Below are 72,089 nucleotides of genomic sequence, written 5' to 3'. Positions count from 1 at the left end.
ACACAGACTGCAGCGCTCTGGGAACGACTGCTTGTTCATCTTCTTCTTAATGTGGCCAATCAGCACCTGAAACACACAACATGCAGGTTAGAGGGAAACAGAAAGACAAATTATACTGTAAATGACTGATTTTTAAAATAAATGAAAGGGAAAAAAACAAAGCAGATAAATACTTTTTTATAGGCACTGCATCTGGAACCTACTACAAAAATGAAGACTGAATCATTCAACAAACAAAACAGTTCTGGTAGGATAATGAAAAGTCATGGGTTTTACCTCTGAATCTCTGTCATTGGCATCCTTTGAGAGATACTCCATCAGACCACAGGTGGGTATGCTGGTGTTCTGAGTGATTAAAGTGTTAAGGTACACCACCCCCAGCACCTTCTTTATGTTTTCTCTCATCAAGTGTGTCTCCACAGCGCTGATCCATGCCTGAACCTCCACCATCTGCTGTTCCAGATTGACCTCCTTCTCTTGTTTCACCTCCCCTGGCTCGCTTTCCTCTCGTGTAGCATCTTCTCCATCCTCTTCCCCCGACTCCTCTTCCTCCGCCTCGTCCCTCAGAAGCACTTTACTCTGGTCATATGAGGGTTTCCAGCGGTGATCTGTTTGAGGCTTCTGCAGTGACTGGTAAAGTACCCGCACCAAAAAGAGCTTCAATCGCCAAAAGTAAAGAGAGTCTTGTTCCTGAATCCTCTGATCGATTTCCTCCTGCAATGACTCGGGGATGCATTTGTTTTTAAGAATTTGCCACCTCACTAGATCAAGCAAGTCAGCCATTTTGTACAAGCTCTGTGTGGGAGATTTAAGCAGCAGTGCTCCTGCCTTTTCTGGTGTTTTCAGGGCCACAAAGTGAACCTGGTATGTCCTGTTTATTGGATGAAAACTGCCAACCATTCCTTGTGTAGTGATGACTGCAATGTACGCTCCGTTAAGGCTTACTGTTATCCCATGTATTCTCCTCCCTGCTAGGTTCTCAGGCTGCAGCATGTCTTCCTGTCTGAAAATTAAAGTGTTCTCTGTAAATGTTGGCGTCAGCTTTTTTATCTGTCCGTCCATGGAACACGTGTAAACAGCGACGCCATGTTGACTCACCGCTAGTGAGATCACAGGGAGTGAGTGTAGCCCTGCAACATGAGAGTTGTGCACATTTAGTCCAGCTGGTGAAATCATGAGCAAACACCAAAAGACGTAGCAGCCGCGTGAGGCCACGATGAGGCTACAGCTTGACTTTTGGATGGGGTGGATCATCGGGACACATTTGATGTTTTCAACGGCGATCTCGTCGCACTCCTTCCACAGAATGACCGGGTGGCGGAGGGTGAAGTAGCCCTTCACTCCTGTAAGGCTGACCGGCATGATCTTTACTGGTCCCACCTCGCTGCCGATGATCAGGCCGCTCATTCGACGACCTGCACTCTCATACTCCCACCACGCCAAGTCACTGGGTCTCGCCACTCCTGACTCGATAATGTCATAAAACATGACATCTGCTCCATTTAAAAACGGCAACACAAACTTCCACAAAACAAGGTCGCCATTTTCCATTAAGACAGCCAGAAGAACCATCTCAACGTCTAAGCATGTGTTGTTCGGCTGAACCTGTTTCATTGTGTAAACACTCGACCACTCCATCCTCAGAGGAGTCTGCATACTGAAGCGCCGCCGCAGCTCGTCTAAATCCAGCAGGTTCGCCTCTGGAGGCTTGTTGTCTTTTTTGGCATAGCCTCGCTCCTTTAGTCTCTCACTGTACTTTTTGGAGAGATCGACTAGCATGTTCCACTCCAGACGTTTGTGGCTGTTGTGAATGGTAAGTCTGTTTTCAAGAGAAAGGCAGGCGAGGAGGCAGCGCCCACTGGAGTCACATCCTAATGGGGACCAACTGGCATATTTTATTCCTTTGTGAACTCCTACTGACGGGTTTATCACTCTGTCAGCCACAAATTCTTGCCTTACTGCCGGGTCCGGATGATCAGAGAACTTCTCTATTGCTTCGGCTAGCTCTGCTGCTGGTCCAACCTTGTTATTAAAAACATAAGACAAAAGTCCAGAGTCAGAAACAGTTAGCAAGTCATTTCAGAAAAAAATGATGCTACACATGGGGAAAATATAAGCATCACAGTCACTGATGACAAATCTTGGAATCATTTTATACTTGAAAACTTAAAACACTTTGCAATACTCTAAATAGGTCTGATGCAAACATAGCTACTTAGATAATGTACCTACCATGCTTACACAGCTGCTTTGTGAGTTTAGCTTTAGCTATGCCAGCTACATTAGTTACTTAGCTATGTTATCTATGGCTAAGTTAGTTTTAGCAAATGTAGCTAAAGCTAACTTAGTTGGGTGATAACGTAGATGTGTAGCTTAAGTTGCTGCTTTATGAGTTTAGCTTTAGCTTTGTTACTTAAGTAGCTTTACACAGTTAATGGAGCTATGTGAGCTACACTGGCTGCATTGGAATGTTTTCATAGGGGACAAGCTTTTTTTTGCTTAAGCAGACTGTTAGCTTGGCTTAATTAAACATTTTGTAATCAGGTTTTGCAGGTCGGGTTTTTACCTTTTGGTATCCCAACCCTTCCCCTAAACCTAAATGGAAGTTAATCTGAGTTGATCTGGAAAGTTCAGTTTTGACATATATGGTGTCTCAGATGAATGGCCATGATATTTGCTGTCAGAAATAAACAGGCTGCAGCCAGACTGTCTTGGGACAGTCTTTAATGCATCAGAGTTTTGTGGGGTGTGTTGACAATGTCGTTCATCCCTGTGTTGTAAACATTTCCTCTTTGCGGTCAAGGCTACAGCAGGCCAATGTGGTATTATATGCAAATTCTACAACTGACCCTTGTGACGGAAAGATTATCATGAACAGTTAACGGTCATGACAGTTGATTTTGTGCAACAGTATCATCAGACAGACTGCATGTGGCCTCCAAAATAACACTATGCCTAATGCTAACATCCTCCTGCATGGCTCTCCTTTTTACAAGCAGTTAATCATATCTACCAATAACAGCAGGAAACCATCTTTGCCTGTCTGCCTCTGTGCTTAGTGGATTATAAAATTCAGCTTCAGCCAGTCTTTCACTGCCAAGTGGATTTTTGTAGAAAAGACGAACCTTTAAAAAAATCATGTTTACACGTTAGACCAGCTGCTCAGAGACAGATCTAGCAGACAAATTGTTCTTCAGTTTCCTTTTTATCAACATTTGTTGTGCCAAACTAATAGCACACAAGTGGATAGCAACATTTCTACAGCACAAGGAGCATAAAACTTAGCAACACATTGGTCCACTAAGATAGCAGATGTCATTTTATAATCACCTACATATTTGTGTTACTTTTTAATGGTGGTAACAGATTCAAATGTACAGGGAGCCTGGTTCTAAATGGTCATAAAGCTGCTGAACTTATTGTTTTTCCCTCCTGTATATTTCCCAGTGCAGATTTAATGTATTTGCATAGATTTATATTATCTAAAGGCTGATTTTTTACATTAATCAGCTGAAGGCAGTAAGTTTCAGAGTACAACACATGTAGAATTTATGCCAACTGCAGTAAAATGTCCCCTGTGGTCTTAATAAAACCCCCTATTGCTATTTTGCCAAAATATAATACCAGCGTTCTTGACCCTGTATAAACCAGCTCCACACAGCCTTTCTCAGAATGGTCAGTTTTCAGCTGCCATGGCTGTGGTTGGACATGTCAACTGAGAAACAGGTGATATTGAAAGTCAAAATGAGTGCAGATGCTTTTTCCAAAGATTAATTTTTTCCTTTATTTAATAAGACATCGGAAAAGAGACAAGAAATTTTGGGAGAGAGAACGGAGGAAGGCATGCACCAAGCATGCACTGAGACCAGGAACTGATCCCACAACCAGCGGGTTGAGGACTAAAGCTTCACCAAACAGGTGCCTCTCCCAACTGAGCTACATTGGCACCAGATCAGTAGCTGTGGGTAGTATACCGGTATTATGCTACTAAGCTAAATCAATGATAAACAGGCTACTTCAGTTGTTTCTTCATAATAAAAGGCTATGTTATTATTTTTCTGAAATGCTTTTATTGTGAAGGCTCTCATCAGGAAATGTGCTCAAGTCATTACCAGCTTCACACACCTCAGCAGGATAGAGATGAAACGTAAAACTTGGAGTGCTGTAGGAAAAAGTAAACAAAGAGAGACTAAAAAAAAAGAAAAACCATGCTCTTATGCTTAGACATAAGCTGAGTATGCCATCAAAGTTTTGTTTTAAGGGGAGAAGGGAGTTTGTAACACCTCTTTTTAGTTTGGTAATACCGTGATATAATACCCTTACTGTCAAACAGGGCTGGACTGGCAATGTCCAGGCAAAAAACGTAAGCGCCAAAACAATCAAGTGGATATGAAAATAAACGTCAAATTAGAACAAAAAAATGGCGGTCAAGATGCGCAGAAATTGTAAAGACTCTGCAGTCTGTGCAACAGACAGTCTGATGCTGCATGCAGCTAAATGAGGAGGAGGAGGAAAGGAAGAGGCTAGAGGACAGGCAGGTGTGTGACAGGTACATCATGAGCATGAGGAGAGTGAAGCAGTGGCTGAGTGAGCTCTGTAGAGTATCAGAATAAAGGCTTATAAAGATAATTAGACTCTGGGTCCACTTTATAAGGAAAACTAAAACAGTTTGAGATTAAGTCTGGAGCTCTTCTGTGATCTGAAGATTGAAGAGACGGTTTAATCCTCTCACCATACCATGAATTTACTCCATTATTAATAAAAGTCCTGAATTCAGACTTCATCCTGGTTACATACAAGCAGACCTGTCCGTAGTTTCATTAATGTTGGGCACTCGTATTTTAGATTGTAGAATAAAATATTACATGTGATTGATTTGCTATTATCCTGATATCAGAGTTACATTAATATGTTAGTCTTTTTAGCACATTTTCATTTCTGATTTCTTATATTTTCTATGTTTTCATGGGTTTAGAATAATGGCTGATAGAATAGCTGGACAGTACAGCACTGACTAAGGAGATGTTTTGGAGTAGAAATATACAAACCTATCAAATGTTCATTAAAGCAGAGGAGCTTTTCATGAAGTATTCAAAATCAGATTTATTTTTGTCAGCATTATTACAGTAAATTTACTTATTTAATAGGCAGTTTTATCTCTGTAAGCATTTCTATTAAATTAATGCCTTTTGATTTAAAAATATAATGAATTCTGGCAGAGATAATATCAAAATAATTTGAGATTTTTTCTACACTTCTACTTGATACGGCCAATGATCACATATTGATTTGGTGTTGACTACCCTCGGACTAGTAGTAAGTCAAAACAGAGTGAAAACACACCATTACATGTGTCTATGATGCCAACTTCTAAACCATGTCATAGTTGGACAATTCTTTTTAGTAGCTCTATGTAATAAGGGGGGCAATGTAACATGTGTAACATTCTGTTATATTTTGGCCCGCTATGAGGGGCTGGTCCAAGCAAAAATGCCAGGGCCAAATTTCCTCCCCAGTCCAGCCCTGCCGTCAAAGGTAAGAAAAATACCATGATATGATATTTAGGCCATATGGCCCAACCCTACTGATGAGTGCAGATTTGGATTAGACTGTCAGAATTTTGTATTATCTGACATAGCAAAAACTTTGATAGTTTATTTTAAATAGCTTCAAGAGGGCATCTGACACTGCATGTAGCCTGCTAACAAGAAGTTAAGATGGAGTACTGTTGAAACATTAGACCAAACGTTTCACTGAATGCAGAATAGCACTATTGTCCTGAAAATTTGACAATGTAAAACAAAAAATGCATGTGAACCACAGCCAGTCATTGTCTATCATCATCTGATATATGAAATATGCCTCTGAGAATGGATGTGAATTTCTCTATAATCCCAATAAAGCCAGAGGATGGCTAAGTGTTTGGGAAAATGGCAGAGGCTTTGAAAAAAACTTGGAGTGTGACTGGATGAACGTTCTGTCTGTCACATCTTTACAGGCCAATCAGAGCAAGAAAACACGTGACGTAGCCAACCAAGATGCGTTTGCGCAGCTACTGAGGAATAACGCGAACCATGGCAACTATGGGCATGTCAGTACACGACTTTTGTTGTTTTTGAAAAGAAAACAACCCACTGCTGTTCTTTGTTCCTCTTTTAATGAAGAAATGTCGTCAAGTTCTGATAAAACTGGTGATTAAGCAGCATCCACACTAATCTCTTCTGCCATAATTGCACCGGCCTCTTGTTGCTGCTTGCGTACATCACGACTCCGCCGCGCCTGAAAGTACTGCCCCTCGTCACTGATTGGTCCTGTCACTTTCTAACCGGGCCCAGGTTAACACCCTCCCAATATTATGATTGCAATTTAATATGAAATTATTTTTAGGTTCCTCATCTCATGTGTCGTTGTTCAACAAATATCAACAGGAAATCTTTCTTTATTATAACAATTACAATATTAGATAATTTACACTTGGGATATGATTTAGAAAAAAACACATAATTGTGATTTTGGCTCACTGATATCAATTGCTATATTAAAGGAGATTATCATTTTTTATTTCCAGCCCTAATTGCTAGTATACAGCGAATGGCTACACTTACATGTGATTGGTCAATGCAGTTTGGATTACAGACTGGCTGTATCACAAATGGAGACAAGAACACGTCACATGCTGAAAATCTAGAGCCATGTGAATAGACTTTACATTTTTGTGTACAATCTGTAAATAGATCTTACCTCATACATAACTTTTTGTCACTATTTTGCCACACACTGGAATGAATGTGATAATCTTTGCAGGAAACTTAATGAAACAAACTTAACTACTCAATATAATTGAACTATGAAATTAAAATGCATATCTTTAGATTCTGCATACGCCAATGAGACCAGGAGTAATCGTTATAATTTAATGATTTATAAATGGAGACTTCCTGTCAGCCACAAATTATTATTCAAAGCAGAGGATGGATTACTATTCATGTCTGGAGGGGATCTTAAAGGTTTTCTTTCATCTTCAGACTTACTTCACTGATAGATTCTGTCTGGTGCCTGTTTAATATGCTTCAGCAATTAGTTTATAGTTTTTTCTGGTGAAGACTTGACATTTTAAATTCAACAAAGCAGCTGTAAACATATATTTCACAACACAGCAACATCATCCTTTCAACATCACAGGTGGATTTGAGAAAATTAGAAATGAAATGGGTCGAGCAATTTACCTAGAAATAAGTTATTCAGCGGAGTTTCCTTCAACGTTTGATATTATTTTAATGTAAAAAGCTATGAGTCTGTAAAGAACTGAAATCAGACTGAGGCTTATTCCTGAGCACTGCAGTGACACGCCCCTTCAATTTGCTCTGCAGTGGTCAATGTATGCCTAATAAGAGGACATGTCTTTATTATGATATAAGGGCATAACCAGTAGGTTCAGCTATCACTGGGGCATGCTAACGTTTCAGAGATCCTTTAGATGTTTTTTCTCTATAGTGAAGTGTTACCATGTGGTGTTAGCAGCTGATTATGTGAGGATATTTACCCGAAGTTTGTACACATCGGTGGGGACTGGGATTGAGGTCCTGTGCAGCACGAGGTCTTGTTTGTTGCTGTGAACATCACACACCAGCTCCATAACAGACAGAGAGCTGGTGGTACAAACAGCCAGGCGGTGATCCTGCGACCAGGAGAGAGGCTGCTGCCCGCTGACCGGAGACGATAGCGGGACGACGGGGTCCCGTTTGAGCGGGACTTCCTCCACGGGAGTCGGTAGATCATCCTCGGTTTCTGGCTCGGTCTTGATAACAACGTTTCTCGGTAGTGAATTCACTGAATCAGACGGACTGGCAGCCGCCATGTTTTCCGCTGGAAGTGACGTCAGCGAGCGCGCAGCGCGGGACGAAGGGAAGGAGGGACTTCCTGAATGGTGAAAATTTTCTTATGAATTTATGGCGATTTATGGCTTGATAAACGACAGTACCACCAACGAAGTTACGTTTTATGCTGAAAACTGTCTTTCATGACATTAGCCTTTAAGGATATGTTTTTTTCCAGCCTTCTGTCTTACTTTTTTACACTATTTTGATCTTGTCTCATAGCAGATTGTGCTGGCAATTGAAAATTTGGGTCAATTTTGGCTTCTTAGAAAGGCAACAAATAAAAGTCTAAAGTCAGAGGATGCAATAATTGAGCCAGTGACATTTATTTTGTTTTAATCAGGCATCTGCAGAATGTATTTTCTGGTATTTATTTCTGTAAATGGGCCATGTGGGCTTGCAAACTTTCCTAAGTAGCATTAATGTCTCTGAAGATACTGATAAATTCTTGAAATTGTGAAGTAAGCGGCACAGTAGACTATTTAACAAAGTGTCACCAGTTAATCCAACACCAGTTAACTCATGACATCAGCTGGTCAGGTCAGGTCAGGTTTGGGAGCATGTGCCAGTCTGACACTTCCCCGCTTCAAGCTTGGTCCTGTTGTTCTGGCCTCCTGTTGGCCATCGTCCAGGCCCCCATCCCTCCAAGTATTCTCCCAGCTGCCCCCAACATCTGGACCAGCCCACCGGGTCCTTGGCACCCAGTATGCAGTGAGCTGGGTTGGGCCTGGGAAAGCTCACCAGGTACCCATAAAAGCAGCTGACCCTTCTCATCCCTGTTCTCTTGAGCATGTCAGCACAAAGTGCATGGTATTGCCAACGACACCCAAAAATTCACCAAAGAGAAGTTGTCACATAAGAGTCCATTTTGTGTTAAACAGAATGCTCACAATATGTTCTTGACTGATTTGATCATTTTAACGCACAGAAAGGTAGAGTAATATTAATATTTTCCTACAGCTCAACCCATTCCCATTATTGGGCCGATATTTGAGGCCAAAATGTTGAAAGGGAAATTTATGAGCAAAACACCAACAGCTTTACACATTGCACTAGTGTTTCCTTCAGTTTCCCCCATCATGAAAAGGTTTCATGTCTTCCTGTCTTTAAGTACAGCTAGATCTGTATCACCACTACAAACAGGCTCAGGGCTAAGATTCGACAACAATCATAACACATGCTCATGTCAGAGCAGCAGATAAATGCATGTTGGTTGACTGCTTCATAAGTTTAAGCAGGTGCTCTTTTCATGATAATATAAATATATTAGAGGCATGTCATTTATATTTACATGCTGTTTGTTGCAGTTTCAAAAATCATTGGATGAAATGTGAAACATCCCATCTCTGATCATTCAAATGCTGTCCTTTGAACTCCACTTCCCTTGAGTGCCAATCAATCATCAACAGCTCTTCCTCTTCCTCCTAGTGAAAGCTGTCAGCATGCATGTAAAGTGATAACAGTCAATGTTAAGATACATTAATGAGAGCTGTAATTAACCTGTGGCTGTAAGCATGTGTTTCTTAGCGTACTGTTTTCAGTAAGGTTCTGCATTTATGCATGATTTGAAAACTTCTGATAAAAAATAGTTGAGAAAAGATTTTGTATCTTGTTCTATGACATTTCATTGAAAAGATTTGTATGGATCTATTTTGCAGGCATAAGCATTAGTGCATGACATGAGTACATATCATACTTTTATTATAACTGGCCCGCAGGTATAAGGTCTGCAGATTTCCTCCAATATGAAAATGTAAACTTAACCTAATGATTCAAAATGTCCTTGATAATCTTGTAAAATTATTGTTTTATTTCATTGATTGATTGATTGTTTTATCCTTTTGTTTATTTATTTGTTTATTCATTTATTCTTGTCCTGTAACTTTGTGTTGAGTATGTGTGTCATCCACTAGTCCCTGAGTTGTTCAGGCCTGAACTTGGTGGGTCAGGGGGAGGGTGGGGTACGTGCTTTAAGACATTGATGTAAACATGTGCCTTACTATCCCATGCAGCTGGATGATGTCTGTTATAAATTTAAAAAATGTATAAAAAGAGTTGGGAAAAAGTCCTTGTTAAGTCATACAATTCAGAGAAGTAAAGAGTAGAAATAATTAGATTGAAGGTCAAAAATGTGGGAAAAGAAATCTGTGTTTTCATTTCATATTTTAGACTTTGCATCTCACAGTTATGACTTAAACTTATGGTTTTGAATTTTTATTTCATATTTTGACCTTTTCAACTCATACTGTTGACTTTTAATCCCATATTTGGACCTTTTGGAGTCAAAACTTTAAAAATGTTTTCTCATATTTTGAGAGTTTTTCGGAGTTTGCTTGTTCTCTTATTTGATATTTTTAGTCCTTAGAATAATCATTTTGACTTTTTAAGTCTCAAAATCTCTTTTTTTTAATCAGTGCTAATCTTTTTTCCCCATAATTAATTTCTGGTGAAAGTGAGTTTGATAGTTTATAGTTAAATGTTGACCCTTTCAGGCCCAGGTTAGACCCAAATTCAGAATCCAGCCCCTGCTGTGACTCAGTTTGACACCCCTAGTCTAAATTATATGTTTTTACATTTTTGGACTGTACTCAAAAGTTGATGTATATACTTCTGATATACTCCTTATGTTTCAGTGTAAATGGTGTATTGGTGCCAAAAGTGACAAGAGACAAGACAAGAGAGGGAACACATCTGCAGTACAATCAAACCTCAATATATTATAATTTTATTGCAATATCAGTCTATATTCATTTCATTAAAAAAAAGACAACTCCCTTTAAAAATATTTATATATTGTTAAACATTAATAACTAATTCCTTCAGTAGGTAGAATTAAATGTGAATATCTTATAGGCATAGTAATGTTTTCAAAATCAGGTTAGTTCAATCTCAAACGAACTGAAGTGTTCCCATTTTGGATTTTGCAGAGCCCAAATGTCTCTGAACAAAACAGCTCACGCAGCCTTGGACAGTGTGTCAGGACTTGCACATCCTTGTTTTAATTAGATTAGATTAGATGAAAATTTAATGATCTCCATGGGGAAATTCTGTACTCATGTGACACATCCACTCAGAGACGGCCGGTCTGTGTTTAAACGGCACTGACACTCAACAGTGACACACTCAGAGAAGAAAAGAGTGAACCCGGTGCTTGACAGGGACCACATCAGTCATTTCATTGTCTCCAAGACAGATCATTCATTGTAATATTTCATTGCTAATTAATTAAAGTATGAAAAGTGTCCTGCCTGCAGCTGATGGCTCACATATTTATCAGCATGCTTTAGGTGAGGAGTCAGCGGACACTCCTGGACAGGATAAAGGTCAAACTGCTGCAGTGGGATGCAGAGGCGGAGATTCCCAGGCAGAAAGTGATTTGTTACAGCCTTCACATGAAAGCTCTCACAGTAGCTGCCTGACTCTCAGCAAGATGACAGCGGGATTTCAGCAGGCAGAGTTATTTGTCACAAAACAAATTGTTACAAATCTGTGGGACAAATATAGAATAGCACGCCCACCATGTTTTAATCTCTCATTTTTCTGTCTTTTGTTCCGATAATCGAAATGAATAAATGAACGGGGACCATGGTATGTTTCATTCTTAATGAAGCGTGTAGTGAATGAATATTTCACACACCTGCTGTGTGTCTTTGGTGGGTTTTGACTGGGGACCCAATCCCAGCCTGGGATGTATGAATGTTGGATTAAACATTCATCAAATGCTGTCAAAAAAACTTTATCCTCTCCTGTCAAGCACACATAAAGAAGGAAACAGGCCTCAGTGCAGGCCAAAGTAGTCCAGCCATGTTTAAACCTCAGCCCCTGGCTTATGTATTGTGTGGTAGTGGAATTATTTAGACTGAGCCGCAGTCGTGTCTGAGGGTATGTAGGTTGTGTTGTGTGGGTTTATGGATATGGATGGGGTCAGCTCAGGTCAATCCTCAGCATCTCTAATATCCACCTGCTGTATTGTTATTGCCTGCAGCTTCCTCCTCAGCCTTTCAACCCTCAGAAGACCACATCCTGTGCTGTTTGCTCGCTCAGAGTGTCACTGGAGCCGCTTACATGTATCTTGTGAGGAAGCCCGCAGGGACGTTTTGATGCATGGTTCATCATACATGTTTTAATCATTCAGTCTCTCAGACACCTCCCAGGAGGGGGCTGCTGCAGCACATTACCGAGTACACACAATTAGTGATATAATCATGGTGATGATAATGAAATGTATTTAGAGCATATCAGCGTGCTTCGCTCTGTTCAGGGAGACATTAGCAGGACTGCAGCCCTGAAAAGACTAGCTGCTCGGGCTCCTGGCGCTCCCCCTCAGGAGACCAACAGGGCCCGGCAGGTTGCCACGTCAGAGATTAGCAGTCATAGCAGTCGACTTAGCGCTCCTTCTGCGCCATCAACTGCGAAAGCTTCACCTGACAGGTGTTGCTCTCAATCAGTGCTCCTCTGCCCCCCCGTGTTGTCCTTGGAGTGTGAGGGGACAATAGGCCTCCCCTCCCCTGTTATACAATCTGACAGCCTCTCAAAGCCGATGCTCTCGGCTTCATACAGCAGAAAAGTAAAATCCTTGTCTCAATGAAAAAACTACTGATCTATCACATCAGTGACACTGGTGAGAAACAAAGAAGTGGCCTTTTATTCAGCTCGCCTCAGGGATGTTCAGTCACCTGTTAAAGGTCAAGGTGACAGGATATCAGGATCAGAGGGAAGGCTCAGCACAGGAATAACAGTACATGCTGAGAGCTCTTTTAACAGACTTCAGACCAGAGCAAAAGCAGTGATAACTGTTAGATATAAAACTGTAGGGCTAAATGTGCCTTTGCTTCTTACACTGGATGAAAGTTTATGAGAAATTACCATTTGTGTTTGATTGTGGCAAAAACCTTTGACATCTTCCTTTCATAAATCTGCATCTAAACACTATGTAGCAGAAAAGTCTTGATACTACAGATGGTTTTCTCAATATATGTAGTTTTTAAATATTTTTTGAAAGGGCGCAGATGGCCTAGTGGTTTAAGGAGTGCTCTGTGTGCACAGACGACTGGGGTTCAAATCCGTCTACGGCCCTTTTCCGCGTGTCTCTCTCCAACTCCCTCATCCCCATTCCAATTCTATCCACTGTCCACCTCTATCATTGAAAGAACTAAAATCCCCCAACAAGACTAGGTAAAAACCTAGTATATGGCTGACCATAACTATCTGGGATGCCTGTGGAAATGCCTGACTGAAATGTGTGTTCTGGCAGGGTGATTTTGTCATGATTGTTAGTAGTTTATTATTTTTAGCCAAAGTTATTTTAAGTGGTTACTGAGATGTAAAAAGCTACATGTTGCCCTCTCTCTCTGTCTGTCTCCTTCTGTGTGAAATGAAGCCCTGAGCCGTATTATCCACCTCCCCTCCTGCTTTTCTTCTATCACATCTGATCAGTTAAACACAGACACACAATGACTGAGCTGCAGTTAGAGAATGGAGGGGAAAATTCACTCTCTATATTCTGCCTGAAGGAAAGTCATCACTAGAAGAAACGGGCAAAAACCTCTCCTCTGTACAAGACAAGCTGTTGGTGTGGCACTCTGCTTTGGTTTTAACAAGAACAGCAGTCCAGTTTGGAGTAAACTGCAGCAGTCCCACAGCGACATCAAAGCGCTGACTGTGATGAAGAAATGCTGTGCATTTCCGACAAATGAGCTGGTCTGGCTAAGGCTAAGCTAACTGGTCCACTAGCAGAGTACACAAGCATTCACACAAAAAGTTACCATTACCCCTATCTCACAATAGTACAGAATCCTTTAAAAAATTCCTGGATCCAGAAGGTGATCTGGATCACTCCCAAAATCTAATCAGTTCTTCCTTATGCCATTTCTGACATTTACTGAAAATTTCATCAAAATCTATCCATAACTTTTTGAGTTATGTTGCTAACAAACAAACTAACAAACCAACAAACCCACCTGATCACATAACCTCCTTGGCAGAGATAACAATATCAATTACAAACAAGCTCATACATAGACACATTTATACGTACAAAAACAAAAAACATGCCAGTTTTGCTGTTAAAAAATGTTAAAGAGAAGTTCAGACACTAACGCTTTAAAAACACCATAAGAAACAAGAGAGGGCAGCTTAGCTGGAAGCTGGAAATTGTTCCAAATAGTAGGTGCAGCAACACTAAAAGCAGTCTTACCCCATTCAGTTCTAAACCTGGGTGTTATTAAAGTGATCCAGTTTAGGGATCTGGTTGCATGGGTTGAAATGTTTATAGACAGAAGTGAAGTCAGGTAAGGAGGGAGTTTAGCAATGAGTGCTTTGTAAATAAACAGAATACTATGCTGCTTTCTACACTGACTCAATGTCAGCCAGCCAACAGAACGATTCGAGCCACAACGATGAGTTCGAAATCTATCACCAGTGATAAATCGAAGGGCACTGTGATACAAAGCATCCAAAGGCTTCAAAACAGAAGCAGTTGCATGTGCATAAAGACTGTCACCATAATCTAAAACTGGCAGAACAGTCACCTGGACAATGTTTCTTCTTTTTGACAATGTCAGACAGGATTTGTTCCTGTAAAGAAAACCAAGTTGAGGCCTAAAGGTCAACAAAAAGGGCTGCACATTTATGACCTTTATCAATGGGGCTTACTATATCATTAATTAAAAGTGACACTGCAGATATTGTGCTGTGGGGTCACCACCTTTGAATAAAGGTAAAATGTGCAGCTTTCCATTATTTAGGAATAATACCAGTTAAAAACGATAGATTAAAAATATGTGTCATTACCCAAAAATAGAGGTCTATCATTCGAACTGCAAAATTTATCTGCAGGCATGTCAGAGAGCCCTGTAGATAAAATTGGGGTCACGAAAGTATCTCCAGCTGAGATAAAATGGAGATTAAAAACGTAAGCCATTTCTTGCCTGTCTGAGACAGGGCTATTTATCTTTATAAATAATAATAAAATATTTTATATTTACAGCAGTGGAGGCAGCCATTAGAGGACTTTCAGCACAAGTAAACCCCACCCATAGCGCAACTCTGTAGGATATGTATGGCTCTAGTTAACACAGTGGAGGCAGTCATCACTGCCAGCATTCAGTACAAGCAAACCCAACTCTGTGTTGTACGGCTTATAAATTAGGGTCACTTAGTCCGTTACTTACTTACTCAGACATGGACAGAGCTATCTGTAGGGCTGCCCTCAGCAGCCTGCCAAAAATCAATGTTTAGGCTAATTCTAAATCTCCAAGTTTAAAGTCCATTATCCATCTTCTTCGCTTTTCCAGGGTCAGGTTGTGGTGGCATCAGGTGAAGCAAGTCAACCCAGACTTCTCTCTCCCCTGCAACACTTTCCAGTTCCTTCTGAGGGATTCCAAGGCGCTTTCAGGCCAGATGGGATGCGAGTTCTGGGTCTGCCAGTAAAACATGCCTGGAAACCTCCACAGGAAGACGCCCAGGAGGCATCCTGATCCATCCACCTCAACTGGTTCCTTTCAAAATGAATGAGCAGTGGTTCTACTTTGAGATCCTTCAGTCCGAGCTTCTCACCCAATCCCTAAGGCTGAGCCCAGCCAGCCTCCTGAGGAATCTCATTTCAACTGCTTGTAACCAAATTTCATTCTTTCAGTCATTACCCAGAGTTCATGACCATGGGTGAAGGTTGGGACATAGATTGACTAGTAAAGCTTTGCCTTTCTGCTCAGCTCCCTCTTCACCATGATGGTACGGTACAGCGCCTGCAAAACTATTGATGCAGCACCAGTCCACCTGTCAATCTCACAGTCCATACTACCTTCACTCGTGAACAATACAGGAACTCCTTCACTTGGGGCAAAGACTCACTCCCAACCCAGAGGGGGCATCCCACCATTTTCCAACGGAGGACCATGGCCTCTGGCATGGACAGGCAAAATCTGTGAGAATATACACTATATACAGTATATTAAAATTTGTGATAAAAAAAATGGGCCGTCTGAAGAGCGCAGGGCTACACAGTCCATAAGTGATATCATTAGAAAGTGGAAGCATTTAGGAAAACCAGCAACTCTGCCACAAAGCTGAAGACCACATAAATCACAAAGCAGGATGAACCACTGCTGAGGTACATGATGCATAAAACTCACCAACACTGCTGATTCTATTGCTGGAGAATTCTGAACTTTCACTGCCATTATTGTACGCACAAAAACTGTGCAGCAGAAGCTCCATTGAAAGTTTTTCCATTGCTGAATACCTGCATACAAGCCTTACATCACCAAGTCCAATGTCAAATGTCAGCTTAAGTGGTGTAAAGTACACCAACACTGGACTGTGGAGCAGTGGAAACATGTTCTGTGGAGTGACAACTCACGCTCCTCTGCTTGGCAGTCAGAGTTTGGCCAGGAGAGAATTACCTGCCTGACTGCATTGTGCCAATGGTTAAGTTTATTGGAGGAGGGATAATGGTTTGGGGCTGCTTTTCAGGGTTTTGGCTAGGCCCCTTATCCCCATTGAATGGCAGTCTTTAATGTGTCAGCATACCAAGACATTTTGGACAATGCTATTCTTTCAACTTTTTGGCAACAGTTTGGGGAAGGCCCTTTTCTGTTCCAACATGACTGTGCCCCAGTGCACAAAGCAAGGACAGTAAGGACATGGTTTGATGAGTGTGGTGTGGAGGAACTTGGTTGACCCTTACAGAACTCTGACCTCATTAATACTCTATAGCAGTGGTTTCCAACCTTTTCCAACTCGGCCCACTTTTAAGTCTTAAAATTTTCGCGGCCCACCTCCAACCCCATAAATACGGGGGCCATATAATGCATTCTCAGAGCACTTTTTTTAAAATTATTTAAGATTGAGCGTAAAGGACTGAACTGAATACAGGAGAAACATGTTGGAAGCTCCACAGTCGCTGACACAGCATCTGTAACATGTTATAGTGGACTCAACTGCAAAACATAAAAATGATTTCGGACACTACTCTGGCTGCGGGCGATGATGTCATCGCCGTCTCACAATTTAAACATTTAGCAGCAACGGCTTGTAAATTTCCTTGACAACGGCTGAGGATCGAAATTAACGGTAGAATTTCAATAAAAACTGCTACAAAATGTAACATATTTTCACAAAAAATAGATATAGTTGTCTCTATAGTGACAACATAATATACATTTTTGTGTGTATTATCACTTATTTTTGCATAAAGCTGATGGTCTCATGTCTTGTAATCATCATAGGGGGAAAAAGTTTCTCCGTTTTGAATCCTTAATATTATCTTACAGATTTGGCAAAACCAATAAACAAAAAAGGACTTCAAAAAGTTTTCAAATATGTTCCTGTGCTCCTCTTGTTCGTCCGTCATGCTTGAGAGCAGCGACCGCGATGCATTATGGTAAATATTGCTGAGCTAGTGACCATCGGTTGCTCATTACTTTTCACAATGCATTGTGGGATAGAATGAGTGCACTATATAGTGAATAACAATGCTCACTCAGAATTCGGACACCACTACAAAATGGCGTATTCACTATATAGTGAATAGGGAGTGATTTCGGACACAGCCTCTGTCGTTTTTATTAGCACTAGAAACAAGCTAACACCCTAGCTAAGCCAACTGATTGAAAAGGTCAGGCCCGCCCACTTTTTGTCGACGGAGGTCATGTAGAAACGAGGGATGAACAGAAATCTCAGAAGTGACTTCATGTTTTCTGTCAGTGCTGCTATTTTGGTGCTTTTAAACCGTAGCCTAACACTCTCTACAAGCCAGGTCCGTCGAAATGTATGTTTTGTTTTTAAGTGGAAGGTGGAAGAGGTTCACCTGGAGATATACTAACCCCCGACAGGGTAAGAAAGCTAGCTAATGCTGGCTAAAATTCACTTTGTGATAACATGTTAGCATATAGCACAATAATATCTGTCATAGTTTAAACTATCAGTCTCAAACTGAATGCACTATGCTGTAATATTACTATTACTGTCATTTAAACTGGCACCTCTACTCTGTGACAGTACACTTACTATTCATATTCACCATGCCATGATTGCTGCACATATAATGTCTTATTATAATGTGTTATATTATAGTATAGAATATTATTTTATATTCTACATTATATTATACTATGCTATACTGCACTGTTTTGTAATATGTTATTTAATTGCACCTTAACTTGATATTAATATTCATTCTACAATACCAACTGCGCTGTCATCTGTTTATCTTTTATTACTTATAATCTTGCTTAATACTGCACATGTAACATACCATTCTACTTGACCTCTTTGCACTACCTCATGTTCATGGCATAACACTTCTCTGTAAATAACTTGCTGCCAAAAAGTGTGCCATTTCACCTCCACAAACACGTCACTTTGTTTACTATCCCTGAAAAGGGATGAAATTGTGAGTTGTATATATGTACTGTCCCTTATTTAATTCAATTACTTATTTAAGTTTTATTTGGTTATATTGTTCAATTCTATTGTATTTTTACTACCTGGATCTTGGGATCAATGAAGTCTTATCTTATATTAGGAAGAAGTTGTTTGTGTTGTCCCATAGTTAGCTGTCCAGTTTTGCTTTTTCGGGGCGCCATAGGGAGATAAACAGTATGATAACTGAATTGTGTTTAGCTGCTTTCGTATTTGTGCAGTTTTATGCTGAAGCATTGTCATAACTTAGCCTTGTTGTTAGCATTAACTGCGCTAGTAACACCTATTTTTTTTTTTTTTTTGAAAGACAAGTCTGCACACGCTGTGGGACAAAGGAGCCTGTATCTAGTAGTTTATTTTTTGACCCAGATGTGATTTTTTTCCATGCCATATTGAACAGCATACTTCACACTTTCCCAATCAGATTTAGTCTACTTTTGTATGTGAATCCATTAAAGTGAGTGGAACACAGGCCCTTTTTTTCTTGAACTTCTGTGCTGTTTTGTATTAACATAAAATACTCTATGTCTGGTTGTATTGATCTGTTTGGGTGTTGTTTTGATCAGTTTTACTTTAAAGACTGTAGTTGTTGATTTTTTTTTTTTTTTTTTTGGCTGGTACAACTGATTAGTAAAGGGGATCTCAGCTCTTTTCAGTTATCCAGATCGTTTGGTTTATCTCAGCCAGAAGAGCTGACTCATTCGGCTCAAATTAGGATCTGCTCTTTCAGCTTCATTTATCCTGCCAAATTTAGCAATGATATGACATATGGTTGATATTTCTGCTGGTAATTTACTCCAACAATGCTAGCGTGTTTTAAATGGCTGAAAATATACTGTAGTTATTTTTCAAAATATACTGCCTCCATAAAACATCTTGCAGTTCTGATGAAATCTGCTCACCGGCTAGTCTTTATGACTCCTGATAAAACATTAATGTTACACCATCAAGCGAGAGTCCTTAATGTATGGTGTGCTGTGGTAGTATTATAGCAACTCTTAGTTTCCATACTATTAAAAGTTTATTGGGTTGCCAATGAAATAATGCAAGTTTTTTCATGATAAATTAAAAATACGTTTTTGTTTTTTTTTTCGATCTAGAGCTTCAGATAATTCTTCAACAGTTATTTTATGGAAAATTGAAAGTCATACTAGCCAGCCACTAGGATGCATGTGCAAGTACCGTGTACTTAAGAAAATCCCTGGGAGTGTTAAGTATAAGCAGTAACTTTCTGGGACTGCTGAATCAAGGGACATTTGTTAATTTTACAAAATCCTGCCACTATCTATTTGCTGGAAGATATTTTACCTGGGGCAGGCCCTTATCTGTATCTGTGTTATTAGGGGAAACATGGTAACTGATTGGGTAGAACTCAGGAGGAAAACAAGCCTTTCTATTTATTCCTAGCGATAATGGCTGAATTATTCATCCTGTGTGATGATTAATTAAAAAAGGCCCCAGGTCCTGTGGCAGGTACAGCCTGCAGAGGAGCACATTGACATTCCCATGTGATGAACTGGATGTCTGTGCCTCCTCCTGTTCTCCTCTGCATGTCTTAAGGGATGGTGCCCTCACACACATTACATGTCTGTGCACCCAACTCTTTAACCTACTTCATGAATACATGAGGTGAAAGACTTGAGGCCTGGTAACCATATGTACTAGGGTCAAGTTGAAACTGTTTTTATGGCTTGTTTTATCTGGTTTGGGTGCCATAAGATTTTTAAGTATAATAGATTTAAATTATATTTCTATAATAGTTAGAAAAGGTTCAGGACTGTAGGTTATGTTTCACTCAATAGAAGAGTAAATAAACATTGTGGAGTCCCTGTTTGATTAAAAAGACTCTAGTTAAAAACAAAAAGTGGCAAAACTGAGTGGTGCAGCACCGAATGCAAAGTGCTGTAGCTGCACAGGAATTGCACAGTATGGACTTTTCTTAATGCAATGGTAATCCTTATGCAGCAAGACGGTTTGAAACCTTTTTTTTCTGTAGGAGACCCCCCCAAAGTAGACTGCATCTTATTACAGCAGTACATTGTGCATTTCTTGATTTATTTTGGCATTGGGAGACAGCAGTGGGTACTTGTTTATCCATGCTGCAAAATTGCAGACAGTTCTCTGAATGACCTGACTGACTTATTCAGAGCAAGAACTCTTAAAAAGGCCCGATTGATCCTGGATGAACCTAACCATCCAATCCTCATGGTTCTTGCTGCTCCCCTCTTGCCACAGATGTGTCTTTCCAAAATGTAAGACTAAAAGATTAAAAAGCACTTTTGTCCTGATTGCCATTTGACTCTTGAACAGCTCAATGTGATATTTATTGGGGATATTTTTTATGCCATTGTTCCCCTTATGGTGTATTTATTTTATCCAGTCTATTCTAATTTTTTTGTGAATGCTTTGCGTGTAACTTCTAGCTGTAGTTTGCCCTTCAGGGGGACAATGAAGATACCCTTGATCCTTGATGAAGCATGGATGGTGCCAAGATTTCTTAAGTAGTCTTGTTGAAAGCTTTTAGTATTAGATGTGATTATTGGGTTATACAGTGGTAATATATTATTTTGGCTTGTCTTACCTCCACATTTAATGGTGTCTCCCTGTAAACAGTGGCTGGCTGCTACCAGACTCAGGTAGACAGCGGCTGTTGTGTCCTCTGACCCAGTGTGGGCAGCTGGCAGTGGGCAGGACATGCCCTGTGGCAGTGCCAGGGGAAGGCCAGGAGGGCTGGGGTCCAGACCTGCTCTTGCCTCTGTTCAGGCCCTGCTAATGGAATGGGGCTGGGCCGCCCATATGGCACTTGTGAGAAGAACGGGGCCCTTGAGGTTGGCACGCAGACTCACCAGGCAGTCTCCTGTTAGAAATTAAACAGGACAGGGCCAGACCTATGTGATCAGCACAGGACCACCCGGCATTATAGATGTACTTGCTGATGGGAATGGAGACACACCTGCACTAGAGGCTTCAATCTGCCCTTTCAGCTGCTAGAAACCACAGTAGCCTTTAATTTTGTATTTGCATTTGTACCATTGTCTCCATAATGGTGACTGGTATAGAATAGCACAGTATGAAATGTCAGGGCCAAGATGATTTTATTCTCACAGGCATAAAGTCTGCAAATATTTATATGATTTCTTCAGACAGCTTGGAGAGTACTGACTTGTGCAGCTTCAAATATTTCACTTGCACTGAACCATCTAGGTCTCTTTAGTATTATTGTCAAAGCATCACTGTTAGCTACTTGTAGTCTCTGCTTGCTTTCTTAAAGTTTGTGCATAAGTATGTAGCATACAGAGATGCACATCATGCTTTAAACACGGACATCTTCAAAGCATTTGAACACAAACTCAACCTGTGAGCAAGAATACTTACCTCCACATACATCTTGTGTCATCATCATCATCAGTCTTTTTGTGATTTATTGACCAATATATTGACTTTATTGTGGACCTCAAGATTACTGTTTGACAGTTTAAAAGCAGTAAAGTTTCGTGTCGGATTCTCTTGGATGCCATAGTTCAACATCATGCCCATACTTTAACTCGATTACCTCTACCAAGTTGTTTTATATGCATCTACACAGAACAGCTGATCTGCAGCTGTGTTGCTCTTGTAGAGCTATCTGTTATTGTGGTGTAGAGTCTGCGCATCTACAAGGTCTGATATGGTGGTTTAGCTTCTAGCCTGCTGTGATGAGACAGACTCAGAGCCTTTGAGTCTCTGTGTCCTCCTCCGCCTGTCAGCTGTTGTCTCTATGAAATGTTCTCCAAACCAGCACACATCAAGGTTTATTTACTCAACCCTATACTCCTTGTTTTCTTTAAATGCATGGTTATGACATGACAAGGGGGGAAAGCAATTAAGTCGTGCCAATCCCTGCTGGTGTGGCTTGTATCGTTATCTATTTCTAAAGTTCTGAGCAGTGAAGCAGAAGTGGCTGCTTGCAGCTCACAATGAATGGGGATGAATTTTCGATCGTGTTAGGTCTTGTGCAGTGTATGGCGGTGGCAGCTGTGGTAATAACCTTGCTTGTCTGAGCACTTCATACTGGTTGCATAAAGTCATAAACAGTGACTGAGGCAGAGAGATGGAATAGGTCAGAGTTCATCTGTCAGGATTCAACAGGTCATAGGAGCAGCTATACACTTCAAAAATGTGTCCTCTTGGTCAGATGGTGTTGAAAATTGATATTGTCAGAGCACAGCTTTCACTGGCATCATTAGACCACCATGTGAATGATGGAGCTTTATTCATGGCTAGAATGAAATAACACATATGCACAAAGTACCAGATTGTTAAATGATTCTCATGAAATAAGTACCCTTTACAAAAATACAGTTAACTTTATGACAAACTGGAGCATAATTCACTCAAAGTTTCCTGGGTGAGGATTCCTAGTTATGGCAATAGTTATAGAACTATTTAATTTATTTTCCTCTTGAATAATATACTTTTGTTAGAAAACCTATGTCATTTGCAATAATTGCAATTTTAGATAAACAAGTTGTCGTTCATTTAAGAAACCCATCTTCTTTTCTCGTTTGTCTTGCTGTTGAATGAGTCAAAAATGATGTAAATGCACCTTTTACGCTGTAATGACTGTTTCTCAAACACAGATAATACGCATTTAGTGCAGCAATGGTAAAACAAAAATCCAGTGTAATGCCAAGATATTAATAGATTCTACAAAAATGGAACCCAGCAGGGTTGCTGTACATCATGTGTGACAATCAAAAATCCTTAAAAAAAAGTAGATGGCTTTGTTTGTATTGATTATTTCGGCAAGTTTATTGTCACAGCAAGTTAATTTTCTTATTTTAACTAGATGAACTGAAAATATCTGCAAAGGTTTAAGAACTTAATCAAAAGTATACAGCAATGATCTGTCGTAAACAAAACAAGAAATGGAGTGGCACACATCACCACCTCCTGTCAGCCGTTCTGCTTCTAAGGCAGCTACAACTCAGGGAAGTCCTCAATTTTGTTTCTGTTGACCTACTCAACAAAAAAAAGCCCAAGTTGATGAGCCAACAACTTGGAGAACGTCCTCTGTTTGGAGGTCAAGGAAATATCAGTTTGCCAGGATGTACGTGGTGTTAGCCCTGTGTACAGGAGCTGGCCAGAGAGGCTGTGTGTAGGCAATGAGGTGGACAGGGGGAGAGCTAGTAGCCCACCAGCCCTCTCTGGCACAGGACCGACCTGGCTCCTCTTTGAGCTGCGTGGGACCAGGAGAAGGAGAGCCACATGGGATGGGAGGAGAGAGGAGAGTGTTGGAGCGGTCTGCAGTACTGCAGTGTTAACAAATGTGCTCACATACTGTATGTACTCAGATAATGCTTACCCTCTAGAATTACTCCGTGCTCCTTGCTGACTGTACCACACAGGCGGATGCTAACGGAACTAAAATTACCACTTCAGGGTGACATTGGTAATTTGTTCTGTGGACCTAAAAAAGGGAGGAAGAGCGGGGGTAATTACAGCCTGCAGAGGCGTACAGCTTGTCGTTGCCCTGCCCTGGTTTTCTTCTTAATACTCTATTAAAAAGTAAGGCCAGACTTTTAAAACAGGTCACTCTGGCTTTCACTCCCTCCCATCTCCATTCCTTCCACCTCTCTCTATTCCTCCACCATGTCTTCATCCTCCTCCTTCTCCTTCCACCACCCACCTCTCTGGATCTGGAACAAAAGCCACCTCCACCGCCACCACCTCCCCTCCCCATCTCCTGCTTTTCCATTTTATTGGTGACAGCTGCCGCGAAACAAACTCGCGGAGCGAGAGAAATGATGTGTCAGTGGAAGGTCCTTTAGCCCGCGCTGCTAATCTGTCACACGCCGTTTGTTGTTTACTGTTTCCTCCTGCTCACCGACTGGCCGGCAGCGTGCACCGCACAGTAATGGCGACAGATGCTGACCCGCAGAAGTGTGAATCTTGCCGATTTCTCCCTGCTGTCAACCTGTAAATTACAACTATCGGGAGTAATTAGACCCGATAAAACCCTTCCAAGCCTCACCCCCTTGACACACATGCAGACACACACACAGATCTGGCCTGTCAGTGACCTGAGTGTGTGCCATTTTAAGAAAGAAAACTCAAGGCCCTCAATTGTTCACTTCATATCTAATGTTAGATATCAGTGTCTTCTCAGCTAAAGAGATATTATGTACACTTTCATTGTGGCTTCTGTAAAAATTGTGCCTTTTCTGTGGTTTGAGGATATTGACTCTCTTTTAGGTCAAAGTCTGACATCCAAACACTTCATGACTTTGAGGACTCTGAGATCGATGCTGGCAGCTCCTCTGATGTTGCAGAGGTGAGTCAGTCCACAGTAAACTATCTTGGATGAATCTGCAGACGCTGCCAGTCGTCCTCTACTTATCCTCACTGAGGTTTTGCAGTGACAGCGGAGCACTGGGCACGACCAGAGAAGTCAGCATAGAGGCCACCTCTTCTTGCCCTGGCATTCGTGTTCAGCCTGCAGCCACCACGGCGTCCACCACTGCCAAGCATGCTCTTAAAAGCAGGGCCTGTGCCCCTTTAAGTAACTCGCCCAATACCAAAGGTCACACAGCCGGGTCTTGTCATCCTCTCCCTGACTCTCTGCCCTCAGCCTCCACCTCCTTCTCAAGCCCTCAGTGCCCACTTCCTGGCCATCAGAGCCAATCACTTTCCACCCCTCGCCTCCTCCGCCGCCAATGCCGAGCGGCAATCTGTCACCCGGGCACTAGGAGATGCCACCCTGCCGGCCGCCTTCCGTACACTGCGGTAATGGCTTCTGGCAGCCCCAGAAAGATAAGTAACAGGCAAAAAGGCAGGATAGTGGGATGAGCAGGGAGGGAGGGCTGAGGGCCAGAGAGCAGAGGACCCTCTCTCACATCCAAGCTGCCCCCTTCTCGCCGCTGCTCGACCCTCCTCTCCCCCTTTCGCCTCACCCCGCTTTGGCCCGGTCGCTTTGCACGATACTTCAGTGAATAAATGAGTCGTTTTAATCCGACTGACAAGCTGGCATTGCCCATCCCTGCCCTCCATCTGTACTGGCGGCCAGCGCAGCAGCAGGCCCCAGGCAGCCCGATGTGCCAATCCAACACACAGCTTATCCTGGCTGTAGCTTCAGGGACAGAAGGGTTAGAGCTCTATGCGGCAGCTACCCTCTCCACCAAAAGAGCTATTTATATAAGAAAGGGATTAGCCGGTGGAGGCTTTGATGAAGTGGAAAAAAATTATGATTTTGCTTCCATCTTGCTCTAGTGCACTTTTGAGATCCTTGTCTATTGTAACAAACCCTGCTCTTTATTTACTGATTTTCGATGTGATCAAAAAGCAAGGGAGGCTGCTACTTTTTACACATTTTTAAATCTAGTTTGATTTATAGATAATAGATTTTTAAGCATAGTTTGTTTTGTGTGGGGCTGGGCAATATATCAAGATTTTAAGATTAAATATTTTTAATTGACAAAGGTTAAGATACATTTGTGCAAGTCAGACAGTGCTCTCTCCCTCTCTAGGTAAAAAATATGATTGAAGATCATTGAGTTTCTCTACTTTTTGATTGCACAGATTTTATCAATTTAAAATGTGCTGTTATAGAAAATTTAGACAACTTAGTATGTTACCAGTATTTTTATACAGTTTGGTGTGTGAGAGCTTGTCTGCAATTTTTGCTACCTACTAACAAATAATGGCCCAGTATTGTGTATCTTGGACTTGTATGTCTTTGCCCTGGTGTTGAAAAGTTTTCAATGTCATATATTTTTTATGTGAATCATATCAAAGTTTATAATTCTGGAACTGTGACAACTATTTGTGATTTCTTCATAGAAGAAAATATTGTGGTTTCACTTTTGGTCCATCTCGCCCAGCCCTAGATCTGTGCTTGCACTTGCCACTGCAACAGATGAATGTGCTCAGTCTGCGACAAACACAGAACTGAAAGTGAAACTAGCCTAATTTCCATCTGTCCTTACCACCGAGGGGTTAATTTTGCCCTGTCATCTTTGGCACCGTGAGAGACCAAATGCACTATCACTCACACAGTCCGCCCGTCCCGGCCGAAAAAACACCCAGAGGGAGAGAAAAAACTTGGCCGCAGGAGGTGCTAAACCCTCTGCACCATTTCCTCTCTCCACAAGCCCTCTCTCCGCTCCCTCACTTGGCCATGTGTCACCTCCAAGTCGTTTGGGAAGGGACCTGGTAACATTTGAGTGCCCAATTAAGCGCAGGGGCTCAGTCCGGGCCTCCTCCTGGGTTCCGTTCAGGCACGTCACTGATGAGCGGGCTGCCATCTTCCCTGTGAATCACACAGACACTCACGCATGTACACATTCCTCCCACCCGCTTATTCTTTTTCATGCCTACTTCCCCCGTCTGTTGTGCCTCTTTTCGCACAAACACACTCTCCTCCCTGGTTAAAGATCCCCTGCAGATCTGATTGCAGCTTACCTTTGGAACAGGAGGTTATAACTGTTTGATCCATGGCCGCCAGACCCTTTGCCAGCTATACACCGGGGCCTGGATGCTGCTTATTAACGGGAGGGGTCCTCCCACTGCACTGCTGAGAATCTGAGGGCTGGGTGTTTTGCTGCTTTGGTGAAAGATTAAGCACTGTTTTCTTAAATTAGCCTGAAAAACATGAAGCATAAACATAAAAGGAAATATTCCTTATCTGCAAGGTCAACTATGCACTCATTATCGCCCAGATTGAATAATTACTGAACTTAAGAAGTGTAGAAAAAATGAAACAAACACTCTGAGTTAGCACAGTCGGGCCTTTTGAAGTGTTAAAGGAATGCTTATTCCCCTAACTGGAGTGAAAGAGCATTGCTGGATAATTTAGGTTACAGGCTCGGCAGTGACAGCTGGGCAGCATTGAACGCCAACCAAATCGACATAAATCACTGACTTTTTTTCAATAAGTAGGTTAATATCTCAGAATGGTGTTTAATGTTTTATTTAGCAGTGAGGCAGGGACAGAGTTAAGGGACGGCAAGTGTTTTTGAATGCAGACAGTAGGTGGAGGGCTAGGCAGGGTTTGGCATCTCCCCGCGGTCGCTTCCGAGCACGCCAGCCCTGTTAAAGGAGCGTGGCAATGATCGTTGCCCCTCTTGAGCCCTCTCCATATTAAACAAGTGCTTTGTAAGTGTGCCGTCATTACTATTCATCACAAATAAATACTTAAGCACTGAGAGCTTAGCACCCCGCTGCTTTACAGTTATCCATTATTTCTGTCACCTGCTTGTCCTTTTTTGTCTCCTCCCCTCAACGCCTCGTTCTCCTGCTCGTGACTGAATGTGCCCTTCAACTCAGTAGTGCGCTGGGAGCGAGCTGGTAGCTTGTGCCCATGTGCCAAGCCTCCCTGCTTTGTGTCCCATATTTTCTGCCCTCACCTGAGGCCTTTCCCCTACAGGACAGCAAGGCCAGAAGCTTTATTGTCCTACATGAACTGTCCAAGACAATGCCCTTCTACAGTTTTCAACTATTTACTATGTTCTAGAGCTGGGCAATAGGGTTACAAAACAATCTCTCTATATATGCTGTATATACACTTTTCCTCTGACATCATCTAGTCATTGGTGCGTGCAATGTTGAGAAATTTGTTCTGGAAAAGAACAGGCCTATGCTCAGTAAATGATGGGGCCACTCTGAGATACCTCAGCCTAAATCACAGCTTTCTGTTAATGGTTTATGGGGCATATGGCTAATTATTGTTAAGAATTTTAGGGCCCTATGAAATCCGTTTTATTTTTTTCCAAATCCTGTTGTCCGTTAAAATTTTGTGAAATTCTGTTTTTACCCTTTCCACTAATTTTATCATAAAAAGAGTGTCCTGTTTATGTAAATGAATCAAATGTTCACTAATTAAATAGAAATAACCTTAAGTTTATTGAAAAAGGTCCACAGTTGGCCCAGGAGCCACAGTTTGGATAACCCTGTCAGATATTTCCAACATTTTAAGACACTTCCACGTGTATAATTACATCTTAACTGATGTTTATAATGTAAATAAAGAAATCCTTCTGTTCTCTCAAACAGACAGTGATAGTAACTTAATAAGAAAGTAAAGTTAAAGTTAAATAGTTAAAAGTAAACCTGTTACCTAAATTTTCTTTACTCTCACAGTCTGTAACAGTCCATGCAGTTTGATGCTGCATTGTGTTTTTACTCCTGACTGTATCAGTTCTCTCTTCATCTCTCTATGAACTGTCTGTCTGTCCGTCTGCATCATATCAGACCGCTACGTTAATGCAGACACGTGTTGGCTCGTTAAGCAACCAAAGGAACTACAGTATCTACAGGAGGAATTGTTAAGCTAATTGATACTCGAATGTAACATCATTTAGACTACGGGACTTCGTAAAATCTTGAGTCTGTCTGTCTCAAGTTTAAGCCTCCGAGGGGTGAGCAGGTCTTACAGTTGTGACTTCAGCTGTGTGCCTCGTACACAGACACGCCTCTCTCTCTCTGACTCTCTGGTGTGGTGAGGTAAAATTACTCGAAGCACAGATGAGTTTTCTTGAAGGTGCAACATTAAGTCGCCCTGTACTGCCCTGTGTTGAGCTACGTGAGGTTTGCCGGTGTTTCGTGCAGCTGCTCTGACATGCTTTGTATTGTTTGGGGGGGGCAGGGTGAGTGTTTGTGAAGTGAGGCACAAGTTGTGCCACGCTTCAGTGATCCCCTGGTTTTCCTGTTTTCCAAAGGATCCGCCCCTGGTCTGGATGAGAAAGATGCTCTGTGCAACAGATAGGGGAGACGCTGATGGCTCATCTCCACATTCAAAAAAGAACAAACTGCACGAAGCTGTCAAACATTTTAGAGTGTTGTTACTTGCATGATTAGCTCGATACGCTCTATGAATCAGACCTTGAGACAGAGCAGGTAGCAAATGACTGCCAGTCAGGCTGCCATTTGCTGCTGTTTTTATTTTGGCTTTATTCATCAGACCCTTGTGAGTTGAGATCTTGTTATTTTGGTTGCCAATATTTTTACCTTTTAGATGTCTTCTTAAAAAAAGCCCACTAACAAATCCTTATTGTCAAAGTTGTTAAAGAGTAAAAACAGTGGGAAAGTTTTGTGTCAAAACTAAGAAGTACAATTTGGTCCTCCAGACATAGTTTGAACATCCCTAGTTTACAGTAAGAACCACTACTATTAATATGCTTATTTGCCTTAAGATAAATTGTAATCTTTTGTCTAAAGGGGATTATCATTTATTTATTTAACAGGGATTAAGGAGCAATTACTGTATATTATTATTAAAAAATAGGGGTGCACCGATTGCAATTTTCTGGCCGATCACCGATCTTTAAAAAGCCCAATTTTTGCCGATACCAATTTTTTTTATAACTGACAGCATACACCTTCAATGTTCCAATCTTATTTTATTGAATAACATTAAGCAATACCCATGAAACAATACAAACTTGTTGTTTTAACTGCACATGAGGTAGTTCTCTCAAATATAAATGAAAAGTTTAAAGCATTGCTGTCCAAACTACTAAATTATATCAGTTCCTTTAGTCTTTTATTTTTCACATTTTAGTAGGTAGGCATATGAAACCGATCTTATCCACCGATCTTATTTACAAGGATCGACCGATCACCGGTCTCCTAAAATTAAGGAAATCGGCGCTGATACCGATCTCGGCCGATCGATCGGTGCACCCCTATTAAAAAATAAAGTGATATGGATACCTGCTTGCTACCGTGATAATAAAAATGAAAGAACTTAACACCTGATATTAGGTTTTTATTGTTTGGTTTATCAAAACTCCTTCATGCTGTCTAAATTGCAGAAATATGTTGGCAACATTTGGAAAGGTGGCTCACTCCTCACCAGTTTGAGCCAGTTTTCCAGATGTTGCCAACATATTTGTGCAATTTAGATCATACCCTCTGTTTTGATTTAAAAAATATACGTAATATATTAAGGATCATTATGTTTCTGTAGTTTTTGATACAACTGATCATTAAAAATAATGGACATTTATCATTTTGAAAGACGTGATCGTTAAGAGTAAAGAAGAATTTGACATCCTTAGTATCTGAAAATGTTGCCAGTGTGTTTTATTTTGCCAGTGTTTTGGACTTTGTTTACAATTATTGACAACAAAAAATTGAGAAACTGCCAATATTGGTTTTGTTGCACTTATATTTTTGTTGCAGTAGTATCAAACAGGTTTCAGTATTCTGTCATTTTTACTAGAATCTTATTAAATTTTCTAGTTCTGGTGCTTTGACAACCATTTTATGATTACTCTATAGAATTCAGCTAAAAACTTAGAGATGATGTTTGCTTCATGTTGCCCACCTCTACTTTTTATAGTTTTCAACATTTCAACACTTTTTTGTCTTTTTATTTGCACAAATTCAACCCCACAAACACCCTCAAGTTCAGACACACCGAGTCCACTCCTGCCCCAGACGCAGGGGCAATGGTCCACTGCAGCCCGTCCTCTATGGCTGTTTTTTGGAAGGTGATCCAATCCTTTTTCCTCTGCCACTGCGCTTGGCGGGCTGGCTGGCTCCGCTGCAACGCGGCGTGCGCTGGCGTTGGACTGAGGCCGGGCCAGTGCGCTCAGGAGCTGATGAATTGCAGGCGAGATGCGGGGCGGCAGCCGGCGAGGAGCTCCGGCGAGCGGCCGTCACGCGCTATCACCGTCTGCTCATGTGATGGGGGAAATCAGAGAGACAGCGCTGACAACTTAATTTAACACCAGATCTGGAGGAAGCCAGAGTGCCACAGCGCTCTGGATAATTGATAACTCTGCTATTCCGCCACACCTCACCTCACCTCGAGCCCACCACGCTCCAGCTCTGCATCCACCCAAATCAGTGGTGGACACATTACTGTACAGATTTAAAAGCTTGTCAGGTTGTTTGCACTGGTTAGATGCCTTTTTCACTCCATGTGTGAAAATGGAAAGCTATATTTGGGCTTAGTGGGATGTTCAGTGGGATGTACAAAACTCTACTAAAGCCAAACCAGGTTTAAATTTAACGAAAAAGAAAAGACTAAAGATAACAACTGTCAATTTTAGTTGACAAGGCAAAGATCATAATATCATCTTCCTGTCGGCAGTGAACTGATGTGTCCTCAACTTTCTGCCTTTGTTTAGGACCCTGTGACTGCAGCCATAGAAGAGAGAGCTACTGCAGTGTTAGAATTTCTCCTTGGGCCACAGTTCGGTGGCGCTGTGGGGGGAGCGTGCTGCCTGGATCTCCTTCACAGGCTGCTGAAGGCTGCATAGCAGAAGCCCGGTTGAATGGTAATGCCTATTAATTACTAATACAAACTGCTAATTAGTAGACCAAACACTGTCATCTGTACAGTTTGTTTTCCCTGCAGCGATGATATTGAGATCTAACACAAAGAGGCAGTAAAACCTGAGCAGCCTGATGCACATCAGAGTCAAAGGGGACTCGCTGCTAAGTATGATTTAAGCCTGGCTCATGCACCGGAGAGGTCGTACAAAGGGCAAAGACGGATTTCATAATGACGTGAAGTATTTATTACTAAAGTACAGCTTTGGTAATGAACGCTGTGATATGTAGAATTTAATTTAGTCACAGGAAAAAAGTCTAAATTTATTCAAAAAATTATTCAACCTATTTTTTAAAAGCTTTTTGTTCCAGCATTTTCAAAACCAGAGAAATCATGAAAACACTTTAAAAATTTTTGCAAGATAATCTTTAGAGACATAATGGACCCCCTGCTTGCTTCAGAAGAGGGGCATCTGAACTAAAATCAGCACGTTAAACTTGTAGTGTGTGCCTGCTACACTTGTGATGGACTCTGATTATTTTCTGCCATTGGTTGTGCCCTATTGCGCAGAGGCTTTGTTCCTCAGGTCTGTGTTGCCTGTTTCCTTTTTGTGGTCCACTTGAAAATTTTTTTATTAAGGGGAGGGGAGAATGAAGTAGCAGGGAGTCATTCCCAGTTCTACCTGCTATCCTTGACATCATCTTCTTTTGTTGAATTGATGAGTGCACTGAGGTCGACTCATGTTTGATCTGACTGATTATTAAAGCCAATATTTGGCATTTGGCCAATTATCAGTATCTACATTTTATCTTACCGATAATTGCTAATATTAATTCATCAAAAAGTGTGCTACTTTGGCTCCTCTCTAAGGTTTGTCTTCCCTTCTGGCTTTATTTCACTCTCCACAGTCTCAGTCTCACCATCTGTCCTGTATAAAACACAATCTGATTGGCTAGATGTCACATGAAGACCAGCCAATCAGTACTTAAGCCTGGGTGCCACTGAGACAGTTAGCATATGGCATCACTTCTAAGGATGTTCCTAGGCATCGTATCCCCATTCAGCTAAATGGCCATTTAAATTGTGTTTAACCGATTATTCTAAAGAAAAGAAAATCCTTAGAAAACAGTCAAATTCCTCACAGGATCATTGTGTCAGCAGGTATGATGTGAGCCTGATATACTCTGTACAGCGTGGCTAACATTAGCAGCTAGCTCTGCCAGCCTTCCTCTTTGCAGATTAATATCGTGCTTTGATATGTGGCCTCTTGTAGTTATAGATGAGTACAACCCTCGACTGCCTACATACCACTTCATTTCCATTTACTACTATATAAACAAGTCATACTGCGCTCTTCCTACAACACGCTAACTGCTAAGCTTCTCATATTTACATCTGGTGAAGTGCCAGGGAAAGCTCAGACAGTAAGGCAGCGGCTGCTAGTAGCTGGAAGTTCATTACAGTTCAAAAGAGCACCTGGATTTCAAGCCCATGTGTCTAAAATAAATAATAGGTCATTTGTCTTACCGACTCGTAATTCTTGAACTGACTAATTTGATAAACATATTCAACTGTTAAACTGAGCATTCCTAATCACTTCCCTTGCTCTGTGCTGTTTCTCATGCTGATAGAGGGATGAATTGTTTGTTTTCCTCCATTCTGTGATCCTGCATATACCTAAATTTAACTAGCATCTGCCCTGAAAAACCAATATTGGTCCACCCCTACTGGTGGTGAAATTTACACTGCTCGTTTATGGCTGAAATCCTAATCACAATTGTTGTGACTGACATTGCTAGTTTTCTAGGTGATTTTTCAAACTTCAACACTTCAACATTTTGAATACTTTGAAAAACAAGCAACAAATAAAACAATGCAACAATGTATGGAATAATAGCATATAATAATTAGAAATAAACAGATAACATAAAGGTAATGTTGATGTGCACAAATATCACAACAAACACCTGAAATTTGGACATAATTAAAGAAACATGGCATGCAGCAAAGTATTTGTTTAATCTTAATTATCTTGCACTCATAATTGTGACAAACCAAAGTTAGTAAGTGAAATTTGAAACTCTATTAATAGCCCACCCAACACCACTGCGCATTTAAGCTGTGAGTTTACTGTTGTAGATTAATATTTTACCTTAATAATGACGTATGGATTAATTAGGAAGGATAGAAATCTAAGGAGTGTTAACTTTTCAGTTATGATGATTTTAAGTTTAATATGGTCTAAAGTGATTTGGACACAGTTGGCAGTCAGACAATATTCTCTACCTGTTTAAGAGCATGGAAGTGGCCTTTTACAGTTTAAAAGCAGTTTACTGATAGTAATTGACTTAATTTTCTTTTGTAATGTTTTTGAAATACAAACATTTATTTATTACAGAACTGCATTTTAACTTTTTACTTAATATAAGGGTTTTAATCCCTCTAAACTAGATGAAATAAAAACAGGGCTTAGTATTGGACCTTCATTGCTTTATTTCTGCTTTAGCAGCAGTGTTTCTTCCACTGAGCATTATAAAACCATTGAGTACTGTTGTGTAATGTCTAGCCAGATTTGTAATCTTGTTTGCTTTCTTTTGAACAAATGTTGTCTGATTAAAGTCAAAGCAAGCACAGTTTTTCAATCAGCAGTCGAGACATAGCGTATTTTGTCAAATAAAAGTAAAAGTAAGTTGTAGTTTGAGTTTACTTTTTCTGATGTTGTGAGCCAAAACGTATCCAGACGCTACAAACAAAATAGACAGCAACAATATGACAGTAAAAGAGCAATTTCACCTCCAGTGCCGTCAAATAATGTTGAACCGAATGTGATTACAGTTTTCCCCTTAGCTTTTACGATTTAAACATGTCTCAGGAAAGACTGCGCTTTTACACACCAAACACAAAGATTTGTGAAAGTGTTTAGATTTCTCAAATCAAAGGATGATATCAGGAGTCAGGGATCATACTAGAAAAGAAGTAAAATGTTTCTTACAATGCTCAGCCCTCATGTATGAGAGGGATGCTGAAGTCACTGTAGGATTTCTGCATGTTCGCCTAGTATCTGGCCCCGAGGCCCCACCCAGCTCTTCCCAGCCAAGACGAGATGCCACCCCACCCTGCCACCCCTACGCTCCTCTAACACAAAAAATAAATGAGTAATCGGCCACAAAGTGTCAGCCAGCCCTAATCCCCTTTTAATTTCCTTGTGGGGCCTACGCCAGCACTCTGGCTGCTGCATGAAGCTGGCCGATGATGGCAGGACGGCCGCGGTGACAGGCAGGCAGCGCAGGCAGTGCAGGCCTGGGGGTGTTTACTGGGATCCCAGAAAGAAAATACAATAACCACACACTGCCACCACTGTTTGCCTTACACTTGAGGAGGATTTAGGTTTCTTCAGCACTCTGTCACAAGTATGTGTGTGCTCACGTGCCCGCACTCACACAGGATTGTCGTGCAACCAGATTGTACTATGGACATATGCATGCTCCTTTTCTCCCAGCTTCCCTCTTGAGAGCTCACACACACACACAAACACACACCTACATGCATATATTAAGCATGTGCTCGAGCACTCAAGCACACCCCTGGTAATACTGCTCTAGATGAGGCTATTTATATCTTAATTTATACAGGTTGGTCTCAGCGTAGGGGTCGTCGCCACACAGCTGCCCAATCCCAGGCAATCCCACAATGCCCAGAGTATTATCTCCTTTTGAACAGCAATTTATTTTCCTCCCTGCTCACTGTTATTCAAAAGTAAAGGTCCTGTCATTAAAATGTATGCTCTCTTTATGCACAGGCACCGGAAAAGGGCAGCGGGCGAACTGCATTCACTCCCTGTTCACGTAATGAAAGGCGCAGACGAAGAACGAGGTGCAGGCTGCAGAGACCGAACACGTCTTTGTAACACATTTGCCCAAGAGGTGGGTTCATCGGAACAAAATGGGGAAGGTTAACGTTATTCTGGCAGATGAAGGAATTTTTCATGACATTTACACACAGCAGGGATTTTCTCCCAGGGAGCGCCCTCATAACACTCGACTATACAGCATATGAGCTGTGCCATATGTATTAAGTGTACAAAATATTAAAAGTGTCTCCTTGTTACAGGCAGTAAATACTCAGAGGAAGACGTAAACATTCTTAATGATTCAATCTGCCATGTTTGCACGAACTATCATAAAGAGATGCACATGGAAAAAGGGACAATAAAGGGATTTTATCAGGGTTCAGACGCTGCAGTGTTTTTATACTGAGTAGCAATAAAAACACTCATCACTGTCTTTAAATCATAGGAGCGGCCTTTAAAAGGTGTCCACTTGTTAACCAACGATTTCATTGTTTTTAATCCTTTACATTTGCATTAATGATTACCACCTCAATATGTTTTTTCTTTAAAGTGTTTTTTAAATTTTGTTCAAAAAATTTGGTTGTCAAAATATTTTGTAATTCCTGCCATATGAAGAGTTTAAGGATCATAATTTAGACAATATTGCATATACAAAATATTTACATAACATAATGTTGGCATTGAATATTTCAGATTTTTCCATACCAATTATAAGGTACAGCAAGAAACTTACTGAGATGTTAAATGTTTTGCCATTACACAGTTTGGCCCCCAGAGACCACTGACATTTTTTAAACTTCTAAATGTCGCCTTGTACATGTTTTGGACATGATAACCAAATGTGACAGAGCCTCTTAAAAATGTACAATTGTTGTTTTTTATGTTTTGTTTGTGTGGCAAAGGGCAAACAATGGTAGATATTTAACAACATATTTAATATATTTCAAGTCTCAAATACAGATATCAGTATTAGCAAGATTAATGTTTTTTAAAAAGTAGAATTTTTGAGACTGAAAAATAATTATGATGACTAAACCTGTTTTATTACTTAATTTAGTCATTTTATTACTTCAAGTTGGTTGTTAAGTTGGTTTGTAGAATGAAGCCAATGTTAGCAGTGCTAGTTCCACCAGTCCTGTGCTGAATATCACCACTCATTGCTTGTGATTATAACCAGACAGTCTCTGGACAACTTAATTCCAGAGGAAAATAGTGGTAAAGCGCTGCTATCAGTATCAGTGAGCATTGTGGCAGCATGAGAGTAGTTATTAAGAACAACTACAAGGGTTTCTAGTGGTGGTGGCTGTTTTACAGTTTAGAAAGCATTTGAGCGGGGTTGTGGGCCTGAAGTAAAAAAAAACAAATAAAGGAAGAATGAATAAAGCCAACTCATAATTCAGGTGCTTTGCCAGCTAATTGTGCTCATCCCCAACTATGGGGTGTATCTTGTCTGCCCTAATAGACGTGTATTGTTGCTATGAAAACACTGGATGTTACGTTGAAGACTGCTACACAGGACATGCTAACTACAGCTGGAAGCTGCAGTTCTGTAACCTGGCACGCCAGATGGATTTCACACATCCATCTGGAAAACCACTCATAGACAGCGATTGGGAAAGGGCAGAGCCTTTAAAAAAAAACTCGGCGGGTGATTGGATGAACGTTCTTTCTGTCATATCTTTACGGGCCAATCAGAGCAACAAAACACGTGACGTAGCCGCTACCAAGCTGCGCCCTACGAAAGGAGTAAACTCCATTAGAGCTGCATAACACAACCCGTGGCGACTGTAGACATGTCAGTACACGACTTTTGCCGTTTTTGAAAGGTAAACAACTCAATGCTGTTCTTTGTTCTTCTTGTAATGAAGAAATGTCATCAAGTTCTGGTAAAACTTACGCTTTAGCAGCATCCACACTAATGTCTTCTGCCATAATTGCACCGGTCTCTTGTTGCTGCTTGCTTACGTCATGACTCTTGTACTCCCCCTTGACACTGACTGGTCCTGTCATTTTCTAACCGGGCCCAAAAGGTTCAGATGCGAGCTTTGCAAGATGGCTTTGTCAGTGAGAAACAAAGAAACAGGTGTATCCATTTAGCAGTTCTGTAGCTATGTCTCATTATTGTCTTGTGCTGCCTACTTGTGATCAACAAGCTAGACATCATAGTGATAGCACAGCTAATGGCTATCGTGAAACTAGTGGATGTCTCTCAACTGACTCTGGAACGAGTCGGAAAATTTAAGCTACCACTGTCCTCTAGTCTAGCCAAAATTACACAGTCATTACTTTGTTTTATTAGTAATGCTCTGCGCTGTCTTGGTGTAGTTAAGAATGATGGCTTCCATGGTATGATAAAATCATTGTGGCCTGTCATGTCATGCCCTCCCAACAACACTGTTCAGCAGTCCTTAAAGCTTAAAGCTGGACAGTACATGCAAACTGATATAAGTTGAAGTATAAAATATGGGAGTACATTTACTCTGGATTGATTCTTTGTTTCCCTTTTCTTTAAAAAAAAAAAAAAAAAGAAAATCCTGCAAGCAATTTAATTCATCACAGCAAATGAGTAAAATCCTCATCTTCTGATTGCACAAAGACAGTTATAATGCTAGATGATGCAGGACTATTTTTTCTATTTATGCTGTTGACAAGCTTGTATTATTATATCTTAAGAATAGCTTAATTCTGATCCATTATACACTATATTTTTTGATCCAGTATGACATAGTAGTAACATCTAATCAACTATTTTATTTTTCCTATTTTTTTGAAAAATCGCAATATATTGCAATATCTTGTATCGGCACCCCTATATCGCGATACTTGTCATATCACCAGATTCTTGTTAAGACACAGCCCTACTTCATTTGGGGTTGGGGTTTTGAGTGGTAGCCAGTCACTCCCATTAGTCTAATCTGTTGTCATTGTCTTGTTTGGGAGCCCCCTGGTGGCAGAGTGTACATGTGCATTTAAAGCTCGACCATCAACGTTGTACAGTCTTTTATGGTAATGCTCATAATTTGTGCACTTAATGTTTCAATGACTTAATAAAAAGAAATGAGAGTAGTACGATTCAAATAATTGCTAGTTATGGCACTAAATAGAATTATAAATAAAAGTAAAACTATACATCATGGTCATAGAGATGTCAGTTTTTAACATTGAGTTAAACAGCAACGACTGCTAGATCTACTGGTGATTAAAATGCTCTTAAATTCAGCCTCATGTGAAAGTTTCTCCTCTGCTCGTAAATTATTATAAAAGCATGTTATGTTGTTTGATTATAAATAAAGTCCTTCTAAGTGAAATAGTGAAAACTCATCCCTCATTCCCGTCTGTAAGGCTTTTTCTCACAGCAAAGGTCTTTACGGCAACATAAGGGGTTAGCCTAGATTTCCAGTCCAGTCTCATTTAAGGCTAATTCCTATGTGGGTCTGGATGTTTGATCCCATTGCCCATCTGAAGTAATTAAAGGGTTATTAGTAAACAGATATTCACGCTCGCTCACTCTTGCCAACTGTTTCATGCCATCTGCTGCCGGCACACGTGCTTTGACATTGGAAATATGCTGCTGAACTGACACGGGTGTTTCAACGCAAAGGGAATGAACCACGCTTTCATCAAGTCTAAACACAGTCAAACAGTGTCATCTTTGTGTGTGTGCGTGTCAGTTCTGTCTGGCTGTGTGAGTTGGAGGATAATATAGAAGAAAAAGGAGGAAATGATAAAGTGACTTGTGCTATTTTAAACTGTCTTGTTCATTTAAATCCCTTTTAACTGGCTGTACTTTTGATAGCAGCCGACCACTTCCTATTCTTATATTTCATTTCCACACCTCCCTCTCCTCCCTCTTTTCCTTCCCCTTCTCTCCTGTCTCTCTCTCTTTCTCTCTCCTCCGGCTGCAGCTCTGCCCTCCTGTCTGTTTTTATCCTTTTTTTATTTTCAGTAATATAGAAGGGATTAACCCTGCTGGCCCCTCGGTGGTTACTGTTTCATTTTATTCTTATTAAAATCTTAAGAACCTGCTTTATTATTCCTGTTTGATACTACCTCAATAATCCTTCTCCTGCCTGCCTGCCTGCCTGTGTGTGTGTGTGTGTGTGTGTGTGTGTGAGTTAGTGTGTGTCTGTGTGCGAGCTTGTGTCTGTTTGTGTGGGTGTGTGTGGCATGCAGCCACAGACCCATAGGTGTGCTGTGTGATGGATGTGCGTGCCTGTGTTTGGGACTGGCAGGAAGTCCAGGGCAAATTACACACATTTTAATCACACTGATGCACCATATAGATGCACAAACACAACCTTCTCCTTCCTCTGAAATCCTGAAGTTTATCTTTTTGCACATATCAGACTTTAATATATTGAGGGAAGCGTCATAAAATGACATATTGTACATTTCAAGTCATTGTCTCGTGCGTTTCTCTTGTAAATCTCCACTTCTGACAAACATCCTTTTTTCCCTTTCTGTGTCGGGATGGCTATTACTGCTGATGGGTCTCTAGTGTTTGCTGTGATCTTTCTTACAGCGAGCTGCATTGATTTTGTGAAACCTCTGATAAATCTCAGACAGGAACTAGACAGGAGTGTTGTCACAGCAAAGCTTCCCTGGATCACGCAGTGATTTCCGCTGCAGCTCCACTGACCCGGGGAGGTTTATTTAGAGAAGCAGACAGACATGCAGTGTAAGGTGTCAGCTGTTAATGCTTTAATTAATGCTAAACATTTTACCTTCTATTTAGGGTGGAGCAATATGAACACAAAATCATAGATCTGTATTTTTTAGCTGATACATATTATACATATTGCAGTCCATGACACCAAATATTGGGCAATTTTTTATTTTTAATTATCGGAAATCACAAACAAACCCTTGTCCTCTGTCAAAAATGTGCAAAAACATGGTGAAATTTCCATAAATTCAGTTGTTAAAATTATCTATGCTCTTTTATATCATGTGTTTTAAAAATATCCATAGTTTTAATGATACGTGGTATCAAAAATGGCAGAAACTCATTGATTTTTAGTCACTGTTTTGCCAAAAGAGAGAGCGCTGTCTGAATTGCACAAGCATGTTGCCAACAGAGAAAGAGCAGGAAAAACCTTCAATCTTGCCAGCTCTTTTCTAAATGTTGCCAACATAATTCAGGGAGACATGAATGTGAAGTCATTACATTGTGGAACCGACCAATGAAAACGTCAGAGGACAGAATCAATGAAAAAATGTAATGGGTCCATGACATTACATGCATATCTTTGTGTCTGAAACATTAATTCCCCTTTGAAAAAAAAATAGGTCAGGGCATATATCAATCTTTGCTCTGAAACCTGCATTGTTTGAATACCTTTTCAGCTAACTGGAATAATATAATCAATTTAATATTTTGGCATCTCAAACCCTACAAATATCAGGGGGTGCAACCGTCTGATTAAATGAGCAGATTACTCACACTGGTAAAAATGGCATTTTAATCGTGAGAATTCAGAGTAGGATACTTTGGCAGGATTTTCTAGTTGACATCTTTGAAACAAATAAATGCCGTTAAACTTCATCAATTAAAGTTGGTAAGATCATTGAAAAAGTTTTGTCCCACAATGTCAGGGTGATGCAACTGTAATCATGGGACGTTTACTTTGCAATGAAGTGATAAAAACTGATTGTAGCATAATTTATAATCCACTTTACTCCAGCTGACATTTATGGCAAAGTGAAACAGTTTTCAGATCCTTTTCAGGTAAAGAAAAAACCTTCATTCTCAGTCACATGTGGGTGGGAACACTGTCCATGTCAGGTCATACAACCAGTAAAACTGTTCAAAATGTTTAACCAAAAAAGTCTTAATTTTTTTTTGAAAATCTCATGTGTCCACTTTCTAACAAGAACTAAATTAACAATATGTGCCAAAGTATTTGGCTCTTTAATTTGTAATTTGTTGCAAATGTCAGGTGGTGAAACTGCAAAATCCATCCTTCCATTTTCTATACCACTTATCCCATTCGGGGTCGCAGGGGGCTGGAGCCTATCCCAGCTGTCATTGGGCGAGGGCTTCTTGCTGTTAGGCAACAGCACTAACTCCTGCGCCCCTGCAGCCCCAACAAAAAATGTTGATAATAATGTTTGAAATATGTTAATTTTATACAAATCTCTAAAAACACTTACTATACCTTTAATGAGATAAAAGAAACATCATGTGCCAATTTTTTGGGGATTAATTCCATTTTTTCTAAGGTGAGCAGGTACACTATCCATGACAGGTGGTACAACCAAGGTAAAACAGCCAAAAATGTATTTCACCATAAAATTCAGAAGTCTATTTTAAAACGACACATATCCACTTTCTAAAAGGAATAACAAAATTTGTCAAAATATTTGCTTGTTTAATTTTAAATTAGTTGCAAATGTCAGGTGGTGCAACCAGTGTGTCAGGTGGTGACACCGCAAATGAATGAACCCATTGACCCTTACATGGAGCAAAGTTGTAAATAATTCTCCCTTGGCAAATGAGCTGCACTCTTTTTTAAGGTGGACATGTAAATCTACAGGAAAAATTTGTGTTCTAACATTAGCTCATTTTAAAGAGAAGCTCTTGATTAAGTTTAAAGGAAATTACTTCTTAGTGTTTTGTCCTACCAAACTTAAGACCGAATGAACAGAATGTTATGCCTGAAATATTTAATGCACTAGTTTATCTAGTAGTCAAAGATCATTGATTGCATAGTTAAGATTTGGAACTCTTTCCTGGCCATAGAAGTTGGTTGATTCAAAGGAGACTTTGAGAGTTGTGTGATAAAGCAAGTGATATTTGCACTATACAGAATCTGATGTTTTAAGAGGGTCACTGCTTCTTGAAGCAGCTCATCAAAACCCTGAAATAATGCAGTGGCCTGATCAGCAAAAACTGGACATTTGATGTGTTTAAACTTTCTACTTTGTCTCGGAACCCTGAAAGAGAGTCTGTTTAATTGGTCTTTAGTTTGTCTTTAATCTTCTTTTTTTGTTCATGAAAATTTAAAGACCTTCTCTGGTCCTGGATAGGTTAATTTCTATATCATTTAAGCTCATGGGCTGAGTGTGATTGTGTGTATGACACAATAACAAAATAAAATCCTTCTGAACTGTGTGCAGATTAGAACGTATGGGAGTAGCATGCTACCGTAGGTGGTTCTTACTGTAAATCATTTTGCTAAGCATGAAGCCTGGTATCTTTCTTTTGTTTCTATTTGAACTCAACCTAAATTACATCAATTAAAATAATATTTTTTTTTACTCTATAGCTCATTTGGGTGATCTTTCGATGTATCTTAAAACTGTAGATGATGCTCATCCCCACCACCACTCATCATCACCTTAAGTCATCACCTGAAGTATTGAGAATGTTATTGATCAATCTAATTAGAAATGTCATTGAATTCCTCACACTTTTCAGTTCATTTTATTTAAGTCTAAGAACGGAGAATGTATCTGCAGGAGCTTTTGTTCTTTGTGTTGCAAGTTTGCCTGCTATGAGCAGGAAAATGAAGAGAAAAATCCAGGTTTGATTTCATCCTACGAGAGGAATAGCTAATGTGACATTAACCTATCATTTAGTATACTTTTGGAGAGCATCTGTCTAAGTCCAGCTGTAAGCTTTTCAACCTGGAGACCAATCATCTCTTCATTAAAAGTCTGATACTGCTCAAGTGTCTTTGCAGGCAGCCAGCAGCACAGAGGATTACTCTATCGACTCACAGAAAGGTCAACATTATTTGATTTCCTCAAAGGTTACTATTTATACGTATTTATCGACTGCAGTTTTCGCATAACATACTTAAGCGTGCGGGAATGGCACACATATATATATATTCATCTTCTTTCTTTGTCCTTGTGTTTGAGAGCCATCTGTGGAGAGCGTGCATGCTAATTTCTCATTTACGATGCATTAAATTCAGATGAGAAGAGGATTGTTAGGGACAAAGCTGATCACGCTGTGCGAGATGAGTCAGATATTGAACCAAAGTGTTTCATTAAGAGCTGTTGGCGGGGGGGTGTAATCCCCTCCTTACTTCACTTTTAATTTTTCACTCTTTTCCTACAGGTGCGTTTTGTCTTTTCAGCCCCTCACCTCTGCAAAAACTGTCTCTTCCTCTTTCCTTCTTGCTCCTTTTTCCAGTTCTCTCTCTTTCTTTTAGGCCTGTGAGAGCACCTCCTCCTTGCAAACAGAGACATAACCAAATCCTTCCTCCCCCTCCCTCCTCCCCGTGCACCGGGGTCACGCCGTCAAAATGACTCTTTTTATTACAGTTCATAAACAGCGACTCCCCCGGCGGCCCCGGGAAATTTCACATAAACTTTGATCAAACAGACGTTAGCCTCCCTGGTCCTCCACCACCTCTCTCCATGCGTGAAAATAGCTCCGCTCAATCACAGGCAGAGAAAACACGCCGAAAACAGTGCAAATAGCAAGGCAGTCACTGATATATCAAGTCATTATTGACCAGAACACCAGGGGAATAGATCTCATATAAAAACAATAAGTTACTCTTTGCCTGCTTTTTTTTCTCATCCTCCACCCTCCCCTCTTTTAGCGGAGGCGGAAATGTAAGGCGCAGCACTGGCAGTAAACTTCGAGGCTTAAAATTAATAGCTTCGCAGGGAGCTCAGGTGAGCCATCCAAAGTGATAAAAGCATCCAAAATAAAAAGCAGCAGTTGATTTAACTGTGTGTACGTAGATGCTGGAAGCTGTACAATAGTTCTTTGTGGCCTCCTCTTCCTCTCCATCTCGCTTAGTAGAGCTGTCAGAGCCTCTTTTCTCTGCGCTGAGGGCTCGCAGTGCTCCCTTGTTGGTAATCGTGGTCGAGGCTCACTGTAATGGAGATGAGCAGCAGGAAAGCAGCACTGCGTTTTGTTGTTCAGATGGGTTTTCAGGGTGGAGGTGCCACTGATTTTAGCATGTGTAGCTCAAAAGCCTGAATACAAGGCAAAGGTTGAGTCTCTGTTCCCTCACATGCCATTAAAGGGTTGTCACAATACCAGAATTTTAAACCTTTATGAGATACTGCTAAGAATCCAAACTTGTCAATACTGGTTTCTAAACCTTTGCAACCAAAATAGAGGTCCTCAGCACCGGATTTAAACTACTAAACTTGTTTTAACTACCAAAATATATGAGCAAACTCCGGAAAACTGGCTTAAATGTATGACATAATATTTAAATCAGAATCAGCCTTATTGGCCAAGTATGCTTATGCAAAAAGTAATTTGACTCTGGTTAGCTTTGCACTCAGTGTACAGGAATTAAACAATAAATACAAAAAATAAATAAAACTGTAAAAAAAAAGTATTGAAAAAAATGAAGATTTAAAGATGTATGCGCTCTTGTAGGTATTTTCTAGTATATATAAGTCTGTGTGCTTTGATAGTATGGTTGCAAGAATGCTGACTAGATATGATCAGATATATAAAACATGTAAGGATATAGGCAGATTTACATGAGGCAGATAAGATAATTTAAAATTACAGTAAGTGCATATGAGGTGAGGCATTTTACCACAGAGAGCCTTCTTACAATATTTAAGTGACAGTGAGTAGACTGACTACTCACAGTGTTTGAGTTCGGTACATAGATTAAACAATGATTAGTACGGTAAATAGATTAATTAGTGCATATATGCATAATGTAGTGAGGCATTTTACCGCAGCAATTTAAGTTACGGTTAATAGATTAATTCATGCAGATGTGCATATGAGATGAGGCTTTTATCACAGTGAGTTTTCATATTGCCAGTCAGCCTTTGCAATTTATGTGCAGTTCATCTTTAGTTGTCCTTAATCAGGTAAAGACCCAGTTTAGAATATTCCATCTTAATTATCACTCATAATTTAGTTGACCTGAACTTTGAATTTCATCAATCACTGCTCCTCTCTCCTTTTCACACTCTAGGCAGATTCTGGTAAAAATAAAAACAATAACAAAAAAAAGTGATGAAAAAAACTGACCACCTTAAACAGCACTTTGATAATCTTAAAGGGGTTTCTCCATACTTCTAAAAAAATGTTTGATTTGTCATAAAATTGGTAATTATGTCTCATTTTCTTCTCCGCTTTTTCCCACAGCATGCCCAATGTAGAAATCTCTTACTCGTTCAGCTGAATGAAGTTCAGTCATTACACAGCGTCAACACCAAACCTGAAAGCATCAGCACGGTTTTTCAGAGATATTTTCTGTGCTGTGAAAGGGAAAACTGAATCCTCATATTTCCCTGATAGATGCCATGATTAACAGTCAAAATGAAATGCATGCAAATATGTATGTGCATTGGAGTTTTACTTTTTTCTAAACTAGGTTTGTTGCATAGTATGAGTGTCAGCTGAAGTCAAATGAATGATTAATTTTGCAACATTCTGTTTTAATCACTTGATTTCAAAATAAAAGCCCAATGATTATGGTTGTGCCACCTGACCCTGCAAATTCCAAGACAAGTTTTTCAATGATCTTACTAACTTTATACTGATGAATTTAATGACATTTAATAATTTTAAAGATTTCAACCATAAAATCATGCCAAACTTCAGTTTCACCCAATTAAAATTACATTTTTATTTATGTCAATAATTTGTTCATTTAGTTCAACGGCTGACCACCTGATATTTTTGCGGTTTGAGATGCCAAAATATGACATATGACATATTATTCTCATAATCTGAAAATGTATTCTAACAAAGTAGGTTTCATAGAAGAAATTGATATATGTCATGAACTGATTTTTTATTTATCTGTGGGGATTTTTTTTTTAATTATAGTTTTAGAGTAATGTAAATTATACCCTCACTTTTAGGGATGCAGTGTTCAGTTATTTTATTTTGACTTTTACTTGGCCTGGACCTTTAATTTAAAAAACAGTCCTATTCTGATTGATAAAGCCTCTTTATTTTAAGCTGTATTCTCTGCATAACACATATCTGGAAAAAAAGAAAGGGACAAAAAGCATAAGCTTTATGAATCAAATGTAAACAGCCTCATCATACACTGTAATTTAAGCTATCATGCAGCGTTACTTTCTAAATATGCCACTGCCACTGCCACCTTTAATTTTATCCACTTTTGTTTTAATAAAATGTCAACTTTCTGTAGTGAGCTGCCTAATTTTGGAAGTTTAGTCTCTCCCTCTGCAGTCAGACACTGCTGATTGAGTATCAGCACGTGACCCTGCTCTATAGGGTCTACAGTAGAACCCTGTGCAGCCGGGCTATAGTTACTCCCTGTTTTGTTTGTGTGTTCGCACCTCTTCAACAAGCTGCACCCGCTCAGCCTGCATGGGTCCCTCATATCAGACAGTCTATCTTCCCCAACCCCCCACTGACTCCTCACCTTTCCCTACGCTGCATCTTATGACTCAACCTCCCCTTTCTTTAATACCCCGTTATCTACGCTGGTTACTCTATCTGTGCGAACCATCTCCCCACGCTGCTTTACCTCTGCCTCCCCTCGCTGCTAATCCTCTCCCGGGCCTAATTGAAGGGGACAGGAGCTCTGCAGGGTCACACACCAACGTGGTGTTCAAACGATGAGCAGCGGGCACAGAGTGACATGTCTCTCCTTCCTGATCAGCCTCCATATATAGATGCATACATTTATAAACCCAGCCAGTGTTATTGTCTGAGCCTCTTTTCCATTTCTCCACCTCGAGGTCAGAAAGCAACCTGGAGGAGCATCTACAAATTGTCAGCGAGAAGCCCAGGAGAAGAGTTGGAGGCCTGGTTTCTCTAGTTCATTATGACTGAGGCAGTGTGTTGACATTGTCATAGTTATCACTGGAACATCTGTGTACGGCCTGTCAGAGGTGTGTGTGTTTGTGTGTGGGAGTGTACTCAAAGCTCAAAGGCGGACATGTTTGTGTGCCTGCATGCATATACATACAGCACACGCATGTGCTTTTCTTTTCCTTCTGTTTGTTTTTCATGTGTCCATGTGGAGGCTGATGGTTCCAGGTTTGGATGGCGGTGTCTTGGCACCCGCGGGTCTGCTGAGACCTGCCTCTGCGTAGGATCAAGGGGTGCAGGGGTGCAGCCAGCCTGAGTGCACACCAGCTGCAATCCCTAATGCCTCCACCACATCCTTGGCAGGCTGCGCCCTCGTCCTTTTCCTCCAGGCTCTGCGTCTTGGCAAAACTGGAAGCTCCTTATGAATTTATTTCTGCTTCCTCGTCTTCACGCCTCGAGATATGTGACATACATTCATGCCATTTGATGATGCTGTTTGACCAGCGGGCACATGATTAGACATGATTTCCACTCAGCCTTTAAATCTGCTAAAACCATGTGTTTATGGGTAATTACACTGGAAGTAATGGCAGCGGATATAAAAACGACAAGCCGGATGGATTCACAGATTATAAATCATGCTGCAGCACTGTGTAGAAAACTGTTTGATGTGCTGGATTTTTATAGGGAGCCTGTTTGTCTTTGTACTCGTGTCAATGTTTACAAATATGTTAGAATTATTTTGTATGGCTCCCGGTGTTTGTCCTTTACTGTGTGTAAGAGGATGTTGATATTCTTAGGAAAAAGTGTTATGAGAGCAGTCAGGAAAAGTTGATTCCCATAAACAGGCTAACTTGAGACATCTGTTGTGAGAGGCACTTGAATCACTATTTACTGTTTTGCAAATTTCCACTGCACATCACAACCTGTGTTTTTCTTTTTTTATTATTATTCTGCGGCAAGTGGGAGAATTTGTTGTGTTTTCTTGGGGTGTTATTACGGTGGAGTTTGGGGACTGTCAAAGGGACGCGACGCCGCACAGTTAAACTGGGACTCTCAGTACCCATCAGGCCCCTGTGAGTGTTTGTGAAGACGACACCACAGAAGGCGCCTTCCAGAGAAAGCGTCACATCCAGTTAGCAGACATCCGGCGTGCTAAAGAGGTTAAACTGCTGCGCCTGGCACAGCCAATTGTATTGATAACCGTTTGAAGCTGCTTTTCTCTCCTACCTGGCATCACGCTTCACACGCTTTATTCGGCTTGCCACTCCAGACAAACTTCAAACCTGGGAGAGTGCGTTTTCCTCCACTCAGGTGAATCTAGGCGTGGGTGTCTGTGGGCGTCTGTGTTTATATGTGTGTGAGTGTGCAGAGCCAGGGGCCTTTGCTGTTGTTTGTTTGTGCTGCCTCCATTCTATAAACCAGGCCTCTGATCTCCCAGGCAACATGCCTCCAAATTCCTCCGCCGTTCCCGCTCCATGTAAATATATCGGTGTCAGTTTGTCTGATGATGAAATGAGCATTAGGATCCACAGCAAGGCAGGGAAACCACACCGCTTCTTTTGCGATTAAAGCCATCCTCTCGGCAGTGTGAGATCTCCGGCGTCTGCGTGTTAGAGAATAAAGTTTCCGCGAGCAGAAAAGTGTCTCAGCACATCTGTGTTTCCTCTTGACTTCTCGGTCTATTCCTACTTTTGCTCTCCTGCTCCGCGCTGTCTCTTCCTCTCACACTCCACCAGTCTTTCCTTATCGCCTTGTTAGCCTGAGGTCCTCGCCTTGGCCTGGAGTTATGGCTCTGTCGGGCAGCTGCTCGGACAGCCCTGGGGGTCCTCAGAGGCAAATGGCATGTCAAGGAGTGGTCACTGAGGTAGATTGTCTCCCCCACAGTCAGCCTTACCGACACCAGTCTCACTTGTCCAATTAGGGGCTTTTTAGCCCCCCTTTAAAGCCCCAACCCCTCCACTCTTGACTTATTTTCCAGGATCTCTGGCCCCAAGATGAACACACCTGACACCCTGCAGGAGAGCCGGTACACAGAGAAACTGTGTGGACAAAAAAACACTCAAACACACACATGCAACAGACGTGTGGGTGCTCATGGACGTGATGTGTCTGTGTAATAATCCTGAGAAAGTGTGTGGGTTGTATTGTAACAATACATTTATATTATTTTAATAAGAATATGTTTTGTAGTGCAACGGCAATTAAGACGTATGTTTTATATTAACATTAACACCCAATGAAATGGAGTATTTCAAGTCTGCATGTAAGTTTAAGGTTGGCTACACACAGGATGATTATAGGCCGGATTTACTGCCCAATTTGACTCCCAGTGATGGGGGACTTGGAGGCTTATTGCAACCAATTATTTGTCATAAATATCAAACGTGTTTGCCCAGATCAGGTGGCCTTCAACAGAATACCAGCAAAAGCCAATAAGAGTTAGCGGACCAGAGAGTGTCATCAACTAGATGTTGTTTAAAAGCTCACCAACATGGCAGCAAACTTAAACATAACTGTGCCCGGAGCCTCTTGAAATACTGAAAAAGGAGACCAGCTTGTAGAGTTACAGCAACATCACGTACATTTATAATGTCTCATGTTAAACATACCACAGATGGCTGACCAGAGTAATTGTCTTCCACATTGTTTTGTCCTCTGAAGTCACGTTTGATCACTTGAGTTTCTGTGAGGGTCTGTCTCTGTGGAGTCGCCACTGTAAAGTCATTGCTACAAACCACCAGTGTGCAGTCTAACACAATTGTCTTTTGTTTAAGATCAGTGATTATAAAATAAAAAACTGTTCCAAAACCAGGGGTGCATGATGTCGGATTTTTGCCGATATTCCCAAATTCATTTAGCCTGATACCAATGTCGATACCAATATAATCAGAATTTAGATTAAATTGCAATGTGCCGTGCAGTTTTTAAATCGCTGAAAAATGCAAGCAAATTTGTGGAGACATTTTGGTACAAATCAAAGGAAACCCCCAATTTTTTTTGAAGTCATTGCATGTGATGAAACATGGATCTTCCAATACAATCCTGAGACAAAATAGCAGTCAATGCATTAGAAAACACCATCGCCACCCAGGATGAAGAAAGAACGACAAAGCAAGTCCGAACTCAAGGCCATGTTGGTTGTTTCTTTGACATCAAGGGTAACATTGTGGAGGAGTGGGCTTCAGAGGGTCAACGGTGAATCAACACTATTATGAACAGGTTCTAGAAAAGCTGCAAGGAAAGATCAGAAGAAAGAGACCACAATTGTGGAAAAATTGTTTTGCGCCAGCTCATACTGAGCTCTCCTTAGAGACGTTTCTGGCCCAAAAACATGCCACAATGCTCGATCACCCTCCCTATTCACCTGATCTAGCACCGAGTGACTTTTCCCTTTTCATAAGATCAAATCTATGCTCAGAGGAACAAGTTTAGAGTCTGTGTCAGAAGTTAAGAAAAGAACTACAGAGGCTTTGAGACGACAGTCCTAAGAAGATCTACTGCACTGCTTTGATCAGTGGAAGACCTGAATGCAGTGGTGTGTTGTTGCAGGAGGGGGGTATACTGAAGGAGAAAGACTCTGGAAAATGTTTATGTGCAATAAAATTGTATTACAGCATTAGTTTTGTTTTTGATAGCCATACCTCATAGATCTGTTAGTCCTGCCTAAAAATCTATTAACTTACTGAATTAAAGCCTGATATTTACAGCCAGTAAAGGCAGGTTAAACCATCCGACATGGACTGTAGTTTGTTTATTTTTCAAGCTAATATCTGCTGATAATATCGTGCATCCCTAGTTGGAACTTTCCTCATGTCCATGATCTCCCAGGTTTTTTCAAATCCTCTAGTTTGTAGCCAGCCTAATGCATTGGCAGCCAACCTTTATCATACCTGCTCATTTTTTAGCTCATCTATTTATTTTGTGTTGATATAATTTAGTTTTATATATTCCTTCTTTATAATATTCTATTCAACCTCCTGAACAGTAGGAAACTGCTGCTTAATAGATGTTTACTTAGTAATCTAACTCTGTATTTGTTGTTTTTGCACCTAAACACCAAGGCTATTTCTTTTTATGAGAAAACACTTGGCAATCAATCGGATTCTGATATGAATCTCACAAAAATACAAAGGAAAACAGCCATTTAAAGTCACAAATATTGAGTTTAACTGAATTTCATTGTAAATTAAACATAAATTGCTTTAGGAAGCTGATGACAACCCCTTGGACTTGTGGAAGTGTCTTGAACATTTTAATTATGCTCTGAAAAACTGTTGACAATTCCTGTTATCATTTAATGAACAGTTGAGTATCTGTTGAGAAACTGTAGGGTGTTGTTGTAGCTTTCCATCTTGTGTTGACAGCCTTGCATGTTGCACAGGTAAACAAGCCTTGTACTGATTAGTTATAAATTGCTTCAGGTGTGATCAGTAAAGGTTGGATTGACCTGATGACTCATTTTAGCACTAAGGAAAGTCAAACATGAATGAAAATATTGAAACTTTTTCCACCATCTCCTTGCCGGTTGTGTTTTAAATCAAACAACTTCCGACCCAAGTCTCGCAAAGTACTTTGTTGTAATTAGAAGTGCCATCAATGTGTTTTTATAGTGTGGATTTGCTTTCTTGTTGATAACACTCAACACATTGCTGTAACTCCTAATGGAGGTGATATTAAAGCAGACATTGTGTTAATTTCTCTAGACACAGATGAGATGTAGAACTGATAAATTGGCTGTAGGAATAAAACGCATCTTGGTGCTTTCACATTGTGCTGGTGGAGATCTATTACCAGTCTTCCGCCTGCCCGTACTTTGATAATGACAATAATTCAGTGAAATCTTGCACATGTAAATCAAACTGATGCCGTGTTGTTATTCCTGCCTGCCATCGCTGATTGAATCGATTGTCGTGTGCTTGCTTGCTCCCCTGGAGGCTACAAGCAACATCAATCATCTCCTTCCTGCCAGAAAGCACACAGTCGCTCCCTCGACATCTCTGCAACTTTCCCATAATTTATCCAGAGCTCAGACTTCAATGTTTGATATATCAATTGTTAAAAAAAAAAAAAAGAGAGAGAGAGGGAGAAATCAACAGTTTATGTTTTGGCGGTTTTTTCCAGGAGCTACAAGTGTTGACATGTTCAATTCTATAATACAGAACTAAGATGAAAAATACTATTTGTTTAATACTCCTTCATGACTGAAAGCATCATGAGTGCCTGTCTAACATACAGGGTGCTGTGATGGCAGCTCATTTACATTGTATTCTGATGATTGCATAATGCAGTATTCTTTTTTATTTGATTCATTTTTTAAGTAATAATCATTTTAAGATTGCATATGTGAGATGTATATCAAGGGAAAATGTCAACCATTCACTGGTCTGACCTATATTTCTGTTTTTGCACAATTCTTGGCTGAATTTAGATTTTTATAGAGAAAACAATCACTAAGTAAAAATGACTGATAAATAGATGTCTCATTCATGTCATGCATGTATGAAATCATCACTCTCCAGCTACTTGCATTTAAAAATCTTCACCTTGGTTTCATAATAAATGTTTGCATGATGCCCTTCTTTCGTGGTTCACAACCCTTGCAGGTGCAGCACATGCATGATAAGTATATTTACTGGCACAATCTGCTTTTCATTGTTGCTTTGTCTCCCATTTATCCTGTCGACCATCTCCACTCGGACCACTCTCTGCTTTGTTACACTTGCATGCACACTCACAAACCTCAGTGACCCCGCTGGCTGAAGCAGGAACCTGTTGGCCATCGATACCAATTTTTTTTCCTTTCACAAAGACCACCTTCAACCCCCCCCTTTCAGTCAGACCCCTCCCCTTCCTCACCCTAACCAACTCTCAGACAGGGAGGGAAGACGGCGTGATTCAAAAATGCATGGTCCTTCTGTGCTCTCTGGCCTCCACCAGGAGACAGATAGTGAGCGAGCTGCCAGACATCACACGGAAGCACCGTTAAAAATACATGTATACCACTCCTCATCATTTATTGATGGCCTCTCCCCCCTTTATGTTTATGAGGTGAGAGGCCTCCCTGTGGCCCTGGTCAGTGACCCCCACTCCCCCCTCTCCTCGGGTCCACAGGGTAGTCTGAGCAAGTGCCTGTTCCCTTTAAATTAGTGGTCTTTTAAATGAGTTGAGATCATGGACAGTCTTCCTCATGTATAACCTGCACGGAGGGATCACTTATAAATAGTCAAATGCTGCTGTGTTATTTGAAAATGTCCTTTTTTAATAGTTTAACAACATACTATTGCTCTTCAGTTTTTTGTGAGCAATAAAATCATAAAAATGTCAATAAATGCAAGCATAAAATGTTCCTCTCAGGTGCATATATCAACATATATCACAGACCATCACTCTTTTTTTATTCTGTTTGGTCCTTCTCTGGTATGACTCTTTCTGAATTGGTGCAAACTACCACTGAAAAACTTTGCATGTATTTTAATTCAGTAGACAATGATGGAATAACACCGATGGGCCGTGGTTTGATTTTTATGTCCGTTTCCTTGATCGTCTTTGTCTGAGAGGCTGACACAGATCATGATGAGATTTACTCATCGCCTCATGTCGATGTCTGCTCCCAGAGGTATTTTCAGGGCTGGTTGGCCGGTGGGGGTCAAGGCCTCAGGGTGTTTTTTTTTTTCTCTGCTGTGTTGTCTGGCCGAGGTGGCTGCTGGGAGCGCAGTGTGGCAGGCGGGGAAGTCTGCCGTAACACAACAAGATATTGATTGAATAATCTCTGTGTCATCTGATAGTAATGTGGCTTACACAGGCCCCCTGCTGCGAGAGACACAGCTTTTATCGCTGCCTGGGAAAAAGGAGGCAAGTTGAATCACAGAGAAATCAAAAGTTAGTTAATGAATGAGTTGTTGTGCTTTTATATGCTTTTTCCTTTTTGGTGCCTATTTGAGGAAACTGGAAGAAATATTTAGTTCCCAGTGGGATTATATTTACTATATCTATTTGTCTATAAACTAATAAAACATTTTCATATGTGAAAACTTTTCTAATTTCAGAGTAAACAGGATGTGTTAATAAAAAATATGCTGAGTGCTTCATCTACAGGAAGATATCAAACTACTATGAAAACATGCTTGTCTTATTTACTTGTGGGCAGTTGAGATGTGTTTATGCCAGAGTTTAGGCAGATACCAGTCACCAATCTGGTATCTGCCTAAACTCTGAGATGGGACTCAATGATTAAATGGCAGTGACATTTCTGTTCTGTGTCCCCATGCACGTAAGCAGCTTAAGTTTGTGCATTTTGTTATCAAACTACCACAGATATGCTAACAAATAAAGCCTGATTTGTTGCTTACAAAAGGCCAATTCTTCAAGTTTTAATTTCTTCCATAATTTTGGATTACCAAGATTAAACAATTACTTTACCACATGCAGTGTTGCTCACTTTTTAACCCTTTTTATTCTTTTTTTCCCCCAGGTTTTGCCATGTGTGGCCTGTGCAGCATGCCCTCCCCAACACAGCAGGTGCTCCGCCCCTCCCACCAGAGCAGCTCTCACTTTAATTTAAGTGCAGAGCAGAGGGAGCCACTGAATGACTCCAGCTTGTTTGAAGAGGAAGAGAGACAAAGGTGATGGAAAAGCAGCAGCTGGTTAACAAAAAAGGTAGAACAACTGGCGATGCTGCGAAAAAAAAACATGATTCATGTCAGAATCATGCATGTTAATGTCAGTGATTCTGAATCTATTCAAAATTTCCAAGAATCAATATTGTAAACATACTTTATCACATCCTAAGTGTATTTTCAACCTCAGACCCGCTTCCTCTGGGTGCTGTCTTAGACACAGGTGCTGCAGCAGATGTACGGCTTGTTAACTGCACTGTTAGCATTAGCAGCGCTAGCTCTTAGTGTTGGTAATGTTTACAGTGCTGTATCTGACACACATACTTACACACTGCACTGTCTGACCTGCACAGATTTCTGTGCTAAACTAAACTAATGTAGCCAACTTCAGGAATGGTTCATATGCCCAAACTAACATCATACAGACACATTCACCTGGAGCGAATAGCAACTGACAGCTGCTGATCAGCACAGACTATAAAAATAACTGGACCTATCATCTGTTTCATGTCAATTGACTGGTGTTATGGTTCAACAAGTGACCATGTTAACTGGTGACTGTATGAATGCATCTGATAATAGATATCAAAACCGTGGAGAGCCTCTTGGTTTAGTTTTTTAATAAATGATATCTCCTAAGCATATCTTAGACATTACAGAAAACCACAGAAAATGTGGTTTAACAGTGTTGTAATTACAACAAGCACTGACACTTTCAACTTAAAAGTCACCAGTTAACACGGCCACATGTTAAAACATAACACCTGCTCTTCAACAGTGACGACTTGGGATTTATGATTGTTTTTTTTCTGCTGATTGTCCGATAAAAACATTTCCTGCTTAAGCCCACACATTTTATTCATATTAAAATATTTAGCAATCAAATTATTTTACTGTTTCCTTGTTTTTTGTAATTAGTTGATTTAAAAAAAACCTCACAAATATGCTGTAAAAAATGATTATTTTCAGGACATTTTATTTTGCTTTTTAACGTTAAATGATACCATACAGCCCCTTAATGCACAGCAGACTGGAGCAGGTGCTGAAATGATCACCTCTTTAGAAATAGAGAATGCATTGTGAAAGGGGAATTGGTTTGAATCAAAAATCAATTCAGAATCAAACTGTGACCCCAGAATCGAATGGAATTGGATCCTGAGATACTTAAACATTCACATCTCTAAAAACGACCTCAGGCATGTGGAAACACTCTGGGTTTGATGAGTCAGGAACAATGCAAAACAACTTTAAGAATGTGTTTCTCCAGTGTGGCTGCCCCTCAAGGCAACGCAACAAACTTATTTAATCAAAGCAAATTGGTACACAAAATGATCTTATTAATCAGAATAATCATGTCCAGAAGCCTCAATGTTGGGACCCAAAAGTGGGTTGTAAAGCTCTTTCCAGTGGATCAAACAATGCTTGCCAGGAAAATGTGGCAAAAGTCTATGTATGGAAGCCCCAAGTGGACATACAGTAAATTCATACATGCATTCTTAAGGTTTTCTGATGATGACAAGAAGACTTTAGCATTTGTTTTAAGATTTGAAGTTATTTATCTCATTTTCTTTGGATAACAAGCAGGTTTTCCCAAGATATGGACAAAGTTCCTTGTGAAATTAACAAATTTACATGCAGTCTTGAAAAAAATTGGGTAAAATTAAATGTATCCATGCATTGCATTATGTTTTGTTTCATTTAGGGTCCAAACTGCCACATTTTTTAAAAATAAATTTGAGTGGTTGAACATTTTTAAATATTTTGGTTGTGTTCTCTCTTAAGGAGGCGGTGGTGGATCCTGGATCCTGATGCCCAGCCAGTTGAGACGGTTGTTGTAAATCATGAGGATTTGGCACTTTGTGTGCATGACATGTAAATAAAAGTCAACTAGTAAATCAACAAACAATAACAGAAAAATCTCAGACAGGGAATGATAGAGACTGTTAGTGTAATTTTTTTAAATATACTGTATTTTTGGTCTTTTATTCCTCATTTAATGGAGAAGAACATTTGATAAAGTCTTAATAGGGATGAGAGAGTGGGGAATAACATGAGGGAAGGGGAGAGGATTAGCACGAACCTGGGCAGCCTGTCTATGAGGTGAAACCTCACAGCTAGCATCTGCACCCCAGTCCAGCACCTGGAACATTTTTTAAGACTGAGAAAAGGTACTTACATCCTGGTACCACCAATTCAAGGACAAATATGAATGCTAAATAATACTTTCAGAGTTCTTAAAATCATTTTGAAAGTTTGTTTTGCCATTTTAGTTTGAAGTCTGCTCCACTTTTTTCTTCAGATATCAGTAAACTGCAAACATAGCTCCAACTTTGCCTGCCTACTCATGTAAGAGGTTAACATAGTGCTGTAAATGATATCCAGTATAGTAACTAAGACTTAAACTAGGTTATAATGTCAGCATCCCTGTTCATCTATAATCCATTCTGCCAGTCTTGCTTGATAGTAGCACGAGTAAACATGCCCGTTGTTTATCATATAGCTCAGCCCTGCTATGCCAGCTGAATGAATACATTATTATAAAATAGAATGCAGTAGTTTTATGACAGTTTGGACTTTTAGTCTCAAACTATAACAGCTGGTACATGAGGGGAAAAATCTTTTTTTTTCTAACTCTCCTCTAAGCAGGTATTACTGTCACCTGTAACTATTTTATCAATGTTAGTGTTTTTTTGTGGTTGTAAGGGTGCCTGAGAGGGTCATCTCCAAGCTGCTGCCTCTGTTTATTTCAGTAAGTCCTTTGGCATATTCACAGTCCAGTAGAAAAGAGAGGTTTATGGTGCTGGCTCTGTGTGTGGTTGGTGAAGCAGCAGCCCCACCTCTCTCTACCCTGAGTCTATCCCTCTTCTCCCGCTCTTCTCTCCCGTCTTCCTCTCCTAAACCCTCCTTCTGATCCGAGAGGAAAGCTTTCATTATTTGCTGAGATTGGGATGTCAATCCCTGTGCCCCTGACCCAAGTTTGTAGTTCCTTCCCGTCATATTGGGGAAATGATTAGTGGGGTTATCTCCCCTCTACTCCGAGGCTTTTATTCCTCCTCGCGGCCCCCCGTACCTCCAGGCAAGGATCGGATCTCTAACCGGGAGGCTGCTTGCTCTCCCTTTCACTCTTCTACACTCATCTCCCCTTTTTACACTTGCTGATACTTCATCATGTTCTTCATCTCTCTAAATGTCTCTGTTCACTGCTGAGTCAGGTTCATTTTAACACCAGCTCTTTTTCCCCTCCTTATTTTCAGCTGTTGAGCTGGGGAATATTCAGATAGGGGAATGTAGATGGTGACCTTTAAATTTTATATTTTAATATGAAGGATATGGTCTATTTTCTTCTTTCTGCTGCACACAGCAAACACAAAGCCAACATCAGTGCATCCAGTGGGGGTTTAAATGTACTTTTTTAGAGATCTGTAGAATCACTCATATATGCACGTGTGTTTTATGGCCTTATAAAGGTGTGAAAAATCAATAATAATAACAATAATAAGTTTTGATTTGTCAATGTGGTCAGTATGTTTGATAAATGCAGGGATGGTAGTGTAAAAACAGGAAAATGACTGCTTTATGTTTTTTTTTCATTTCTAGAATCTTAAACGTATGTCAATAACTGATGTTATTTTTTTTTTTTACCTAAACACTTTGAATGCAAACTTGAATGAAAGAAGGCGATGAGTTGTTAAAGAGATGTTGGCACATGCAAAGAAGAGGGAAATGTTGAAAGTGTACCCAGTGTATCTAAATACAGACTTTCAGTTGGTCAGTAAATGTTATATTTTAAAGAATCATTACATGCTTTCTGTAGCTTAGATACATTACAACAGTGGTTCTCAACCTGGGGGTGGGGACCCCCTTGGAGGTCGCAAGACACTTAGTGGGGGTCGCCAGAAGCCTTCCAAAAAAAACAAGAAATATTTTGAAATTATTCAAATTGTATAATTTACTTGTTTGTTTTTATAGAAATATATGCATAAAATTAGTTTAATGTAAAATAACATGGTTATTTCATGAGATTATGCTGAAATCAAAGTCATGTTTAAAAAATCCTTAAAATCTAAGTGCACATGGGTGTTTTTGAATTTTCTCGGCTGTGTTCCACTATGCTTCAACCACCTGCAGGAACAGTGGGGGTCTCCGGTTTCTGGCACCTTTATTTTAGGGGTCGCAGGCTGAAAAGTTTGAGCACCCCGTATTTAAAATAGTAATAACTCAGCTGTCCAAAACAATTATTCATCTGCCTGTATAGTAACACACATTTGCACCTTTATCTCTCTTTTTATAAAAACATTTTTTTTTCCATCACTGATTTTTTTTCCCTGTTAAAAGAACTAAAATAATGCCTTTTTGATGGATTTAGAGCAATAGGGTGCATTTAGCTTTTCTTTTCATAGGACCACACTAAAACACTTAGTTTGGAGTATCACACATGAGACTTTGATGTGTAACAAAGTTGCTTTGCTCAGTTTTGATTCACTTGTGTGTGCTTATGATGGCTGCAAAGGTTACAGTGAAATGCCCTCCATACATACATGTTAGATACACAGAGGCTGCAGGCATGAGGGAGGGAGATCATTTCTTTTATGACGAACATGTCGGCCCACATAAAGACACAAAATCTGTCCTTTTTTTTGTTTCAGGCTATTGTTATAAAAACTATCTCTGATCCTACTTATATTTTCCTCTTACAGAAATAATCATTCCCTTTTGTTTTTGATGCATTAAGGAGAATAAGGAACATTAAGGCTTTCTTTTTGAGGCCTTTCTTTCACACATGTGTAATAAAGTTGCTTTGCTCACTTTTGATTCACTCTTGTGAGCTTATGATGGCTTCAAAGGTTAAAACAAAATGCCCTGAATACATACATGTAAGACATGAGGGCTGCAGCCACGAGGGAATGGATCATGTAATTCTATAATAGTATGGACCACATGAAGGTATTTGCACATGAAATTAAATTCTCATTTAAGGATATTGTTGGAGGAAAAACTGCAAAATAGGCCATGCATTTTCTTGAACATGTTAACTGATCTATTTTTCATCCCCCCTCGTGGCTTTTTTTTTTCTCTGGCAGTGGATGGGAATAACGTGAATGTCAGCTGGTTTGCCTCAGTGGTCCACTGGAAACAAATAAAAGCTTCACTGCACGAGCACAATGCAAATGACGCTTTGATTCACTCTTAATTTCATCAAAAGGTTTTTTTGTTTTTCGTTTGAATTATTATTATTATTATTAGGAGTCCATGGGATTAAGCAGAGTCACTGATCCTCTGGGCCACAAGCCTTATTTTTTTTTTTTTTTTTTTTTTTGTCTGTCGGGAGCTCAACGAGACTCCATCCGCACTTCATTAACCCTGAGCCGGGGACAATCCGTGGTAAGAGCCGGGGGATTTACCAGCAGCCTTTCACATGCAAAGAAAAGAAGAAAAAAAAAATCTCCGAGTCATCCAACAAGACACACGGGGGCCTTTGCTTATATAATCAGCTGTGCACTTTGCAAGAATAACCCGCTTTCATTAAAAGGGGGTCGTCGTTATCTGAATCGGTCACGGCTCCTCATGATGGGACTATAATGATCTTTTGGCAAGTTGGGAGGTGTTTGATTTGTCTCTCCCCCCTCTTCCTCTTTTTTTCACTTTCCCAGTCGTCCAAACTGGGCTCACTGTATTTTTAATGCAATTTTACGCATCATAAACGCGCCAGTTATCAGGCCGTCAGTCTGATGTTTCACGGCGTGGTCAGAGGCCCCACAGAACAGGTGCCATGCGTGGATGACAGCAGGGGGAGCTGGCTATCAAACCCATTATCGACTTTCAATTAAAACCTATTAAAGTCTTTTGTCTAATCGTTAACATCCTACACGCCAAGTCGTGTCCGTCAGCCTGAACTCCTTTAACCCCCCCGGATAACTTTGGTCCTCGTGGGCTCGGAGGAAGGAGACAGTTAGGTAGGTGCTCGGTAGGGCTGGGCAATAGATCGACATTTGAACATTTATCAGTGTATTTTCAAATGAGATGCAGGGTTGACATCATACTGCTCAAATGATTTATGCAGATTCAAAGAAGAATCAAATAGATGCTCAGCAAAAATATTTACAGTCAGAACCACTAACAGTGAGTGTGGGATGATTGACTCCAAATATTGAGTCGAATTATATCTTATTTAATCAAGGAGACTTTGAAATGTTGGCCAAAGGTTGCCAAAATATCTGTATATTAAAGCTGTCAAAAGTTTTCTTTATTAAATACCGTGTGGTGACAACAGTTCCGCTCGTTTTTTAATTGTTGCCAACATATTTCTGCAATTTTGATTGCCTGCAATTTTTAATAATCAGGATCAAGAATGGTTATTGGTGAAAACACTGGCAGGAATTGAAAATGGGCAGAGCCTATGACCTTGCACCAACTTTTTCAAATGTTGCCAACGTATTTGTGCAACACAGCGCTGTCTCCTTCTGGTTAAAAATATCATTGAAGGTCGTTCAATAAAGGAGGCAAATTTGTATAATATAGAATTGCACAGTGTTTCAGATTGTGGCAAAGGTGACCGCCTTATTATGCAGAAAAACTGACAATGTGTTTGTGCAATTTTGACTAGAGAAGTTTGCCTGCATTTTTAATCAAGCATAATAAATTGCCTAATGTTGAGTGACTGGTAGAAACAGGCAGCAACAAAAAATTGGGTGCAATTGACAGCATTGCCAGTTCAAAGAACTTTCCCAAATGTTGCCAATAAATTTGTACAATAAAACAGAATATATATATATAACATGCAGAAATGTTGCCGATGTTTTTTGTACAATTTTGACTGTTTACCTGTATTTTATTATCCAAAACAATAAATTGCCCAACGTTAAGTCACTGTAAATACACTGGCAGTAATACAAAAAGTGGCTGTAACTGGAGGCCTTGCCACTTTCAGTCTCTTTCGGAATGTTGCCAATGCATTTGTGCAATATAGACATTGCTCTTTACCTTTGGTTAAACATTCAATTAAAGATCATTCAGTAAAAGAATGAAGATTGTATCATTTAGAATTACAACGTATTTAAGAGGGTCTAACATGTTTGCCCCCTTAATGTGCAGAAATGTTGTCAATCTTTTTGTACAACTTCGACTGTGTGCAGAAGTTTGCCTGCAGCTTTATTTATTATCCACAATTTTTAAAAAATTGCCTAATGTTGAGTTATTGGTAAATACACTGGCTTCAACAGAAAAATGGGTGAAACTGGAGACTTGCCAGTTGCACACATTTTCCAAATGTTGTCAACATATTTGTGCAATACAGATGGTGCTCTCTCCCTGTCATTAAAGATATAATTGAAGGTTATTCAATAAAAGAATAAGGATTTTTTTTTTATTATGAAATACAGTATTAGAAAGTGTAGAAAACTTTCTCAACTGTAATCGCAGAAATGTTGCCAATTATTTTGCACAACTTTTGACAGTGTTCAGGACTTTGAATGCAATTTTTTTCCTATCATAAACAATTACTTCATATCAAGTAAATGATGAATATACTGCCTACAATGGCAAAGTGGTTGTAACTGGCAACATCTCCAGTCCCAACCACTTCTCAAAATGTTGCCAACGCATTTGTGCAATTTAGAAAATGTTCTCTCTTATGGTTAAAGATATCATTTTAAAGATCAGCAATTAAAAGTATAAAGATTTCATCATTTTGAACATAGTATTTAAGAGTGTAGAAAACCTACTCAACATGTAGAAATGTTGACAATGTTTTTGCACAATTTTTGACAGTGTGCACATCTTTGCCTGCATTTTAAAGACAATAAACTAGTCAATATAGAGTAATTGTTAAATATTGAGGCAGTAACAGAAAAGTCTGTTTGAACTTGCAGCTTTTCCAGTTTTGTCAACTTTTCCAAATGTTGCCAACATATTTGTTCAATATAGACAGTGATTTCTCCATTTGATTCAAAGAATGGAGATTGTTTAATTTAGACACTTGTGGATTTTCAAGAGTATAGAAAACTTTAAATCCTTATTTTACAGAGATGTTGACAATGTTTTGTATATTTTTTTAAGTGCATAGGAGTTTCTGCAATTTTTGATCAACTAAAAATTGCCCAGTATTTGGAGACTTTTTTTTCTGGTATATTGACAACTATTTGCTCTCTCCTTACGAAAAAAAAAAGTGGAGATTTATGTCAAGTATCGCCTTCAGCTAAGGAAATATTGGGATGTAATTTTGAGTCCCTATTGCCCAGCCCTAGGAGGAGGAGGAGGAGGAGGAGGTGGTGGAGCCGCTGACCAGCTGTCCCCACGCTGATCCTCGGTCTGCAGTCAACTCCAGCCCGGTCACCAGCTGTTGGAGCCGTTTGGCACAGGAGCGCACATCCAGCACCCTCAAGGAAGAGAAGGATGGAAACAATCAATTTCCAAATGGGATCATTTAGGGCACTTAAACAATTGCGCACATAACATTAATATTTCATCTCCTGCATTGTTTATGGAAAACGAATTGGAGTTACTGCCGTTAATTTAGGAAAGTGGGCATGAGGAAGGAGGGCGAGGAGGAGGGGGGGCATTTTGGACAAAACATCCCTCTGCTTTGTTGGCCCTTCTCTAAAGACATTAGCTGGAATTGATCTTTGATTGCACTTCTGAATAAAAGAGAGAGAGACGGGTGGTCGTGCGAACATGTGAGCGCTTTCACTGCTTTTCTAATCAAACTTTGACCGTTTTTCATTAAACTCAGTCTTATTTTTTATGCTACTGTACCTTTAATACAGACAAATAAAATGTATAATTAGAGACACTTCCTCTAATTGAACTTATTTTTCTTCTTTTGTAAAGGTTAAGAAAACAGATGTCAGCGTTCTCCCTCTACTGCAGACAACCCTTATTAACTTTTAAAACACGCCTTCATTTCTACATTCAACAAATTAAATCAACGACTCCAAACCAAACAGAGGAGAGAGGAGTCGTTCTTGACAGGCATGTTCAAATTCACTCCAACACGTTTGCCTTTAATAGAAACCTCCGAGGCCTTAAAAATTCTGTTTATTTTCGAGCTGCCTCTGGAAAAGTGGAGATGTTTAATTAAAGCTGTGCCAACCATCTCCTGAACCTCTGCTCATTTTCTCTGACATGTGTTCATGGCGTTCACGTATTCAGAAGGTGGGCAGCAAGCCTCGGGCAGGCCTCTTCAGGAAGACTGCTTAGAATTTATTCATTTATTTGTTTCAGCCGATGGTCAAAATACCCAATTTTCTCTCAATCTGTGCGCAAATAACACGATATTACACTCAGAGTGCGTGCGTAAAATTCCACTAGTGCGCGCAGAGAGCTGCCCCAACCAAACCTGTTCTTTCACAGTTAATCGTGTTTGATACATGTGTTAGTGGTTTTAAAAAGCGCACAATCCTCCCAGGGTGCAGGTCAATTATTACCTGATAAGTTGCGTCAGGCTGGATGCGTCAATGTGACGTAAACTTCACACCCAGCACCTCTGCACGCTTGTTCGCAGTATTGTTCCTAAAGTAACACTTGGTTTTCATTTGAATTGAAGTGACATTTTTAATAGGAAATCACAACGGCTTACTCCACCTCCTATAATTAGAAAGAAAAATCCAGAATGTCTCATTTCAGTATAAACAAGACCATTAACCAAAACCTGCTCCATTTTACGCGACTTTACCCATTTAGCGTGACGCAAATTGCAGCCAAAAACCCAACTAGCACCTCTCCTCGCCTTATACAGATAAAACATGTAAAGTCTGAGATCTGACTGAAATGAAACGTTTAAATGAAGATCATAAATCCACGTGTTGATTCCATTAAAGACCCCCGTGGCGTTTCCCAACATTGACGCAGCAGCCACGACATAAATGAAAGACTTTTATTTTCCACATTTATAAAAGTAATTCTCTTTACATCAAATCCCCCCTTTTTCTGTCAAACTTTTGCTGTGAATTTCACCCAAAAAAATTCACCATATGGAGGGAGGGAAGGTTTGGGGGAAGCTAGAGGCAGGAAAATAAAAATAATAATCCAAATAAAAAAATCAAAATCAAAACGATCCAGGAAATATACGAGAACCACTCCACAAGTTTGATATCTGCAATATACATTTTCACCAAAGGAGAGTAGAACAATTAAGGGTTACCACGGCTTCATATGAAATAACATAAGTAATGCACAACGTCTGTTTCAAATACATTTAGAGCTGATCCACGCGCACGTGGACGCGGTTTGTTCGTTAAAAAATACAAAATAAAACTCCACTGAGGTGTTTGCGTCCCCGTGTTCTCCTCTGCAGACATAAAACTGCTTTTTTTAATATAAATGACTGGACATTTGACTCCTAAACTTCAACTAAGAACAAGAAAAAGACTTTATATAGATTCATTATGTTTTTTTTTTTCGTAGCTCTCGTGTTTGTGCCTTCATGTGGCCGGAAGTCCATCCTCCATCACACGTGCTTTTGTCCTCATTTAATCCGAGTCATATGCCTGTATAGTTTCTGATGGCTAATCTAGCCTATTATGTTAAACTGGACCACCGTGGTCTTAAAAAGACGCACTTACAGATCAAATAAAAACCAAAAAAGTTCCTTAAAATCAGTCTCTTTCCAATAAAATGCAAAATATTCTTATGTACAGGTTTGTGACCGAGCATGTTGACGTGTAGAGAAATCATAAAAAAAGGGGGAAATATTTCTCAGTTTTACTATAGCTACATATCATTCAAATGTAAGGATATCCTCCCCAATAATAATAATAATAATAATAATAATAATAATAATAATAATGGGGATCTAATTGGCATTAGCTGGAGGTCACCTTCAAGTAAACACTGAAAATGGAATCAAATAAATAGCCTACATAATTTAAATTCTTTGATTTATATTGAAAAAATAAATAAATTATAAATAAAGATCCCCCCTCCCACACACGCCCCTCCAAAATAAAACCAAATAAAAAACTTCCAACATAGCTCCGTCCACAGAGTTCAGTCTGTCGCTCCATAGAAAGGCCTTCAACAGTTTCTCTTTTCACGCGTCTCCGTGACGTTTTTTTTACGCTTCTGTCTTTGTTTTATTTCATCTTTTTTTTTTTAAAAAAAAAACGTCCATAAGCTGCCAGTGTTTGGCGTGATGGGCCGGCTCACCGCTGCTGACCTGGCCGGGGAAGCACGCCTGACATTGGGGGCAGCGGAGGAGGGGGAGGGGGCGGCTCGCTGCCCCCTTGCAGGCCGTGCAGCAGGATCCGCGGGACCAGGGGTCTCTGCAGGGCCGGCGGGGGCGCAGAGGGGCCTCTGTACAAGTAGAGGGCCGCTCCGGGGTCCAGGTTGGACACCAGACTTTGCGGGTAGAAGTACGGGGACGGGAACATCCTCTGCAGGGCGGAGTAGTTCCCCGCTTCAGCCAGCAGCTCGAGCCCCACCGCCGTCTGCCTCTTCCACTTTGTCCTGCAGGAGGAAAAGACGGAGGTTTAACCTTTTAGCTTGTGAAGATCTATAAAAACACGCAGCATTATGAGTGTGTTTGAACCTGACACACTCAAACAGCTCCCATCTGTTTACCCAGAGCCCAATTAGAAATCAGAGCTACATCTGTTTTCTTCTTTTTTAAATCAGCAACCTGCCTCTTGTATTCACACCCAAGGACGTCTGCTAGATTGCCAGTCTGCACTCCATGCAGGTGAATAATTCATAATAAAGATAATTGAGTAGATATAGTGGTTTGTTTGAATTATTGATATGCACACATGCAACCATGCATTATTCATCCCGCAAAGTGTTGTGTTTTTATATTTATTTCTGTCATTTAGCTGCCTCACAGTCCAAACTGCAGACAAATAAACGGGAATTCAAGCGAAAAGTGCAGAAAACGTGTTTGCACGTTGGAGATGGTTTCCCTTACTAATGCAGACAGTTTGATTTCAGTGGAGAAGTTGATGCCCCCGGTTAGAGGTCTGCAAGATAAAAACACAAGTTTGCACTGGGCTGCAAATACGAACCGATCTGGACTTTTTTGGTTGGCTTTTTTTTTTTTTTTAAAAAAAAGACGAAATCCTAAAGGTGCAAAAACACCTTTTTTAAAATATGAAATGACCATACAATGAAATGTTCAAGGAAATAAAAATTGATGAGTTTTTGCTTTCACTCATTTTAAAATAACAGCGGTGCACAAAGCTAACGATTAATCGAACAATCGGTTGTTTTAAGTGGCTCCACTCTCATATTTGAGGCCTATTTGTGACTTGTGTTCAAAATTACACAAATCTGAAATAGGGGGTTCTCTCTCCGTTGTGATTGGTTATTCATCATTTTCATCTGGCCCAATAATTGCTCAATTAATCGGAAAAAAATCTACGTATTAATTTTTAAATAATAGTGTGACTCATTTAAGTGGGTTGAACTCGTGTCACATTCAGGCTGGTGGTGAAAGGAAAACATGGCGTCCTTGGGTCAATTCATGAGCCAGCGGTGAGAAACCAGATTACCACCCCCCCTCCCCTCACTCTGCAGTAGCACCCACTGTCCTTACCTCCGGTTCTGGTACCAGGTCTTGACCTGCGTGTCGGTGAGGTTGAGGGAGGCTGCCAGCTCCATGCGGTCCTGGACGCTCAGGTACTTCTGGCGCTCGAAGCTGCGCTCCAGCTGCGCCAGCTGGTGGTCCGTGAAGGCCGTCCGGGCCTTCCTGGGCTTCTTGAGCCGGACCTGAGGGCTGTCTCTGCTGCTGGAGATCTCCCGGTCTCCCTCCTCTTTCACTGGAGACAAAAAGAACGAGGACGTGAAAAGACGGTCCAAGGCCTCATCTGGACATCAGACATGTTTGTGGACGTGACAGAGTCCAGAGAAAGTGACGTCAAAACGTAAAGTCTGTTCAGCATCATCAGCAAACATAATAGACTCACATTTTAGTAGTCTGATTATTACAGTAAAATGTGAAGTTTCTTCTTTTTCTAAATTGAGGTTTGACACGTGAGAAACAAACAAATCTTTCTCTGCACACAATAAAAATATTTAATTGAAAAGTCTAAAATTTGAGACTCAAGATTTCGCTTTTAGTGGAATTTTAAAAAAATGCAAAACGCCGTTTCTAACTCTTCTAAGAATGAAATCACTGCTAAATGGGCTCAAAACAATTACGAAAAATACGTCAAATAAAAAAGTAAGAAAATAAACGACACATACGACTCCTTTAAGTTCAAGATTTGCGTTTCATTAATTTATTTACACTAGATAGCTGGCTTCAACATTGACTTCCTCCTGAAACAAACCTTACAAAATAAAGAAGAAATACGGGAGGAATCCTACTGTTAGTTTAATTTTATTTTGAAATTTTACGTTTAAAGAAAAACCGGAAAACTCACAATAGTTTTGCACCAGAGTTTATTTTTTATTTTTAGAAAATCAAAGTGTGTGCTTGGTGTTTTATTTACGGCACTAGTGCATGCTGTAATGTTGCTTTTTTTCTGTTTTATAAACGCACTTTTATTGTCGTAACTTGCTAATTATTATTTTTACGTCCGTATTTGAGCGGAGTGACTTCATGAACGTTTAGTGATAAATCACGGCGCTACGAACCGTGCCTATAGGCTACACGGAACTATTTGATTTGGTCTTAAATTGTTATGAAAAGCTTTTCCAATATTCACACTTCCGATCTGCTATTCCTCCCGTCATTCTTTGTTCTTTTCCCGCCTTGTGTCATGTCAGGGCGAGCGTTGATATCTCTCCTCCTTCTAGACGGAGAGAAAAAAAGAAGAGAGGAGAGGCGAGCGAGGCGAAAGATCTTTGCTAGTTGAATAGTTGAGTCGTCTCAAGAAGCACAATAATCCGCCTAATTGAGCCACAAGGGAAGGACGAGCCTTTCAACCGAGACCGGAGGAACTTCACAGGCGCGAGCGTGGAAATGAGTGGAAATCAAGAGCCGGGCGGCCTCGCGCGCGCCTACAAATCTGATTAGCGCCGGGGACAAATTGCATCAAATCCCTGAAATATTATAGGAGGCGGATTGTGGGAAATCAAAGGTGGCGTACAGGCGCTCTGTGGGCCCTCGCGGCTTCTTCAATCAATCAGCGCGTCGATCAGCATCCCCATCCGCGCGGTGACACGCGCGCGCGCACTATAAAACTCCGGAGCAAAATTGATGACGTGATGCTGTATCAATAGCCAAAAGGAGCAATGACGTATCATTAAAAACAATAATTTAAAAAACATCGATAATAAAATTCGACTGTTTTAATATCAGTGTTATTTTTCCTCGCAGCCTGCAGTCTTCGTCCTTCCACGCGCTGCTTCATTAAACTGTCAGTGTGTGTGACATGTGTGTTATGGCTGACATGATTGGAAACAGAGAGGCCCTTGATGGCATTTATCTGGAGGCGACCCTGTCATCTCCCTGACACCGACAGATGCTTTCTGGGTATTCTGATAAGTTTGAAATGAGGCGCGCGCACAGGCAGATGTTTAACCCAAATGCAGAAATAATAATAATCGATTTGCTCGTGATGGTGCAGAGATAAGTGATTGTTTTCACCACAGCAGCAATACCGATAGATTCTAGTGGCCTACGATGTTTTTACATCTGAATAAAATATTTGTTCTTTTTTAAAACAATGCTTTTCCTTTTTTAAATTTAAATTCCAGTCTGATATTTCATTTTAAATGCACAGGAGATTTTTAGTGCTGTCAAATAGGCTCATTTATTTACGGTGATTAATAAATCACAGGACATGTAAACACACTGATGTCATGAGTCATTGGCCAAACATCTGTCCACAGCTGCTTTAGATAAAAACACTTCCTGATAATTCCTGTGTTTGTTATTGTTTGTTTAATTATTTAAGCCATTAGAGAGCATCAGCAACTTTATCAGGAATTAATTAATAGGTGACAAAAGATTGATGAATTATCTCTTAATCTGGTGAAGAATGCAATAAAATAAAAATATTTCAGAAAAAAACAAGAGGGAAAAAGCCATACACACAAATTAATCAATCACTATTATTATTATTATTATTATTATTATTATTATTACGTTTTCTAAGAAATAACGTGTTTTTTCCGTGAGGTAATGATTAAGTGATATCCTGTACAGCAGTTTGGCTTTCATTGAACTTTAATAGATTGTTGTTCCAGCTTCATGCCCTACTCCATATTTCCAGATTGCATCATCAATTTTGTACCAGACCTGTCTGTGATATTTAATTCATCACTGAATGAGTATTTAATGAGCTTTGTCCACATTAGAGATTTAAATCAGGCAGCAGAGATGCAGCTAAACTTCATACTAAAATGCATCCTGTGAGGTAAAATGAAGTTCAAGCAGCTTTACGTCAAACTGAAGAGAATCACGTTTAAAGTTATACTGGAGCCAAAAGGCCAGATCAGTTCCTCCTTCAGTCTGATCTCCAGTTTCCTTCTCTTACCTTTGTATTCGCTGTCTGATGATGAGTTGCTGTGGATTTTCTCCATGAAGTCGTCCGCTATCTTGGACACCAGCCTCCCCGCCTCTTGCGTCGGCTGTCCATTACTGGAGTAAGGCGCACACGCGGCCAGAGGCTTACAGTCCGCGAGAATGTCTCTGATGAGAAACGACGAGGTCACGGTCCTCTGCTGAGACCCAGCCGAGATCTGCGCGTGCTGCAGGTGCGGCGGCAGGCCCACGCCGTGACCTTGCCTCTGGGCCACCTCATCCACGCACTCCCTCCTCGGTGACGGAGGCGACGAGCAGCCGGACTCCGCGTCTGATCTCGGGCTGAACTCCAGAGGAGAGCGGCACTCTCCCACCACGCTGTCCCCTTTGGATAGCGGACTTCCCGGCCTGTGGGACAGCAGCGAGTCGATGCCAAAACTTGACCCGTTGGCGGACGCCTCCATTGTCTTGCTCGGGGCCTCCTCAGACGACCATTTGGTATTCAGGACAAGTTTGGAGGAGGGTGTTTAAGTCTCCAGCTGAAGAGAAAGAAAGCCCCACTTTCCCGCGCGCCAAGTAGTTTGGATGAGCTAAAATAAAGGATAATTCATCCGCTGTGTCCACTTCATCAGAATATCTCCAGTCTAAGTTGCGCTTCAATGCATCCGAGTTTTCCTCTTCTGGAGTCCTCCTGAAATCGATACAGCCGCTGTAGTCTCTCTTGGAAGATTATTTTCTGCTTTCTTCTGCGCAAACTCCTTCTGCTTTAAGTTGAGAAGCTTTAAAACCTGTTATAGATGAAGATATGTCACCTGCAGGATAGAAAAGCTGCAGAAATTGTGCCTATGTGAGGATTGTTGGAGCAGCAGTAGCGCACCAGTGCGTTCAGAGGAGCCTTTCAGCACCATGGAGAGCTACAGAGGACAGCGGCGAGGGCAGCGCGTCATGGAAGCGCTCAGACAGCGGACAAAAACTGTTCACATTCTTTAAAGAAGACGAACAAAAACTCACAGCACAAAGAGAGAGAGAGAGAGAGAGAGAGAGAGAGCAGAGTCCAGAGCTGCAGCAGAGAGGAGAGGAAAGCGGAAGACGCGGGACGGAGCGACGCGCGCCGCAAGCAGGCGAGAAAAGCAGAGGTAAACTGGGTTAAATAGTCACAACTGGCAAGTAAAAGGACGAGATGCGATGGGGGTGGGAGGGAATCCCAAAAAATTGAACTTGAGGAAAAGTCAGCAGCTAGGTTTTAAGAGTGAGAGAGTCCACGTGAGTCCCCAGTGACAAGCCTTCATTGGCTGAGGGGAGCTGGAAGTGGACCTCCTTACACGCCCACTCTCTCCCTCCCTCCCTCCCATCCTCTCCTCTCCTCCCTGGCTCATCCTCACTTTGATAAAAGAGACACTGAATTCATCAGGAGACTCAGATCCAACTGTTTACAGGCAATTTTCACACTGTTTGCTTTCATTACATCATTGATGAGGCTTATAATGGGGTTATTATGTGGAGCGGCTCGCTGTTTCTCTCCTCCACTCCACGGCTCTGACTGGATTTGTTCCTCACCTTTGCAGCTCCTGTTTTTACACTCTTTACCTCTATTTTACTGTACAAAAACCACAAGGATTTATTAGAATCCACATCTTTAATGTAGATTCACAGAATTATATCATTTAAAACAGTTCAGGTCAACACGCTTTAATACTTCCAGAGTGTAATCAGTGTTTTTATGTCAATTAAAAATGCTAATCCTGTTTAATTACTGGATTTTCTTTGAATTAATCCTGATAAATTGCATCATTATTGGGGGTAAGATTGCATTATGAATATTCTTACTGAAATGCTCTTTCTCTTTTCCTCCATGCTTTTTCTCAAATTATTTGTAGACTTATTTATTCCTCGCGGTATTGAAAGATAACTTTTCATTCTTTAGTCATT

The 72,089-nt window shown here is 40.5% G+C and overlaps 2 protein-coding genes and 1 long non-coding RNA gene across 3 annotated transcripts in view; 1 reads left to right on the top strand and 2 right to left on the bottom strand.

The window, feature by feature from the left end:
• gtf3c4 (general transcription factor IIIC, polypeptide 4) overlaps positions 1-7,907 on the bottom strand; it is a 15,030-nt gene extending 7,123 nt beyond the window's left edge. Inside the window, exons 1-3 of the mRNA XM_041810152.1 lie at positions 7,544-7,907; positions 277-2,022; positions 1-66 (exon numbers count right to left, since the gene is read on the bottom strand). The exon at positions 1-66 is cut by the window's left edge and continues 65 nt beyond it. Of these exons, the coding sequence (XP_041666086.1) occupies positions 1-66; positions 277-2,022; positions 7,544-7,858 (2,127 nt within the window). The 5' untranslated portion in view covers positions 7,859-7,907. The remainder of the gene's footprint in view (positions 67-276; positions 2,023-7,543) is intronic.
• A 9,464-nt stretch (positions 7,908-17,371) lies between these two features.
• LOC121525437 lies at positions 17,372-55,629 on the top strand. The gene is made up of 4 exons (XR_005993216.1): positions 17,372-17,711; positions 31,412-31,561; positions 35,357-35,480; positions 54,616-55,629. It is a non-coding gene; the product is annotated as an uncharacterized LOC121525437 (long non-coding RNA).
• Positions 55,630-65,692: 10,063 nt separating this feature from the next.
• On the bottom strand, positions 65,693-71,280 carry barhl1b (BarH-like homeobox 1b). The gene is made up of 3 exons (XM_041811550.1): positions 70,174-71,280; positions 67,284-67,506; positions 65,693-66,202 (listed from the first exon to the last, which is right to left on the bottom strand). The coding sequence occupies exons 1-3, from the start codon at positions 70,622-70,624 to the stop codon at positions 65,899-65,901; spliced, it is 978 nt and encodes a 325-aa protein (XP_041667484.1). The 5' UTR covers positions 70,625-71,280; the 3' UTR covers positions 65,693-65,898.
• Between the last annotated feature and the right edge of the window lie 809 nt (positions 71,281-72,089).

The sequence above is a fragment of the Cheilinus undulatus genome, linkage group 17, assembly GCF_018320785.1.
Source record: "Cheilinus undulatus linkage group 17, ASM1832078v1, whole genome shotgun sequence".
Classification (NCBI taxonomy): domain Eukaryota; kingdom Metazoa; phylum Chordata; class Actinopteri; order Labriformes; family Labridae; genus Cheilinus; species Cheilinus undulatus.
The sequence above is the reverse complement of the archived record's forward strand: the minus strand, read 5'-3'. Positions and strand labels throughout refer to the sequence as shown.

Coding starts and splice junctions, on each gene's coding strand:
- barhl1b (XM_041811550.1), bottom strand. CDS start 70,624: ATGGAGGCGTCCGCCAACGGGTCAAGTTTTGGCATCGACTCGCTGCTG. Junction 67,507..70,173: donor ATCAGACAGCGAATACAAAG/GTAAGAGAAGGA, acceptor TTTTGTCTCCAG/TGAAAGAGGAGGGAGACCGG. Junction 66,203..67,283: donor ACCTGGTACCAGAACCGGAG/GTAAGGACAGTG, acceptor TTCCTCCTGCAG/GACAAAGTGGAAGAGGCAGA.